The sequence below is a fragment of the Malus domestica genome, chromosome 13, assembly GCF_042453785.1.
Source record: "Malus domestica chromosome 13, GDT2T_hap1".
Classification (NCBI taxonomy): Eukaryota; Viridiplantae; Streptophyta; class Magnoliopsida; order Rosales; family Rosaceae; genus Malus; species Malus domestica.
This window is the reverse complement of record NC_091673.1, coordinates 36,508,234-36,580,322: the sequence shown is the minus strand read 5'-3', so window position 1 is coordinate 36,580,322 and position 72,089 is coordinate 36,508,234. Positions and strand designations below refer to the sequence as shown.

General features: G+C 37.1%; 3 protein-coding genes, 1 non-coding gene and 1 pseudogene across 6 annotated transcripts; 3 read left to right on the top strand and 2 right to left on the bottom strand.

The window, feature by feature from the left end:
* The first annotated feature begins 19,741 nt into the window (after positions 1–19,741).
* Positions 19,742–19,855, top strand: LOC114820772 (U4 spliceosomal RNA; annotated as a pseudogene).
* A 3,799-nt stretch (positions 19,856–23,654) lies between these two features.
* On the top strand, positions 23,655–30,076 carry LOC114820584 (very-long-chain aldehyde decarbonylase CER3). The gene is made up of 11 exons (XM_029091563.2): positions 23,655–24,353; positions 24,486–24,721; positions 24,844–25,082; positions 25,426–25,645; positions 26,117–26,244; positions 26,482–26,738; positions 26,939–27,046; positions 28,491–28,697; positions 29,183–29,293; positions 29,493–29,666; positions 29,791–30,076. Exons 1-11 carry the CDS (start codon positions 24,303–24,305, stop codon positions 29,959–29,961), a joined length of 1,902 nt encoding a protein of 633 aa, XP_028947396.1. The 5' UTR covers positions 23,655–24,302; the 3' UTR covers positions 29,962–30,076.
* Positions 30,077–39,065: 8,989 nt separating this feature from the next.
* On the bottom strand, positions 39,066–39,172 carry LOC114820792 (small nucleolar RNA R71). Its single transcript, XR_003768270.1, has one exon. It is a non-coding gene; the product is annotated as a small nucleolar RNA R71 (small nucleolar RNA).
* Positions 39,173–39,304: 132 nt separating this feature from the next.
* On the top strand, positions 39,305–44,032 carry LOC114820447 (uncharacterized). Its single transcript, XM_070811461.1, has 4 exons — positions 39,305–42,098; positions 42,192–42,320; positions 42,423–43,027; positions 43,121–44,032. Exons 1-4 carry the CDS (start codon positions 39,305–39,307, stop codon positions 44,030–44,032), a joined length of 4,440 nt encoding a protein of 1,479 aa, XP_070667562.1.
* Positions 44,033–53,841: 9,809 nt separating this feature from the next.
* LOC114820329 (CMP-sialic acid transporter 2) lies at positions 53,842–64,533 on the bottom strand. 3 transcript variants are annotated; one of them, XM_029090905.2, is made up of 16 exons: positions 63,960–64,533; positions 63,209–63,415; positions 62,401–62,517; positions 61,796–61,852; positions 61,417–61,494; positions 60,841–60,885; positions 58,023–58,082; positions 57,706–57,828; positions 57,465–57,542; positions 56,687–56,756; positions 55,768–55,875; positions 55,427–55,560; positions 55,177–55,256; positions 54,752–54,797; positions 54,602–54,664; positions 53,842–54,225 (listed from the first exon to the last, which is right to left on the bottom strand). In XM_029090905.2, the coding sequence occupies exons 2-15, from the start codon at positions 63,374–63,376 to the stop codon at positions 54,614–54,616; spliced, it is 1,215 nt and encodes a 404-aa protein (XP_028946738.1). In that variant the 5' UTR covers positions 63,377–63,415; positions 63,960–64,533; the 3' UTR covers positions 53,842–54,225; positions 54,602–54,613. The 3 variants fall into 3 exon arrangements, with proteins under 3 accessions (XP_028946738.1, XP_028946740.1, XP_070666492.1); XM_029090907.2 differs by having other exon boundaries at positions 63,279–63,415; positions 63,960–64,282; XM_070810391.1 differs by having other exon boundaries at positions 63,209–63,845; positions 63,960–64,261.
* Positions 64,534–72,089: the final 7,556 nt, after the last annotated feature.

Below are 72,089 nucleotides of genomic sequence, written 5' to 3'. Positions count from 1 at the left end.
ATTAGCACATGAAGGAGTAATAGGAGTGAAAAATGAAATAGTCATTGGTGCAGGATCAATGGCCTTAATTAATGCAAAAGGAAAAACTCCTTCATAAAAAATAACATACGTTGATACATAAACCCTTGCAGATGCAATATGATAGCACATGTAGCCTTTGTAATCCAGAGTATACCCAATAAACACACATTGGTCAGTCTTATCTTGCAACTTATTGTGATTATATGGTCATAATAGTGGATAACAAGCACTACCGAAAACTTTAAAAGTAGTAACATTAGGAAGTGAACCAAAACGATTCTCAAAATGAGACTTCATATCTAAAACTTTGGTTGGCATCCGATTAATAAGATAGTTTGCTATAGAACAAGCATGAAACCAAAATTTTAGAGGCAATGAGGCTACAGAAAGAAGAGTAATAGCTGTTTCAACCAAGTGTCGATGCTTTCTCTCTGCCATCCATTTTTTTGTGGGGTGTATGGGCATGATTTCATGTGTTGAATGCCTTTAGATGCAAGAAATTCTTGAAACACTTTACTAATGAACTCACCACCACCATCACTCTGTAATATCTTTATAGACTTTGAAAAATAATTGGAAATATATGCATAGAATTGAACAAAAACTCCAAAAACATCAGTATGGACCTTATGAAAAGCTTCACTAGCTCTATTTAAACTAGGAGAAAAAGGCAAACGAGTCATTTTACCCTTCAAACAAGGTTGACAAATCATTGAAGATGAATCTACAGAACAAGAGATATTAGCCTGAGACAACATAATAGAAGTAACATCATTAGCAGGATGACCAAAGCGTTGATGCCACATGTGTGAATTGATCTTCTAACCATGAAAATCACGTTTGGTAAAAAATTGGATCAAGCTTAATTTGGACATAAATGGGGTACAAGCCATCAGTGCTCTGGCCTTAGTACAAAACCTTCCCCATTTTGTCATGAATTTCAAAAATAACCTCATCAAATAAGAAACATCACTTGTTGTCTAAAACAAATTGTCTAACTGATAAAAGATTCTAACTTAGTTGAGGAACATGCAACACAATATGCAAATGAAAAACTCAAGAACCAAGAGTTAAAGTAGCATCCCCAATAAGTAAAATAAGGAGTGAAGCACCATTACCAACTGTAATGGTATTAGTTGGAGAGCAAGGTCGCACTAAAGTTAGACAGTCACCACTATCTGTGAGCCAAATATTTGGACATTGACATGGCATTGAAGGCCTACACTGAAGGGGTACTATTTCCTTGCATAGCATAATTGTAGCGATGAGGACAATCAGCACCAGTATGACTTTGCTGCTTACAAATCTAACAAGGTATTGTGGATGAGCTAGATGTTAGGACACTAGAAACTAGTGGAGATGGTGGTGGTGCAAGATATGGTGGTGCAGTTGGACCAAGGACTCCTTGTCCATTATGTGGAGGAACATAGTAGTATGAGCCGCCTCCATGTGAAAAAGATCCTTCTCCATGAGAAAACTAAGGGGAACCATCATAAGAACCTTGATAACCACTAGAGTGAGGAAATTGTACACCATTATAAAACTGTAATACACCAGATTAAAATGAAGGAAATTGTCCACCATTAGAATTTTGAAAAATGCTAGGGTGAAAAGATTGTCCGCCATTGGAAAACTGAAGTCTACCAGCTGGAAATGAAGTAGATTTAGGGCCATAATATTGAGAACGACCATAACCTCCATTATATTGACCCCGTCCATTATATTTGTTTCTATAATTTCCTTTTCCACGATTAAATCGACCACCACTATAGCCTCCACGAGACCAAGAAGTGTCGTATGAATTGCCGTGAGAATATGGTGGCTGAGATGAACTTCCAAGCATATGTTCAAATAAATTTGAGTTAACGGAAGAATAAGTCTTGCTGGAAGAATTAAGTATAAGAGCAGTTGTGGAAAATGTAGAAAAAGATTAGCAACCATGGCAGCAAGCATTGGAGTGTTCATGATAGTATTAGCTTTAGAAATATCATTCTCTTCTGCAATAAGTAGAGAACGCAACTCAGATATAGTAATAGCAACCAATTGCACTCGAATATGGGAACGAAAGTGATTATATTCAACCGGAATGCCATTCAATGTAATCAGAACAATATCCTTATCAGTGATAGTAAAACCCACACAAGCTAAACGTTGGCGAGCGGTCTTGATTCTGAATGGTTTGCAAATTAGTTCTGACACGCCCGACCCCGATATCCTCCAAATACCCAAGGTAGGCACGTGTTGGCCGAAACTCGAAGGTGATGAAGCCATACTAACATGCATGTGAAGCAACAAACATATAATGAATATGCAATGTGAAGTCATACTAACATATAATGAAGCCATACTAACATGCATGTGAAGTAACAAACTTATTAATTTAAATACAATGAATATGCAATTGAGGAACGTGTTCAAAGCATACAACTACTTCAGAACACTAAAAACGAATAATATAAAATTTTAATGAATAAGGAGTGGGTCATACATGGCTACACCGAGAGGACTCGAAGATGTCGAGGCGGGAGTACCTTGACGCTGGGATTGTACGCCTCGATTCTATGTCTTGAGAGAAAGAAATATTTGTGAAAACTAAGGTCATTTGAGCAAAATCTATGCATGCAATTAACAATTAAAAGGCGGAATCATGCTTGTATGCACTCAAAAACAAAACTTTACCCATGAAATTCAAGGCCTAGTAATTCTGGTGAACCAAGACTCAACTCAAGAACAAAGTGAGTTGAGAAATATTATACCTTTGTTGATTCCTCTTTGCATAAGCAAGGGCTAATCACCCAAAACCCTTTCATTCATAATATGGCTGGCCTTCTAAAGGCTTTGGGCTGTTTGCGCCCTTTTGAGTCTTTAGTCATTAAGTTGTCATACAACTTAAATTAATGGGCTTGACGGTTCTAAGCCCAATGGGCCTTGAGGTCCACTAATTACTCAAAAACTAAAACGAACTTTTTCGTTTGATTAATTAACATATTAATCAATCATAGCCATATATAATTAAACCATTTAATTATCCTTACTCATCTCCATTGTTTCTTCAATCTCTACCTTACATGGTGTACGACCCATTAAGTTCCTTTTAGAGAGGCAGTGGACGATTAGAACTCTTCAAATCGATTTGAATTGAAACATACTTTCAATTCTCCCTTTAGTGATTATACACCTTTAGGGCTTCCACAAACCATGAGTGACACTTAGTAGTATGTCATGGCTACCCAAGCTAATCAAAAGAGGTAGAGAACCTATTCAGTTTGGGATTACAATGCAATACAGTCTTTCTCTAATACAATACTCTTGACCACATTGTTTGGTTTGATAGTTTATTCATGTCTACTATCCAATGTGATTCTCTTACTTATATGATTACCTTGAATGTGATTTGGAATGACTTCCTAAATCTCATTCATACTCTGGCTAGAGATTCTTAATCATATCATAGAGTATTCTCCCTCAAATAGTTTGAATGTTAGAGATCCCTTGTTGTGCATTCACTTGCCTCCATGGCTAAGTGGCTTAACCCCAACTATGTCGTGGACACCCTTTAACGGTGTGACTTTGATATAGTCAAAGATCAAGAACCTAACCACAAGACAACTATGATGCCTCAGGTCAAAGGACTACTTTGGAATATCCCAACCATGAGTTCTCATGTGACATGAGTATGTTAACTCTTCGTTGATCGCATTTAGTGGACTCATTCTCTATTGAGAACCTACATGCTTGTCATGGTGTCAGTCACACCAATGACTCGAGACTAGTCACTCTTTCTAAGAGAAGACATAACACGTGCTGATCTTAACAGACTGTCAATGCCCAATTGTATCAGGAACGTTTAAGATATGTATACGAAAGAGAATGGTTTTATGAATCTAACATCTTTAGATCACATTCTCCCAATTACATATTCCTTGGACTTATCGTTTAAGCATATAACATTTATATGAGACAACTTTAAACAATAATCTTTGCCCTTTATATTAAACTAGATTAGTTTAACATGTGAAATGCCCGTAAAGTATCATCGTATGATTGGCTTTTAGGGCACATTTCCAACAATGAGGGGTTGCAAAACAAAACGTGAGTGGACCAAGTTGATATATAAATAGTAAGTTTTATGAAAACTCATAGCATAATATGTAATAGGTTTTCCGAAAACCCTAGCATGCCATAAACCTTTCATGAAACATATATCATATATAATGCTAAATAATGGTATCATGTAACAATATCTCATGGTCGAAGCCACCAACCTATGCCCGGTCGAAGCCAATAACTATATCTCTTGGCTCGAAGCTAAAATACAAGTATCTTCGCTTATAGGCAGAACAGTGACCACTAGATAAGCATAAAAACATTGAATATACTATTTCGAACATAAATACATATATCTCAAAAACATCTTCATCCCATATAGTCATCCATCATATATGCTAAAAAGAAGTGTAAAAACATGTTCATAAATAGTATATAGTCATCCATCATATATACTACAAAGAACATAAGTTCGATAAAGCATGGTATTCCAAAATATACTCAGTAAAGCATGATAGTCATAAAGTGTAAATCTAATTTACTCATAAAACATAATCAATAAATCATGCTTTTCATGTATGTATTTCTAATAGTAAAAATATGCATTTTAGAAGGGGTCCACTCACAGATACTCTGTCATCAAAGAGCTGTACGAAATAGGAAGGATGGAATCGCCGCTAATAATCACACCTAAGCACATAAAGGTCCAATTAATAAAACTCTACTCAAATGATTGACTTTCAAAAAATGGATGTAAAAAACGGATCCATGACGTTGAAATTAGCCTAGGAAGGGTCCCGATCGAAACCCAAAAAAGTCAACAAAAGTCAACGTTAATGGGTCAACAGTCAATAGTCAAAGTCAATGGTCATCGTTGACCAAGTAAATGGCTAGAGTTGACCAAAGTCAACGGGTTTTGGTCAACCAGGTTAGGTCATGAGCCGGTCAGCGAGCCTAGGGTTTGGGTCGGACCAGTTTAATAGGTTGGGCTGGGGCTTAAAGGGTTTTGAGTTCAATGGGCCTGGGCTTGATAGCCCGGCCCAAAAGTTTAGTGGGTTGGGTTCCAAAGGGTTGGAGGCCTGGGTTGGTGCAGCCTAAAGGTCTGGGTTCAAGGAACTGGGTCCGTGTTAACTCAGCCCGAAGGCCTGGTTTTGGGTAGGGTTCAAAAGGGTTTTGGGTTTCTAATGGGCTTGGGTTCGAAGGCTCGGCCCAAAGCTCTGGGCTAAAAGGCTTGGGCTTCGGGTGTGGGTCGATCAACCCGGTTCTCGTAAGGAATGAAGGCTAGAGCCTCCCAAGCTCCGGTCAACGGCGATTTGACGATTTAACCTACAATCTACCAATTAAAAGGAAGATACAAGGGAAGGGAAAAGGTTTGTACCTTCAATTTGCCGTGAAATTGCCGGAGGTGGTCGAACTTTGGGCTTGAACACCACAGGTTCACTAGGCCTAGGTTCTCAGTCTTGCCGAGCTTCACAGAGGCGAGGGAAAGGGAAAGAGAGTCCGCTTGAAGGTGGTGGTGGTGTTGTGATCGTCGCCGGTGGGAATGGGTGTGTGAGAGGGGTGTGTGTGTAGGTCAGGAAGAGAGAAAAAGAGAGACTGTGCAAGAGAGGGAGAGAGAGTGAGTGAGTAGAGAGAGGGTTGGGAGTTTCAGAGAGAATGAGAGACGGGTAGGCCCCTTGGGCACAAACAGCCCAATCAAAGTGAAAATACGAAAATACCCTTCCATTTTGTAAATTCCGGGACAGGTTGTTACAAGTTTTCAATTGCATAGACTTGCTTCAGAAACAAAAGAGAAACGTTCCTGCAATGTAACCCAAGCCTCAAGGGAAGTCTCACAATTCATTATTTCAGAAAATGCCTCCTCAGTTATGGTAGCAATGAGCATGTTCATGGTAGTTGTATCATGATCAACCCATTGTTGAAATGACTCACTGGTAGAATCAGGACATGGAAGACTACAATTAATATACCCAAGCAAATGATTTCCTTTCAACAATCGTTGGATTTTAGCACTCCAAGACATATAATTTGAAGGAAAAATTTAGTCCTAGCTAAGAACAAGTAAGAACATTTGAATACATAGGCAAACTATTAACACATTAAAGTAGGCATGCATTAAAAAACAATTCATAAAACCCATGACTTTCAAAGCCTAGTATATGGTGAACCAATAAACTCTTTAACAAACTTAAAGAGAAGAAAGGATTTAGAGATTCTTTACCCTTGAAGATCATCCTTGATTACACAAGAGATTCACCCAAGTGGAGGGCCTTCAAGTCACCTCCTTGCTCCTTGGATCTTCCTTTGAGGATTTGAGGATAGAATCTCCAAAACACCAAAAGCTTGATGTCTCTAAGTCTCCACACCAAGGATGTAGTGTGAAGATGAAATGGATGACTTAGAGAAGAATAGATTGCTAGCTAAAACTCCTCTAAGTCGCCGGCCTCTATAGATAAAAAGAGAGAAAATGTTTCACCTCTTTTCCATCAAGAAAACCCTAATGAACATAAAGCTATAAAGTTGCTTTTATACTTCATTACAAGTGAGTGGCAAACTTCTAATTAATCCAAGTTTGCATCATTCACCCTAATGGCCGGCCTTCCCTTTGTTATTGGGCTAATTGCCCATTTTGTTTTGGTTGTCATACAACTTAAACATAATGGGCCTTGTGGACCAAAACGCTTTTGGGCCCCGAAGCCCAAAACCAACTTAAAAGCCCAATACGAACATTTCGTATAATTAATTAACTATTTAATTAACCTTGACAATTTTTCAATTAAACCATTTAATTGCATATCATTTGATTTCTTCACTTTCATCCTTACTCGGTGTACGATCCATTAGGTTCCATTTAGCGAGATAGTGGGCGATTGTTACTCTTAACGATCGATTGTGAATTGAAACCACATTTCAATTCTCCCTCAAAATTAGTGTTTGCTAATCTTTAGGGCTTCTACAAACCATGAGTGACACCTAGCAGCATGTCATGGTTACCCAAGCTAAGTAGAAGTGGTTGGAGAACCTATCCAGTTACAACTACAATGCAATACAGTCCTTCTCTAATACAATACTCTTAATCACATTGTTTGAGTGATAGTTTGTTTCATGACTACTATCCAATGTGATACTTCTCTATATGATTCAATTGAATAAGATTTGGAACAAACTTCCTAAGTCATATTCATATGCTTTGGCCAAAGACTCTCGAATCATATCTTAGAGTATTCTCCTACCACCATGGAAGGTTAGAGATCCCTTGTTGTGCATTCATATGCCTACATGACTAGATAGCTTGACCCCAACAATGTCGTGGACACTCCAAGGGAATGCCTTTGACATGATCAAAGATCAAAGACCTAACCATTAGATATCTATGATGCCTTAGGTCAAAGGACTACTTTGCATATTGCAACTATCGAGTTCTTACATAACATGTATGTTCGAACTCTCTTTTGATCGTTATTCAGTGTACTCGATTACTCTTTCGAGCACCTATGTGTTTGTCTTAGTGTCCAACACTAAATGACTTGAGACTAGTCATACTTACGCTTGAGTCGACATAACACATACTAACCTTAGCGGATTGGCAATGCCCAGTTGGCAATCCTATGGCTAGGAACGTTTTAGGAATGAACATAAGAGAAAGGTCTCGATAATCTAACTTACTTAAATCACTTTTCTCTTAGATCAAATACATTCCTTGGATTCCCTTATTGCTTAAACACATAATACAATAAATAGTGATTAACAATAAGATTCGCCCTTTATTAAACTTAAAAAAGTGAAAGGAATATTTTGTGAAAACATGTTCATTTAAGCAACATCATATAGCATGCAATTAACAATTAAAGGCGGAATCATGCTAGCATGCACTTAAAAACAAAACATTAACCAAGAAATTCAAAGCCTAGTAGATTGGTGAACCATTAATCAACTCAAAACAAAGTGAGTTGAAATTTATACCTTTGAAGATTCCTCTTTGCATAAGCAAAGGCTAATCACCCAAAGAGAGGGCCTTCATTCCTTGCATCTTAAATCTATGGATTTGGATGGAAGAATAGGTTTCTCCAAGTTCCCAAAATAGGGAACCTCTAAGTCTCTTCACCAAGGTTAGATTGTAGAAGAAATGAGTGACCTTGGAGTAGTAGGATTGCTAGATGTACCCTCCAAGGTGACCTTCCTCCTAGAGAGAAAAGGAGAGACATGTTCTCACCAATTTTCTCCAAAAAGAAGCCTTAATGAATTTTAGCTATAAAGTCCTTTATATAGTCTCTTCAAATAAGTGACCTAAAGAACCAAAACCAATTTTCTCCTTCATGGCCGGCCACCTAAAGGGATTTGGGCTTTTGGGCCTTTTTGAATCTTTATTCATTAAATTGTCATACAACTTAAGTTAATGGGCTTGACGTTCAAAGCCCATTGGGCCTTAAGGTCCAAAACTATCCCGAGGTCTTTAACGAACTTATTCGTTTGATTAATTAACATATTAATTAATCCTTGCCATAAATAATTAAACCATTTAATTATTCTTACTCATCTCCATTGTTTCTTCAATCTCCACCTTACACGGTGTACGATCCATTAGGTTCCTTTTAGCGAGGCAGTGGGCGATTAAAACCATTTTACATCGATTGTGAATTGAAACTTACTTTCAATTCTCCCTTTAGTGATTATACACGTTTAGGGCTTCCACAAACCATGAGTGACACCTAGCAGCATATCATGGTTACCCAAGCTAATCAGAAGAGGTGGAGAACCTATTCAGTTTAGGATTACAAATGCAATACGGTCTTTCTCTAATCTAATACTCTTGACCACATTGTTTGGTTTGATAGTTTATTTATTCATGTCTACTATCCAATGTGATTCGTGTGCTTATATGATTACCTTGAATGTGATTTAGAACGACATTTCTAAATCATATCATAGAGTATTCTCCTTCAAACGGTTTGAAGGTTAGAGATCCCTTGTTGCGCATTCACTTGCCTCCATGGCTAAGTGGCTTAACCCCAACGATGCCGTGGACACTCCAATGGAATGACGTTTGACATAATCAAAGATCAAGGACTTAACCACAAGACAACTGTGATGCCTCAGGTCAAAGGACTACTTTGCATTATCCCAACCATGAGTTCTCATGTGACATGAATATGAGAACTCTTCGTTGATCGTGTTCAGTGAACTCATTCTCTATTGAGCACCTACGTACTTGTCTTAATGTCACACACACTAATGACTCGAGACTAGTCACTCTCCCTGAGAGAAGACACAGTACGTACCGATCTTAACGGACTGTCAATGCCCAATTGACAATCCTATGATCAGGAACATTTAGGATGTGTCTACGAAAGAATGGTCTCATGAATCTAACTTCATTAGATTGCATTCTCCCAATCACATATTCCTTGGACTTTATCGTTTAAGCATATAACATTTATATGAGACAGCTCAAACAATAATCTTTGCCCTTTATATTAAACTAGATTAGTTTAACATGTGAAATGTCCGTAAAGTATCATCACATGATTGGTTTTAGGGCACATTTCCAACAATCTCCCACTTGCACTAGAGCCAATCAGCTTAGTCATCAGTGATGATACCTCTTCTGTAGTCATTTCATAAATGGCTGAATAGTAGGCCTAGACAATGGATATCTATATGTTATCCATAGAAGCAACCTTGAGAATAACGACGTCACCATTATACATGATTCTCAATCATGTGGTTCGGTCTCTCATATGAGTTCGGATCTTGATGAGACCTTGATTCCCTGGCTTGAGCTATCGCCCCATTAGTGTCATACACTTTCTGGTTGGAACCGAATAGAGAGTTCATAAATGAACTTTCCCATCCAAACAACATTGTTGTAAGCTTCTTTATGGCAATATATTTTGCATTCATAATGGAACACACTAAAGTCATTACTTTAATGTTTCCATCCAAATATCTCTTTAGTCATAATAAAGAGATATCTGTTTATCTCTTCATTCATAATGAAGAAACATCCAATGATGGATTAGATTCACAATCTAATACATTTACGCTTCCATTACGTTACTCTAATTCTTCCTCGATCTTTGAGGAATTTATCCTTTAGTATTTCTTAAATACTTAAGGACTCACTTGACAGTTGCCATGGTTCTGATCCTGGGCTTGCACTGATATCGTCTTGTACCGTTCTAGGTACAACTCATATCAATGTTTTTCATACAATATGAAATACATAAATCACCTTTATGCGTATGCATAAAGGATTCTATTTACGCATTATTTCTTTGGGAGTCAAAAGGGCACGTTCCCTTTGAGAATGGCAACTTGCTGGTCACACTAGAGTCATCCTTCTAATTGAAGTTTATCATCATATGAGAAACCTCCTAACATCCATTGTCTATTATTAGGGATTGATATAATCCAATTATATCATGAAATATATCATTATAGATTTCCATCCCATGTATATAGACTATATCTCCCATATACATTCTATCGTTTATAGAATGTTTAAAGTCATAACTTTAACGAAGAAGTATTCTTTTCATTTCCAAAATTAATATATCATATATATATATATATATATTCATATATATCACATATATATTTATATATATATACAAATTTAGGAATATGATTAACTCCCACTAATCTTTTGTAAACCTAGTAAACAAAAGATTCATTTACATCTTTACGAGAAATCAAACGATTTGATCTTTCTCTCATAAGACGCTTATAGCTCCCACTAGCTTGCTAAGATTCATGATGGATGGATCTCTACAACTTACATGTCTTGTGATTTATAGTTTTAGACATATATTATCAAGACTATCTTAATAATGGTTTCGGAAACCCATATTATGTCCAAACATTGAATCACCATTTAGTTGTAGCTAGCAATCTTCGAATTAATTGAAACTAAGACTACGTAAAAAATGATTCCTTCAAAGTCAACCATTCTCTTTGATTGTAGTCACCTTAAGCTACCAATTAGCTATGAAGGTTTCATTATTTCGAGTCAAATGGTACTTTACCATTTCCTTGAGTATATATCATATATATACACTCATTGTAGTCATAAGGATTTTCATTCTTAGTTCTTTCGAATTAAGAGGTGCAACTCTATGACTTAGTCATAAAGTTCAAAAAACCATTCAACTGAGACGGTTTATAAATCCTTATCGACTACCTTGGAGCTTTTGGTATAGGAACTAGGTTGTTTTATTTGTTGATTATTATCTTGTCTCTCAAAGAACCATTCTTTGAGTTCTATCCCTCATTCATTTGCTCTTAGGCAAATCACATTGTAGGATTACAATGAACTACCCAACAAAACAACATTTGTTAGTTGGTTTATAGAAGCGATATCCAAAAGTTAATTTAAGGATATCCCACAAGATTGTTATCAAACAAATATTGTTTATTAACACACAACCCCAAATCTTAACATGTTTTAAGATTTGTTTTTCTTTCCAACTACATCTTATGGAGTCATGAAAAATTTGGAAGATCTTCTAATTGACAATCATATTGTTTTTAGAAGTATATATCCTATATATGGGTAATAGATAACATCTAACGAACTAAATCTTATTCGAGTTCGTTCTTCTCCTAATGGAGAAATACATTATCTTATGATGCTATTTTCCTTGATATCTTTCAAGGAAACTCATCTAAAGTGTTACCTTTCCTTGGATCAAATCTAAGGAGGTAAATACTTTAGATGTCTTACTCATCAACTTACATTTCTTGAATTCTTTAAAACATTTTGCAAAGTATTCGGACTTGTGTTTATTCAAAATAAACTATAGTCCAACCGAGAGTGATCTTCGGTGAATGTCACACAACATGAGTAGTATTATGTTTGTGGACAAGTGCCACTAACATCTAAGTGAATTAACCTCAACAACTTTGTGATTCTTTCTTCTTTCCAAAAGAATAAAGATTCGGACATTTCGCCTCTATACAATTTTAACAAGAAGGTATTGGATCCGGATCTAACGATCCAAAGCGTCCATCTATGACCAACTCGTAATTTATGTTTTAGAGGTATCACAACTTTAGTTGGGATTAGTCACTACCTTGCAACCTTTTGGGTTTTAAGCATCATTATATTCTAAACAGTTAACACCACCATATTATCTCTACTATAGAGACAATCAATTAGATTACCATAATCCAATCATTGATTAATAAAGAACAATGTTTTGTCAAACAAAACATTCATCCATCTCTACTATAGTGACGGAATTAAATTCCTTAAAATTGGAATGTAAAGACAATCTTTGGTTTTTCCAATTTCTTTTGTAGTTCATATGAGGAAGTAAGTACTATCTGCTTTCGCAGAGATCTTTATTTTATTCACGTTCCGAATGTGAAGCACCTTTTTCTTCTCTCATATATCTTTTACTTCTTATTAGTCACACTTTTACAACGATTGTAAAACATAGTTACTAATACGGAATCAAGCATTCAAGTAGAAGAACCAACTGTTTTGAACTATTCAAGAACAATTTACAACACCTTCGAAAGGTGTGTTCTTGACACTTGCAAGACATTTCTTGCAAATACCCCTTCCAATGTCCATCCTTTCATAAAGAAAGTTTGTTCCCTTGGAGTTAATTTTATCTTCTTCATTTGACTTCTCCTTTGACTACAATAGTCATGGTCCCTAAACTCCCACTATCTCTCTTGAAACGTATTTCAATTGTGTTGTACACATCAAACATTTTGGAGAGCATGTGGTTATTGTTCACTACATAGTTTACAATAAACTTAGTGAACCATAAGGATAGGGACACATAGGTGAAGTCTTTGCCTAGTTTCTGTCTCGTTAAGTGGTTTATCACTTCAACACTCAATGATTCAAAATCATCATAAGTCCATGTTAATGGACTATTTTTGTCAACCAACCATTATGTTCTAAACATAATTACAAACCTTCAAGAGTTGTACAAGGCAACTCTCATTTCTTCATACAACAATTTGTAAGTGAAGAATCATGGCACATAAAGTGTCCATGCCTTTGTGCTTTCTTCTCAAGTTCTTTGTTCATTTAACAAAGAAACAAGCACTAGTGTTTGCATTGACTAAGGGTTGTTCAAAGCAACTATTATTTCTTCATACAACGATTTGTAAGTGAAGAACTAATAACACTAAAAGTGTCCTTGTCATTATGCTAATCTTCGTAAGTTCCTTTGTTCATTTAACAAAGGATTAAGCATTGGTTGTTTGTGTTGTCCTCTTCATGATAGACTTTTCTAACATGTTCTTCCAATGATACATTATCATTAGGAAGATTGTGAGGATGAGACTACTTAGATACATATGCAATCTTTATAAGACATTCTTTGGGATTGTGGTACTAAGTCCGGAAACTAAAACATTCGGTTTTATTTGTCAAGTGTTGGATAGCGTTTGCAAATATATTGGTAAACAAATACATAACGAATATAAGTTGATTGATTTTAAGCCATTTGATCTGGTTCTTTAAATCAAATAGCACCACCCACTATTTTTGGCAAATTCCATATCCCTCATTCGAATTCGAGAGTTTTGGAGGAAACTCTTAGTAGGTTATGGGAGGCTCACTATTACCAAGCCCACCTCAGAATTATATCATGTTGGCTAGCGTTAATAATAATGAGAGAGTACGCTTACTCATTTGCATCTAATGCAAGTACCCATCTTATTTGGCCTCTAGAAAATGATGCCTCAGAATTATATCATGTTGGCGTCATTGTACTTAGTTAAGTCATTCCCACCATGCCTAGTTCGTGTAGGGGTTCAAGCATAGCCTCAGAATTATATCATGTTGGCTAAACTCGTTGCCTACCTCACTTCATCATGTATGTATATAGAACTCCTCCTGAGTGTAAGCACGCACTTTGTACTCCCCCATTATAGGGTGAAGCCGGTGTACGAGTCACAAACGATTGGAGCCTACCACGGTGGAAGGCCACGAAAGAGTGTTCAAAGCACTCTCCGCTTATCAACTTAATAATGGTTTGGTTGAGGGTTTTAGGTCTCATCACATATAAACATACATTTTAATCTTTATTAAAACAATTTTGGTCCTATTACAACTATTGGTCCATATGATTGTTTTAGTTGTATATAATACTCCCACTATGCTTATAAAACGGTTTTTAAAGCAAGAGTATATGATACTACTAACATAAACTTTGCATTCATTTGATGGACTATATAGTTGCCTTAGGGCCTTAGGATGACTATGAACCTTTGATTAGATCCAACACGAGCCTAGTGTTGAATCTCGGTCTAGGGATGGTGATTGATTTTAGTTACGCGTTTAATCACATTAAGGCGTGTTGTCTTAGGGGCGTTGGACCCAACTACTTCATTTTCATGCATATCAAATAAAGCAAGAAAGAAGTACTTCAAAGTAAAGGTGAGCTTATGCTCATTACAACATTTGCATATAACAAATTACTTTAAAGTAAAGAAGAGCTTAAGCCCTTTTACAACATTTGATCAAATCAAATTACAACCAAAATCTAATCTACTCATTCCCATGGTTCAAACAAATTTGAAACGGCCTTTCACATAGCTCAATTATATTAGGCTTAGGTTCATAATCACCCTTTAATTAATTAACACTTTAACTAATTAAATTGAATGCAACATTTTCATTTGGTTTTTGTATCCATAAAATTGATTTAAATGGAGCTAAACAAAATGAAAATCCAATTCTCATTTAAAGAGACAAAACAATTTTGTTCTCTACCTAATTTGGGCCATAAAGCAATTAACCTCAACTTTTGGGCTATATTGCAAAACTTTTGGGGTCACTTTGTAAAGACACAAAAGTCCACTACTTCATGTAATTACAATAGAACCCAAAATTTAATCAATGCAAAAACTTCATTAAAGGAGCAAAACAATTTGTCCTTTAGCGTTTTTGGACCTAAACGTAAAAACGTAAACTTTTGGGCCAAAGTGCAAATACACAAAAGTATCAAAACTTTATGTAATTGCATAAAAGACCCAAAAGTACTCCCATTGAGGGAGGGCCGGTTTTTAGAGAGGGAAAGGGAGTGGAGATAAGTCCACAAAAATTTGGAAATTTTTTCAACTAAGTCATAAAGCCTTGCAAGTGGAATTTGGTTGTTGTGAATCATAAAACCATGCATGTGGTGTGTAAGGTGTGTAAGTCTTACACACCCATCACAATTTCTATCACCTTTCAAAATAAATGTTTTGGTGATAGAAAATTCACATCAACCAACACAAAACAAAGACTTTATGAAATTAACCAAAACTTTGAATCAAAACATCAAACCTTTTTTTGTTCTTGGCAAAAATGTCAAGAACAATGAAGAACATCCATGAAAACCCATAAGAGCTCCATGAACATTTTTCATCCAAAAACATCCCAAAACCATTTAAACTTTAGGGAAATAACATATAACCAAACTAGGGTACATAGGGGTTCCAAAAGTCACCTTAAAACACTTTTAACAAGTCAAACAAGAACCCAAAAATCCACCCTTTGGATTTGGCCGAATTTTCCCAAAGTCATGGCACCAAATTTTAGCTCCAATATTCATGCTCATATGAACTACATCTACAACATTTGAGATGGCAAATTTTCTAACAAAATTTACATTCAAAGAAACAAGAATAAAGCTTGCAACATATTACAACTTTTAAATCACAAACTATGAACTACAAAACCCAAAAGGATTCACCAACTACTAGACCTAGGCTCTGATACCACTTGAAAGGAATATTTTGTGAAAACATGTTCATTTAAGCAACATCATATAGCATGCAATTAACAATTAAAGGCGGAATCATGCTAGCATGCACTTAAAAACAAAACATTAACCAAGAAATTCAAAGCCTAGTAGATTGGTGAACCATTAATCAACTCAAAACAAAGTGAGTTGAAATTTATACCTTTGAAGATTCCTCTTTGCATAAGCAAAGGCTAATCACCCAAAGAGAGGGCCTTCATTCCTTGCATCTTAAATCTATGGATTTGGATGGAAGAATAGGTTTCTCCAAGTTCCCAAAATAGGGAACCTCTAAGTCTCTTCACCAAGGTTAGATTGTAGAAGAAATGAGTGACCTTGGAGTAGTAGGATTGCTAGATGTACCCTCCAAGGTGACCTTCCTCCTAGAGAGAAAAGGAGAGACATGTTCTCACCAATTTTCTCCAAAAAGAAGCCTTAATGAATTTTAGCTATAAAGTCCTTTATATAGTCTCTTCAAATAAGTGACCTAAAGAACCAAAACCAATTTTCTCCTTCATGGCCGGCCACCTAAAGGGATTTGGGCTTTTGGGCCTTTTTGAATCTTTATTCATTAAATTGTCATACAACTTAAGTTAATGGGCTTGACGTTCAAAGCCCATTGGGCCTTAAGGTCCAAAACTATCCCGAGGTCTTTAACGAACTTATTCGTTTGATTAATTAACATATTAATTAATCCTTGCCATAAATAATTAAACCATTTAATTATTCTTACTCATCTCCATTGTTTCTTCAATCTCCACCTTACACGGTGTACGATCCATTAGGTTCCTTTTAGCGAGGCAGTGGGCGATTAAAACCATTTTACATCGATTGTGAATTGAAACTTACTTTCAATTCTCCCTTTAGTGATTATACACGTTTAGGGCTTCCACAAACCATGAGTGACACCTAGCAGCATATCATGGTTACCCAAGCTAATCAGAAGAGGTGGAGAACCTATTCAGTTTAGGATTACAAATGCAATACGGTCTTTCTCTAATCTAATACTCTTGACCACATTGTTTGGTTTGATAGTTTATTTATTCATGTCTACTATCCAATGTGATTCGTGTGCTTATATGATTACCTTGAATGTGATTTAGAACGACATTTCTAAATCTCATTCATACTCTGGCCAGAGGTTTTAATCATATCATAGAGTATTCTCCCTCAAACGGTTTGAAGGTTAGAGATCCCTTGTTGCGCATTCACTTGCCTCCATGGCTAAGTGGCTTAACCCCAACGATGCAGTGGACACTCCAATGGAATGACGTTTGACATAATCAAAGATCAAGGACTTAACCACAAGACAACTGTGATGCCTCAGGTCAAAGGACTACTTTGCATTATCCCAACCATGAGTTCTCATGTGACATGAATATGAGAACTCTTCGTTGATCGTGTTCAGTGAACTCATTCTCTATTGAGCACCTACGTACTTGTCTTGATGTCACACACACCAATGACTCGAGACTAGTCACTCTCCCTAAGAGAAGACACAGTACGTACCGATCTTAACGGACTGTCAATGCCCAATTGACAATCCTATGATCAGGAACATTTAGGATGTGTCTACGAAAGAATGGTCTCATGAATCTAACTTCATTAGATTGCATTCTCCCAATCACATATTCCTTGGACTTTATCGTTTAAGCATATAACATTTATATGAGACGGCTCAAACAATAATCTTTGCCCTTTATATTAAACTAGATTAGTTTAACATGTGAAATGTCCGTAAAGTATCATCACATGATTGGTTTTAGGGCACATTTCCAACAAAAAGTTTAATACAATAAGTATTCCAAAAGCTATTACATCAAATGAGTGGCTTTGTGGGCATACTTTCAACATAATTTGTGCCATCCAATTTAATAGACATGAAATCAGAAATGTTACGAAGAATATCCATAGCTGAAGAGTCAGAGATAGGTATGATAAACTTGTACGATTGATGAATTCCAGACAAATGACAACTTCTCAATGGCGAGCGGAAATCATGAAGTCCCAAAGATAGATCGCAAAGTCGACGAACCAAATAATGAGTACCAAACGAAGCGTAGATGATGAGATACAAAGAAATTAAATGCTGCTAAGCATATGGCTCACGATGATACCATGATCGAAACCATAAACCACAATGATTGTAACAAAGAAAGCTTGAAGATAAAAGCTAAGAGAGGAAGACTGATTTTCTTATTTATGTGAAGAACGAAAATTACAGACCTTATCCCTTCAGGATATCATAAATAGCTCATTACATAAAGCAAACTTATATTTACACCACTTAAACTATCTTAAGACAACACATCAGCTCACTTAAGCTGATGTGTCACTAGTGTTATCTATTAATGTGGACGTAGTCCAATTTTAGATGAATCCCATTATATCTTGTTGTGTTCATGTGTGTTTGTGTGCTTTGACGATCAAATCTAAGTTGATTCAAGGTCAACTCAATTTTGTGGATTAATAAGTATAATTTTTTAAAGTAAATATAGACACTTGTTTATAAGTTATATAATATATTAATTAAAAAATTTCCTAAGGCCCATACACTAAGCCTCTCCCAGCCACTCGATTACCACCTAGCAATTTTTAGAACATTGACAAATATATATACAAGGAAATTGTCAAAAATGACCTATTTTCTTAATCTTAGGACTAAAATAGGACAAACCAAAGATGCACAGAATATACACACGCTATGCACAACAATAGGACATAAAGAAAAACCATGTTTGGGACTAAAAATCCTATTTATGTCCTATTTTTTTGGGGTTAGAAAGTAGCCATTTTTTTGGGTTAGAAAGTAGCCAGAGGTCATTTGCACCGCCACACCTATACTAGAGACAAGAAGAACAACCATTTTTTGGGGTTAGAAAGTAGCCATTTTTGTTCTCTGGTAAAAAAAAACAACCATTTTTTAAGAATGAGAAGATGAACCCATTTGCATTTTTCAAATGCTTTTCACATTCCCATCCAGTTTTTCAGCCATCAATGCTTCAAAGATCTGGATGGGACTCTCCAAGCTGGGGCTTTTCAGTAAAGTTTCAATCTTTTTCCCCCTTCAATTTTTTTTCTGCACATTTCTCACCTGGCAATTGGAAAAGAGGAAGCATATTCCCTAGAAAGTGAAGCGGCAGTTGGACCCAGATATTCAAAATGAACCTGTTGCTGGTGAGTATTTTGGAGAGTCTTCAATTATTTTGGTGAGTTTTGGAGCAAATTTGGTGAGTATATTTTGCCTCTATTTTGAGAAAATATGTTTGGGAAAGGTTAAAAATGAAGCTACGGATGATACGTGCAATGACGTCGGTGTTGTTGTGGATGTGCATCGTGCAATTAACGACGCTGTTGGATATGTGGGGGCCTAGATTCTGAAAATCTCTTAAAGATCTGTAGTTTACAAATCTTTGACCTGAACCTAGATTATGGAAATCTCATTAAAAATCATCTCTTTCTAGTGACATCCACACGACATGCACACGATATGCTAACAGATATGAGCCAACTCAAAAATCAGAGTTCACAGTTCTCTCTTCAAAATATATATAAAAAAAAAGGACGTCATCACATGTGAGTTTTTACAATTTATATTTAGGTATTTTCGTCATTTCATTTTTGTGCATGGTATGCATTGATTGTGCATGAACGGTTTGCCTTATTTCAGTCCAAAGACTAAAAAAAATGTGTCATTTTTTGCAATTTCCCTATAAATATGCATAAAGTATAAGATAAAAAGTATCTAAGATGGAATTATCGACCTGAATGCTAGGTGGTGATTACCATGGAATTATCTACCTCCAGTCAGCTTCAAATATTCTGCACCCTTTTTATATGTGCCATCTCTCTGGCCTCTCTAACTTTTTGATACATGTCATAGAACTTAACACTATTTAGCTTTGTCAACTAGCACTAATATTATTTTTGCGCTTTGGGCAATGACGCAGCTAATGAGGTTCTAACCAAAGCGCGTCTATTGCTGGTTGAAAACTAGCATTAATATTATTCTAAGAAAAAAAAAAGTTTAACAAAATAAAAAGCCCTGACCCAACCCTGAAAACCACCACTGATCTGTAACACATCTCTGTCTCTCTCCATCCAATCCCTTGACATTGCAACCGCCCGAATTTTTTTCCACCAAATTACATGGGCTCGTAGACATGGAGGATCAGCACCGCAAGACCCGACGCATTTAACTCAACATCCAAACTGAGTTTCTGGGTTTTGAAAGTTTTAATTTTCTGATTAAGAAAAGGAATTAATTAGATATTTATGGAGATTAACGATGCTCCAGTGAAGTCAAAGATGGAGAACTGTGAAGTAATAGAGCAGATTGCAAGAGAGGAATTTGGATTATTCAATTAAGAAGATAACAGAGTTGGATTAGAGAGCTACCGGTGTCAAGTGGTGTTAAGTTTAGGGACATGTTTCCCTTTTTATTTCTCACACACTCCTTATCTATAAATTAGCTAGAGCAAGGGAAAAGAAGACAAGGGACCTAATCGAAGTGAGGTGCAACAAGGATGAGAATGAAAATGTTATTGCTATCCTGAACACAGTCAAAGACAGATGGAGAGGTTATTTTTATAATCTTTTCAATGAAAAACGTGAAATTAGTACTTATTTGGGGGAGTTGAGTAACTCAAAAGAGTGTAGAAACTACTCATTTTACCGCCGAATTAGGATGGAGATTGCATAGAATTGTTAATGATGTCGGCGGAACCCTAATCTTTCCCATAATTGTTTTTATTTAAAGAACGTTTTTCCTTCTTTGCTGCCGTTATTTTCAAATTTCCAGATTTCTTTTATTATTATTTTAATATTTTAAATTTCAAAAATCTCAAAATTTTGATAAAATCTATTTTAAATAATTAATTAAGAATTAGTTCAATTATAAATTAGTCAAAAAAATCCTTATGGAGGACGACCTTGGATGAGTGATTATACTATAATTTCCTTGTACTCTTGCAAGTAATTTACGTGATTTTAACCCTATTTGCACAATTAATAAAAATCCTATCACAAGCCTTATGACAAGAACATTTGAAGGGAGTATTTCTATCATAAAGAGTGTTGTTTAGTAAGTGACCATCTCCTACATATTTGATTCAGTTGCTAGTCAACATATCTGCAATTGGAAGATGATTGTGGGAGTTGGGAATGACACTAAAATCTCTACAAAAGGAATTGGCACTTACATGCCCAAACTACACTCTAGGAAATCTTGAAACTTAAAAATTGTTTAAATTTTCCTTCATATATAAAGAACTTAATTTCCATCCCTATGCTTTTAAGAGATGGATACTCAATATTGTTTGATAAGATGAGTTGTGCTTTATACTTGACCAGTCGTGTCATCTCTCATTGTAATATGATCGAGGTACTTTTTCACCTAGAGACTTGTAATGGTTTGCACTGTATTGGGAGTAGGAATACCTCAAAACCCTAAAGAGCAAGAGAAGAAATTAATCAAGTTAAGACGTGACATCTTAAACTTGGACATGCAACCTTGATAAGATTCGCAAGATGTCGAAAGATGAATATCTCATTAAGTAATAACCAAGTGGTCACTTATGAGTCTTGTTTAAAGGGGAAGATGTCCAATTCTCCCTTCACTGGGTGAAGAGAGTGAGTCTCTTAGATATTAGGGTTAATCCACGCTAATGTACATGTGGACCTATGTCTACCACATCAAGAAAAGGCTTCTCCTACTACATCACATTCATCCATGATCACTCTTGGTTTGACTATGTATATCTTATGAAACACAAGTCAAAATTTTTTGAAAGGTTCAAAGAATTCAAGAATGAAGTAGAGAATCAAGCTGAAAAACAGATAAATGCCCTAATATCAGATCGATGGGATGAGCATCTGATTAATGAATTCCTAGATTAACTCAAAGAGTGTGGAACAGTATAACGATGGACTCCACCATAAACTTCTTAACTTAGTGGAGTTTTCTAAGAGGAGAAACCAAATGATTTTTGCTGATCTACCATTATCATTCTAGGAATATGCGCTACAAACAACAATTTACTTGCTTGATAAAGTGCCTTCTAAATTTGTTTCACAGACGTTCCCTGTATGAGATATGGCATGGCAAAAAGCCAAGTCTTAATTATTAATATTTGGAGTTGTTAAACATACATTAAGAAGATTCAAGATGACAAGCTCGTGTGAGATCAGTCAAGTGTTACCTTGTAGGGTATCCCAAACAAATTATGGGATACGAGTTCTACCATCCTGAAGACCAGAAAATCTGTGTCACCAATACCAACATGCTTCAAAAGGAAAAGAAGCTCCAAATAGAACGGTGGATATTAATGAGATTAATGACCAACCAAAAACAACCACTCAACAAATTGATAACCATGTTCATAAACCCATGTTCCATGTATATCTGACAAGATCAGCAACCTACATTAAAGGTATTGTATGGATAAGAGTTTTGGAGAGTTGCACTTTCGTAGTGACAATGACAGAAAGGAGGACCATACAGACTACACTCATTAATGTCGACATTCTTAATTATTAATATTTGGAGTTGTTAAACATACATTAAGAAGATTCAAGATAACAAGCTTGTGCGAGATCAGTCAAGTGTTACCTTGTGGGGTATCCCAAACAAACTATGGGATACGAGTTCTACCATCCTAAAGACTAGAAAATATGTGTCACCAATACTGCTAAGCTTCAAAAGGAAAAGAAGCTCCAAATAGAACGGTGGATATTAATGAGATTAATGACGAACCACAAACAACCACTCAACAAATTGATAACCATGTTCATAAACCCATGTTCCACGTATATCTAACAGGATCAGCAACCTACATTAAAGGTATTGTATGGATAAGAGTTTTGGAGAGTTGCACTTTCTTAGTGACAATGATAGAAATGAGGACCATACAGACTACACTGATTAATGTCGACATTAATTAAAAAAAGGGTAAGAAGCCATGATCAAATCCGAAATGGATTCCATGTGTTAAAATCAAGTCGGGATTCTAATAGACCTTCTACATGGTATAAAACCAATTGGAAACAAATGGGTCTAGAGAATGATAGGCGCCAATGAGTACATGGAAACTTATAAGGCTAGACTAGTAGCCAAAGGCCACAAATAACAAGTGATTGACTATGAAGAAATCTTCTCTTATGTAGCCATGATTAAGTCCATCCAGATTTTGCTTGCTATAGCTGCATACTATGATTAAGAGATCTGGCAAATAGATGTGAAGACAGCCTTTCTGAATGACTACCTAGAGGAAAAGCTCTATATATATGACTCAACCTGAAGGCTCCGTGTCCAAGTTTGAAAAGACTAAATTATGCAAGCTTCAAAGATCTATTTATGGACTCAAGCAAGCTAAACGATTTATACTTTCATCACACTCTGTGTGGAGAATTTTCACGCTTAGCATGTGCACAACACAATTTGGGTGACCTAGAGCACGTGTGGTTGTTAAACTTCACACGCAGAACAATTTGCTCTTATTTATATCATGATGAGAAAGTTGATGGTCTATCATAAATCCAATTGGTAATATGTAGAGTAACTCAACTACTTATAAACACATACATGCAAAGTCCATTCTTTTGCAATGCCGAATTCAGATTCTAGAAAATTAGGGATTATTGGATGACAAATCTAGTGTGACGGTTACTTAGTGCATATTAATGTTATGATTGATGATGTCACAAGAGTTGATAAGGAAATTACGAAGAAAGGCCAACAAGGGGAAACTGGTTGGGTACTGCCAAGCTTCCCAACCGTATGAGGCATTAAATTTGGTTGTGGGATTATTAGGCCATGACTACACAGCCTCTACAGCTGTGTCAGTTTGATAAGTATACACGGTGTGTTGTGTTGTGAAAATGCCATCCAACGCGTAGAAATTCGCACGCCATAGAAGAAAAACATAAAGGCCTTGAACCGTTGAGGTGGTGACTTATGACCGTCCAAGCGAATTGCCTGCCTGACTAACCTATAACAACGACAAAATATATATCAGAGACAAACGGGGAGAGAGAGAGAGAGAGACCGATCATAAATTAAGATCTCTAACTGTATTGGATGTGATACTCTCCCTCCCTCCCTATTCTTTCTTCTATATAACAAACCAAGCTCCAGCCCTACCAACATATACAGATATCTTCAATATCTTCAAGAGAGAGAGAGAGAGAGAGAGATCAGATTAATTTAAATAGTTGAGGAGGCAACAACCACTCATACACAATTGCTGCTAGGTAGCTTGGCAATTTCATTACGCAAATTAAGGGGTGAATATTGCCTCCCTCCTCTCTCTTATAGTACATCTTTTTTGTGATTATCTTGCTAGCTACCTTGTCTAGCCTTGCGAGATTTTCTGGAAAGCTCTTTCTTTCTCATCAACAACCAACTAGTCCTCTTCAGGAATTTGGGATTATCGATCAGGAGCGTTTACATATATACATACATACAAAAGATTTAGGGAAATTAATATGGGTGCTCCCTTGTCTGCTTGGCCTTGGGAATACCTAGGCTCCTTCAAGGTATGTATATGCTACTTATCCTTTCTTTTGTTTTTCCTGTAATTTTGTATGTCTATTACATATTAGATTCAGAGTAATTAATTGGTACTGATACATATATGTATATATGGGATTTGGTTGAAATAATTACAGTATGTGCTGTTCGGACCTTTGATCGGAAAAGTCTTGTATTCAATAATCCATGAGAAGGAGGATCCCCTCACACTACTCACCACCAGCTGGTGTCTCCATATTCTCCTTCTATGCATACTTCGAGCCGTAATTCACCAGCTATGGTCTAGTTACACCAACATGCTCTTCCTCACAAGAAATCGCCGGATCATCCAACAGGGGGTTGATTTCAAGCAGATTGACAAAGAATGGCACTGGTGATCCATTCATTCTTTCATCTTTTACGTTAATTACTCACTGTAATTTATAAACTTGAACCCGTTTAATGAATTAGATGTTTGATCTGCTATTTTTGTGTTTTTTTTTTTTTTTATGGCAGGGATAACTTCATAATTCTTCACGGTCTGATTGCCTCCATGGTCTGCTGTTTGGTGCCATCATCTCTGCAAAACCTACCCTTGTGGAGTACAAGAGGATTTATTACCACTCTGGTACTTCACGTGGGAGTTTCAGAACCTTTATATTACTGGGTGCACAAACGTTTTCACAGCAACAACTACTTTTTTGACAATTACCATTCACTTCACCATTCATCTCCAGTACCACAGACCTCTACCGGTAGGTTGGAGACCATTAATATTTAACTACTTACCACCAAACTCATCTATCATTCTGATGAACATGTCCTATGCCCATACCCTTTCATTTATTTTTTGGGATCTTCTACGCTATCCTCAAGTAACCCGGTGTTTTAACTCTTGGATCTTTATTTAAAAATAAGAAAATTGAGATCTAATAATTAAAACGGCAGGAATATCTCTTACTATGAGCATCCTAGAATTTTGCTCCCAGTGCTTTCTTCATTTCTTTTTTTTTTTTTTTTTTGTCAAACTTTCTTCATTTCATTTGCAGTTATATATAAATTTTTATCATTTTTTGTTTTTTGTTTTTATTTATGCAGCTGGAAATGCAACCCTGTTGGAACATCTGATATTGAGCATAACTATTGGAATTCCAGTTTTTGGTACGAATCTGATGGGTTTTGGATCAGTGTGCATGATCTATGGCTACGTTTTGGTTTTTGATTTTCTGAGATGTTTGGGGCATTCCAATGTTGAGGTCGTTCCTCATCAACTCTTTGAGAAAAAACCGTTCCTCAGATATCTTCTCTATACTCCAACGTAAGCAATTACCCACTACACGGCGCGCACACACATACAATATATATAAACACACACACATACACATACACAAATATATTCATATATATATATATATATATATATATTACTAAGAGTGTTGATACTGTTATGCCAAAAAACCAAAAACATCATTAATCTAGATAACAACAACAGCAAGTGATTGTACTACGTATGCCATGATTCAATATATATATATATACACACACATCCTTTTTTTTTTCAATACCCAAAGAAGAAGCCTAATCACATTCAATTCGTACAATCGACTCAAAATTAGTATTTTGAAGCTGTAATTATGGCATAGGGATATGCAGATACGTAATAAATGAGTTGGATTTCTAATTATGGTGATTCGAACGCAAAATTAGTATTTTGAAGCAGTAATTATACTTAACAAAACTCTTTTTTTAACTTGTTTTGTTTTCCTCCTTATGGCATATGGATATGCAGATACCACAGCCTACACCATACTGAAATGGACACCAACTTCTGCCTTTTCATGCCTCTCTTTGATGCACTGGGGAAGACACTAAACGCAAAATCCTGGGGACTACACAAACAGATTAGCTTGAATGCAGGTGGGTACGGGTAATTATTTAACAGCTAATTTGAATATCCCAATTTATGGATAAGATTTTGACATTAACATGATAAGTATCTTCCAAAATAATACGGCCCCTGCATACATAATGCTTTGACAAAGACTGACTGAACGTATGTGCCTCTCCTGCAGCCATACATTTTCACATCATACAATTCAGTGACGCCCGTATAACTATTAATGCATTGACAATGAATAATAATGGTGCCTGCAGGTAAAAATGGCAAGGCACCGGATTTCGTTTTCCTCGCGCATGTGGTGGATCTGTCGTCGTCTTTGCACGTGCCGTTTGTTTTCCGATCATTCTCATCGATTCCATTCTCAATGAGATTCTTCTTAGTGTTTGGTTGGCTTCCAGGCATTGTAGCCATGCTAGCAATGTGGGCATGGGCTAAAACTTTCCTGATTTCTTTTTACAACCTCAGAGACCGCTTGCACCAGACATGGGCTGTGCCTCGATACGGCTTTCAGGTTTGCCCTCTTATATAACTCTTTTGCTACATTCAAAAGAGTTTTCTTGTCAATCGTACGTATTGTGAATCTGAACGATTGATCAACTTGAATCTTATCTGAAAGCGTTTTTTATATAAACATTAGCCTAACTAGGCTATAATTACTAGTTAATTTTATTGGGATACTGATACTTGGAACAATTTGCTGTTTACTTGCAGTATTTTTTACCATTTGCTCTAGATGGCATCAATAATCAAATAGAGCAAGCAATCCTTAGAGCTGATAGAATGGGGGTCAAGGTCATCAGCCTTGCAGCATTAAATAAGGTTGGTATCCCAATTCCTTTCCTATTTATTAACCCTTTTGTTTGGAAGTGCAGATTCAATCCAGATCTGATGAGCTCTGATTGTGGTTGTTGGCCTTACCAATATTACTTCTGAATAAAATTTTGGTTGTTGTTCATTTAAAACTGAGTAGTGTAAATGTAGTTAGACCATTCACCTGAATTAGTTGAGAGTTGAGGCGACATTGAATCAATATCATGTTATGATCTGTTAAAACTAAACACCCCACACCAACGGCATGCACATGTTTTCTGCTCCGTTTTGGGTCATGCACATAGCCATTCTTATTTAACACTCGATCAACCAAGTGCATTCAATCTAAAAACTCAATATTTTAGGGTGCTTCGGAGTGAGATATTTTGGGTATTTTATCAATTAAATCTTGGTTTTTGTATTTTAAACAAAAATCTAACTGTTAAAACACGTGAAGTATATCATACTCCAGAGTATAATAGAAAATCTCCTACTTAGGTACTCTACCAACCAAGTGACCACATGGGACTACCATACGTATTGATCTACCAGTCGTGCATAAGATAAAATGTTGAAAAAGATCTCAAATTGGAATCCCCCAAATTAAGCTGTTAATCGAAACAAAAGAAAGAATTCCTTTGGCATGCTTAAAGGGGGAAAGTACCTAAAATTCTTGTCATGTGAAAAATAGATAAGATAGGTGTGGAATGTGAAAAACATGCATATTGATGTGGTTAACTTATTTAATTATTATTATTACCCAAACCTAATTTCATTCACGTTTATGGAGATATCTAGTTAGAGAGGTCACATCCTCCCACAATTGCGGGCAAGTAAGAATAATATTTGGCTACTCAAATATGAGTAGGAACTCCTACTCAAAACTTTTACTGTTTTAATCACAAATTTTTGTGCTTATGATTGAAACCATTCATATCATCTCTACAAAAAAATAAATAAATAAAAACTAAGGTCGTTTAGTCAACATATTGTAACAAATACATAAACGATTCATAATTCTTTTACCAATACCGCTCATTTGTTTTCAAACAGTTTGATGACTAAACAATCTTAGTTTTAATTCATTTTTTGCAAAGGTGATCTTTATAGGGTGGTTTATAATATGAACGGTTTTGATTATGAACACGAAATTTTATAAATTGAAAACGAACAATTTTGAGAAATTTTGAATAAGAGTTCCTACTCATCTTTGAGTAGCCAAGTATTGTTCGGCAAATAAATATACATGAATGGGGGGGGGGGGTTGTCGAGGGCCAAATTATATTAAGATAAAATTTCGCACTTTTAGTTGTCGTAACAATCAAATCATAATTGTAAACTGTTATTGGATCAAATTTGGGGATTGTATTGTATATTTACTCAGATAACTGCAGCAAACCCATGCAATTTGTGCCTGTGTATATTTATTAATATTAATGTGGTGGGCATGAAGAACGAAGGACTGAATGGGGGCGGAACGCTCTTTGTCAACAAGCATCCAGACCTTAGAGTTCGAGTGGTCCATGGCAACACATTAACTGCTGCTGTCATTCTCAACGAGATTCCAAAGGATGTCAAGGAGGTTTTTCTTAGTGGTGCTACCTCCAAGCTTGGAAGAGCTATTGCCCTCTATCTTTGCCGTAGGAGAGTACGCGTTCTGGTGAGTATATGTTTTCCATTTTCAGTTCACCAACCTTACGTATGAAGACGACGATGATTGTGTGGTAATGTTAAGTTTTGAAGTTCTTGTGTAAAAAAACATTTTCTTCTCAAAAGTAAATAAATTGCTCGCATAAATGATTTTATGAAGAATCTAATATAAGAGCAAGCTGCCCAGCTTACTGAAAATGAAGCTACATACATAAATTGATTGAATCTACATGTGTGTGTGTGTGTCTATTTAGTTTTTATGGGTTAATTATTAAATCGATCTATATGCTGTTAGGATACCATACCAGATGGCACAATAAGATAGTGACAAGTGTACAAAGGTTGTTAATAGTTAGTTAATTGTTAGTAATAGTATCTTGTAAAAGAAGAAAGGCAGTTAATGAAATTGTACTTGGTGTTGTGCTATCGTATCACGGTGTACAATCATAGAAGATGTAGAGCAGGTTCTAACATATGCATACACCCATGGTGCAGATGCTGACTCTATCAACGGAAAGATTTCAAAAAATTCAGAAGGAAGCGCCAGCAGATTATCAACAATACCTTGTGCAAGTAACAAAGTACCATGCCGCACAAAATTGCAAGGTAAGCGAATGGTGTACACATTGTCTGTAATTAAACTTACGGCACCCATAGACAATCGTACATACAAATTACGTTTTCTACAGTTTTAACCCTAAACCCTAAACATTTTGGTCTAATCACTTTGGAATGTTTTGTTATCAAGAAACAAGCAAGCAAAGCGCCCTAGTTGTGAATCTAAACCTTATATGAATTATGGCAGACATGGATTGTGGGGAAATGGATCACACCAAGAGAGCAACGTTGGGCCCCAAGTGGAACTCATTTCCATCAGTTCGTGGTTCCACCCATCTTGCAGTTTAGAAAAGACTGCACTTACGGTGATCTTGCAGCCATGAGGTTACCTGATGACGTTGAAGGCCTTGGCATCTGCGAGGTAACTAAATTAACCTCTTTACTTAATTAATTAATCAATTATCTCTTGTAAAACATCTTGATATATATTAATTGATTAAATTATTATATTGTTAATTTAATTTTTGGTAATATGCGACATGCAGTACACGATGGACAGAGGAGTAGTGCATGCATGCCATGCGGGAGGCGTTGTTCATTACCTGGAAGGTTGGACTCACCACGAAGTCGGGGCTCTGGATGTTGACAGAATTGACCTTGTATGGAATGCTGCTCTTAAACACGGTTTAAAGCCTGTTTCATCGAAGCCAACTTAATTTACTGTTTCATATACCGGAGTCGTATATTAAAGCCTTGGGTTGTGTGACATATATGCACTAATGGATATTTATTTATACCTCAATGCAGCAAAAGCAACCATTTCCATTTTAATTTTATTTAACATACAACTTTACTCATGCACCTGAGTTCCTAATATTTGATCAATTCTTTTTTCATATCGCAGAATATATATTCCATTTGAATCTTGAGTCTCTGTTAAAGAAGTTTTCACAAGAAAGTAACATTTCAAAAATTTCAAGTGAGACTAATTTGTGATTTTTGGCCTATAATAACCTAAAACAGTGCATCAACCTACTATATATATAGTAACCTAAAACCACAACTACAAAATTTGTATTTTACTAGCCTTCCTACACTAGTAGAAAAAACTGTTTGCGTGACAAAGAGATTCATCGCGCAACAGGTGTTTGCCGACGACCTAGACTATTCGTCGTGCAAACTCTAACAAAATGAGGATATGGCACTATTTTTTATGCGACAAACGAATTTCTTGCGTGGGAAATACTATGTTGCCTTGGATGAACTGCAAGACGAACCTCCTTCAAGCTTCTGATAGAGATTTTTACCACTTGCAAAAGAGGGATAAAAATACTTAAAAATACTTGCAAGAGTACAAGGTTGTCATAGTATAGCAGCTCAAGCAAGGTCGATCTCCACAGGGATTGAATGAATAATTTATGTTAAAATCAAATCTTAATTAATTATTTGAAAACAAAATTTAGAAGAGGTTGATTTTATGATCTAAAATATTAAAAACGAATTTAATTAAAAATAATTAAATAAATTGGCAACATAATAAAAACAAAAGAAAATAGTTTTGAAAATAAATTTGAGCACTAGGTTTCTGCCGTCACCTTAACAATCCTACGTAGTTCTTCCAATTACTTATGAATTACACATGCATATTTTGAAGGTTAGGTTTTCCTAAAGTATGCCCTACTTGGAACCTCCAACATAGAACGTATATCTAACATGCAACCCATCTATGGCGTCCAGATCGAATGTGAACATGCAAGACTCATTAAGTTTTGTGAAAACCTTTTGAAAAACCATATAACCCTTAAATCGTATCGTCCATCCTAAGAAGTTACACATATTAATCACAAGAAGCTAGGGCCAATTTCAGGGACAGCCCTCCGCCAAAATTGCATCAAATTACTTTTCTAAATACCCTAATGGCAGCCAATCATCAAGACAATTAGATAGTTTAAAGCATAGTGATTAATAATTCAAAACTTGCATGCATAATATCATAAGCAAATTGAAAAGAAACTACATATTTTTGCTAAGGCTCATGGACATGCCCTAGCAAACGAAAATTAGTTACGCATATTCATAATAAAAATCATAAAGTCTTTATTGAAATAGAAAAAGAGTGAAAACACCTTGAAAGTAAAAGTCTTGAAATCTCAAAGCTTCGCACAAAATCTTCTCTCAAAAAATTGCATACGTTCTCTCCCTCCTTAACCTAATGGCTAAATATCTTATTTATACTCATACCAAATAAAACCCTAAAAAGTCTTAGGATAAAACTAGGAAACCTAATAAATTGAAATAAAATAAGAAACATAATCCTAAATTAACTTGGTAAATTCGCCCAAAAATCTGCACAGCCACGTTTTGGACCTAAATCAGCTCTAAAACTGGCCCAAAATAGCTGGATTTAAAGCTTGGACTATTCTGAACACTTCTCCAGAAGGCCACGAACCGATCTGAGGTCATCTTGGGCTCCAAAAATGCAGTTTAAGCCCAGAAACGTCACTTCCAACAATGCGCACTGCTCCTTCATTTAATCACCAGAAAATAATCACTCAGTAGAAATTTCTGAGATTTTGATACGAACAAGCTAAGGAACACACGAATGTCCGTCAATTTGAATCACTCCAAAATTCATTCGTTTCATCACGTTTTGCTCCAGAAGAAGTCGAATGTCCTATGTTGAAAATATAAAGCAAAGTATCTAAATTTTACCAAAATAATCAATAAATTAATACTAAGAATAGGGTAAAATATATAATAAAATATTGACTCATCAACTTCGCTGCGCAAATTGTCTAAAATGGTTGGTGAGACAATAATGGCAAAAAAATAAATGCTACGAAGAAGAAACTTTAGGCGATGAAGGCAAGCATAAGGAAGAATGTGGGGGTAAGAGTAAAACTTACCCTAGCCTGGAGATCAAAGGCAAGGGCCACCTGCTCATGGGTGTTCCCCGCAACGCTCCCCACAGCATCCGCGACCCTCTCCCATTAAAGGATTCCCCTATAGATGTTTTAGAAAGGAATCAATCTCCCAGGGGAGGCGTCCCTAGAGCGTGCGACCGTCACCATGCATGGTCGGGCTCGACCCCTATAACCGTAGAGGAGCAGAAGGGTCGATCGCCAGCCTAATAGAGACAGGAGCATCTAAGTCTCCAACTGCCAGACATTTTAATGCGGGGAGGAAAATAGAGAGGATTATTGAAATCTCAAGCACAACTAGACCCAAGGAACATATAGAGAACTAGTCTCTATTTACATAAAATCATTCAAAATACACCATCCACCCTTCCTTAACAATTCTAGGCTTTTAATAGGCCTAGCAAGAACCTAATTAAACACTAGCACTACTTCCTAGTCCACTACAACATAAGAAATAATAATCACCAAGGTCCAACCAAACCACTAAAAAACACAATATTATAAATACTTGATTACTAGGGATATTAACTAGATTTGAAAACTTAAAGGAGCATCCCGAATATCAAAATCCCTACATAATCAACCTCCTTAATACACTACATCACCTTTACCCAAGGATTTACCCTTTCCAGCGCTTGGGGGATTACTGGGCACTGCCCTTGGGAGTGGGCCACAATTGCTTGGTAGAGCGCTCAATGATTCTAGTTGTTGTGGTTGTGCATGTGCTAATAGAAATGGGGCTGTAGAAGATGTTATCGGGGATTATCCCATGGACTATTATGCTTTGGATTATCGGGGATTATCCCATAGACTATTATGCTTTGGATGGAGGGGAATGGAATTCCTCTTATGTCAACAAGCCGTCCTGCTCTACTCGGAGGGATTTTGCATTGGCTACTGCTGTTAATAACACTGGATAGGTGAGTTTGCTTTTTGACACATGGGTGTAAATTATATAGCGGATTAGTTACCATAGCAGCTGTTTTTCTACCATACTATTTTGACCCATGTTAATGGCTGAGAGTAATGCCCCATTATTGATCATGCAATTTTAAAGTAGAGTGACAATGGAAATTCATATTCTTTCCCAAATGCTCTTCAGTTCACAACATTCATTAGCATGGTTGAGTAAGTTTTTATAAAGTGATTGCAGGGATGGTAATTTAGAATGGTTACTCGATAATTTTTTTTTGAAATTTGTGTTGTGATATTGATAGGACGTTGTTAGTATTTGAGTAATTGATTGAGTGTTAGTGCTAAGCACCCTATCTGTTAGTAGTTGTTGTTTGTTAGTGTCAATAATAATCGGTTGGTTAGAGATCAGATTTGGGAAATATCTTGTAACTGCCTTAGCTTGCAGTTTGGTATAAATACTGAACACTTGTGCAAACATAGGGCATATCTTGTAAAAGAAGTTGTTGAATAATACAAAAGCAATATTACTATACAAGTGAAGGTTATAACAGGGTTGCTATTACTGGTATCAGCCAATAACAAACCTCCACATTTCCCTTCTTGTATGACGCGAGCAATGACGCGTGCTAAAACCATGGATACACGAGTAGCGGCTCTTGAAGGTTCTGTTCAAGAAATCTAATCTTCCGTCGCGACGATTAGGTCAACGATGCAGAATTTGTCCACTGTAATCGCATCAATGGAGTATCGATTCGCAACTTTGGAATCTTATTTTTCTGGCCCAGATTGTCTTCATCGTGCTTCTATGGACCATGGCGATTCTCCAAATCCAATGGGTAGTTCTGAAGAAACCTTGTCAGGTCCAATTGCTCATATGGGTCAGTGTTTTACCCATCAAGATTCATCATTTCAATCAAGACCGTCATTAATCAAGCTCGAGTTTCCTCGATTCTCAGACGACGATGATCCCTTGGCATGGGTTTATCGGGCAGAGCATTATTTTGATTATTTCTTGATCGGCGATACACAAAAGGTACGGATGGCTTCTTTTTATATGGACAATGAAGCTTTACAATGGTTTCAATGGCGGAACTACATCAAGAATCACCCAACATGGGAAGGTTTTGTTCATGTCTTCTGTAAAGAATTTGGGCCTTCTACATTTGAAGATTTTACCGAAGCCCTAGTTCAATTGAAACAGTTGGGTTCTCTCAAAGAGTACGTCTCTGAGTTTCGTCGATTGGCGAATCGGACTATGGAGATCAGTCCAGTCATGCTACGAAGTTGTTTCATCGAAGGACCGAAGCTGAAGTTACGTCATGACGTCAAATTGCTTCGCCCATCTGATGTACATGAAGCAATTGACCTGGCCTTCCAATTGGACATCAAACTATTAGATACCAAGGTTCGAAATTTCTCCAGAAATTCTGTTTCTTCTTTCAGTACTGTTACAAACTCAAAATATGTGCCTCTGTTATCTAGTAATAATTCTTCTTCTAGCACACCTGGGGCTAGTAATGTGAGAAAACTGTCATTTGAAGAACTTCAAGATCGTAGAAAAAGAGGGTTGTGTTATTCTTGTCCAGAGAAATGGGTTCAGGGGCACGTTTGTGCTAATCAACAACTATTGTTCTTAGATGTTTCGGCTGATAGGATTGAGGATATCGATGGTGAGGATCATGATGGCCAACAGGTCGAAATCACAACTTGTGCTGTTTCTGGCACATCGTCCCCTCAACATATTCAGACTATAAAGGTCTTTGGACTGATTAAGAATTGCCCAGTCATTGTGTTGCTGGATTCAAGTACCTCACACAATTTCATTAGTTTGTCCATTGCCAAACAATTGGGGTGGAAGGTTGACTATAACAATTCTTTTGAGGTAATGATTGCAAATGGGGGCACTATTTCCAGTAAGGGTTGTTGTTCTTAGATTAAGTTGCAGATTCAACAATATGAGTATATTGCTAACTTCTATGTACTCCAATTAGGTGGTTGTGATGTGGTTTTGGGAGCTCAGTGGTTAAGAAGTCGTGGTCCTATTCTTTGGGACTTTAACAAACTCAAAATGGAATTTACATTGGGCAAGAAGCACTGTTATCTTTCTAGTTCTCCACCTCCTTCACCAATGTCAATTTCAACCTGTCAGGTGGAGAGATTGCTTTTTCAAGGTCCCTTTGGTGTAGTTCTTTTCTTCATTGAACCCAAGATTCAAATTTCTATGGTTGGGGATCTCACGGGTAGTCAGCAATCGGAGTTAGATGGCTTATTATCTCAATTTGCTGCTGTTTTTCAGACACCAACCACACTACCTCCTTCTAGATCGCATGACCATAGAATCCTTCTTTTGGAAGGCAGCAAGCCTCGAAATGCAAGGCCTTATAGGTATGGTCCCTTACAAAAATCTAAAATCGAAAAGTATGTTCAGGAATTATTGGATTCGTGTTTTATTCAAGCTAGTAACAGTCTATTTTCTTTACCAATTATGCTAGTTAAGAAGAAGGATAATAGTTGGCGGATGTGCATGGATTATAGAGCTCTAAATTTGATAACAATCAAGGATAAGTATCCAATACCCTTAATTGATGAATTATTAGATGAGTTCTTTGGTGCTCAATTTTTTTCGAAGTTGGATTTGCAAGCATGTTATCATCAGATCAGGGTCCATCCTAGTGACATTGAGAAGACAGCATTTCACACCCATGATGGTCACTGTGAATTTTTAGTAATGCCATTTGGGCTTACTAATGCCCCGGCCACTTTCCAAAGTTTGATGAATGAGATTTTCCGACCCTACTTGAGAAAGTTTGTTTTGGTTTTCTTTGATGATATTCTAGTGTACAATGGCTCTTGGGAATCCCATTTTCACCATTTGTCTCTGGTTTTCAAAGTTCTCCAAGATCGTCAATTGTTTGTCAAGAAAACTAAGTGTGACTTTGGCCAATCACAAATCGAATATTTGGGCCATGTGGTATCTCGGGAAGAGGTGGCTGCAGATCCAAGTAAGCTTAAATCTACCCAAGATTGGCCTCTTCCTCATTCGGTTAAGGCTATCAAGGGTTTTCTTGGCCTCACTGGATATCATTGGAAATTCATTTCGAATTACGGAAAGATTTGTGGACCACTCACTGTGCTAACAAAAAAAAGGATGCATTCAAGTGGACTGATAAAGCTACTCGGGCCTTCCAAGCTCTCAAAGATATCATGGTATCTCCTCAAGTTCTTGCTTTACCAGATTTTTCCAAAGCCTTTATTATTGAAACTAATGCTTCCAATAATTGAATTGGTGCTGTTTTACACCAAGGAGGAAAGCCAATTGCTTTTACAAGCAAAGCTTTAGGCCCACGAGCTCAAGCAATGTCCACATATGAACGGAAAATGTTGGCTATAGTACATGCAATCAAGAAGTGGCAATCATATATTCAAGGGAGGCATTTTATAATTAAAACTAATCACCAAAGCCTGAAGTTCTTTTTACAGCATAGAGCTCACACCCTTTTTCAACAAAAGTGGATTTCTAAACTTCTTGATTTCAATTATGAGATACAATATAAACAAGGTTGTGATAATGTTGCTGATGATGCTATCTCTCGGATGCATTCAGATCTGGAATTGTCGACCATCTCTTATCCTTACATGGGTTGGTTGGATGATGATCACTCATATATTTCATGCATTTATACCATCCATTTCTAAAGTCTTTGTGATGTTTTTGTGTTAAAATGGTTGCATTTTACCTTACCTTGTGTTAGTGTGCAGTTAAATTTGCTTTAGGCTCAATTTCAAGCAAAAAGGAGAAAAGAAAATAATAAAAACAAAAAAAAGAATTGGAAGTGGAGCTTGTCTCCACGGGTGGTGTTTGAAAAAAAAATCAGAAACCAAAGTGGAGCACTAGGAAGTGGGATGAGGCTTGTCTTCCACTTGTGGCCTTAGTGACTTGGAAAAGGGCTGCCTTTTGTTAAAGGCAAAGAAAGAAAACACACGGATAAGTAGAGGAGAAGGACACGGCAGAGAGGGGAAAGACAGAAAAACACGGCAAAGAGAAGAAATGAAGGAAAAGTTGCAGCGTTGGACAGAGTTGCAAAGAGCAACATAGCAGAAAAACAAGGGAGCCGCAGCTCCACATGGAAGGAGGATCGGAGAGCATCAGGAGATAACCTCCTTGTAAAAAAGGGTTGTCTCTTTCTTTGATTCTTCATGGATAATTTCTTATGTATTCAAATAATTATGTGTAACTAATTTATTTTCGCTAGAGTGAGGCCATGAGCCGCAACATGATTACGTAGATTTCTCTTTCAATTGCTTAAGTGTTGTTACATGCTTGCTTTGATATTTTCAATCTCTAAATTAAACTATCTATGTGTCTTGATGATTGATCACCATTAGGATGCTTAGAAAAGTCATTGGATGCAATTTTGAACGAATGTCACATTAAAATTGGTTATGCTTCTTGTGATTGAGGATTGTAATTTCTCTTAAGGTAAATATCATACTCTTAGGGATTACATGGTTTAACAAAAAGATTTTCATCAAGATTAATGAATCATTCATGTTTATATTTAATCCAAATGTCATGGATAAATTGCATGTAGTGGTATGCATTTTAACTTGAATGTCACAAGTAAAACATACACAAGGAAAACCCAACCTTCAAAGCATATGTGTTTTCGATTACTTAAGCAATTGGAAGAGCTTCGTAGGAGTGTTGTTGGTGAAAGGTTGAACTCTAGCACCTTGTCAATCTAATTTTCTTAAATTATGTATTATCTTGAGTTTATATATTTACTTGTTTTGTTTAGTTGGATCACTATTCCTATAAACCAATTCCCATTTTAGATATGTGTTTAAGTCACATCCAATAGTATTTAGTTTCGTTGAATTAGTATAGTTCTTAGAGTTAACTAAGTTAAATACACAAAAGCTCATAAATTGTTTATACCAGTCCCTGAGGAGATCGACCTTGCTTGAGCCATTCTATACTACAACACTTGTTCTCTTGCAAGAATTTTCTATGGTTTAACCCTTTGTTTTACCAGTGGTAAAATCACTATCAAGAAATTAGCATCGTTGCCGGGGACTGTGCCAACAGTTCCCGAGCTTTTGTGTTTATTTTTCTTATGCTTATGTTTATGTCTTATTTTTATTAATCATTAAAAAAAACAGCAATTAATTTAGTTGAGTTTCGATCTTTGATTAAGTGCAGTGGATGTGTGGTGTGAGATTTTTGTCTTTGTTTAACTAACTAGTGGTTGCCAATTTGCATAAACTGTGTTTTTGATTCATCTAGGTTTACTTACTTTCTTTTCCTTTTTGTTGTTTAGTTAGTTTCTGTTAAGTTTTATTTTATTTTATTTTTATTTTTATTGTGGCTTAATATTTCTGTTGTTTGTTCAGGTGTAGTATATGGTGATTGGAACAAGGTCCAAGAATCAAGTGCTTATTCCTTACGACCCTGAACCAGAGAGAAGTGCAAGGAAGTTAGCTAGAGAAAAATATTTAGCACAAGATACCAACCTTGGTGATACTTTTCTTAAGGATTTGCTCAGTGATCCTGAGAGCAGCACATATATTTTCCAACCTTTGGCACCAGTTGCACACATGGCCCTAGCCTTACCTGCAGCAGGTCAACCTTTAAGGAATTCATTGGCAGCAAGAGTCAATGCAGTGCCAAGGTGCATTATATATCCAGATGTGGAAGATGGGACAACCTTTGAAACAAACCTCACATCCTCAACATATTGCCATCCTTTCATGGGTTGCCAAACAGTGATCCCAACATGCATTTGGTTGATTTTATTGAGGCATGTGACAACACCATAATCAGAGGTTTCTCTTCTGAAGCTATCAAGTTACGCTTGTTCCCGTTCTCTTTGAAGGACAAAGCCAAGGCGTGGCTGCATTCTCTGCCTGCCAATAGCATTACAACATGGACAGAATTGCAAGAAAAATTTCTCAATAAGTTTTTTCCTTCTTCCAAGACTCTTGCACTCAAGAAAGAGATATTGGCTTTCGCTCAAAAGCCAAACGAGTCTTTCCATGAAGCTTGGGAACGGTATAATGAGATGTACACAAAATGTCCTCATGCTGGGTTTGATTCTAACCTTCTAATGAACATATTTTATGATGATCTCAATGCCACCACCAAGAGTCAAGTGAATGCATCTGCTGGAGGGTCACTAATGTCAAAATCAGCAAGGGGGAAGCATTTGAGTTATTTGATATGATGGCTTCTGAATCCCAACAATGGACAGAAGAACAAACACAAAAGAGGGGAGTTTTTGAGATTTCTCAGAGTTCTCCTAATGTTTCTACTCAAATTGCTAAAATGGAGAAGAATTTTAATGCCAAGTTTGCTGCCTTAATGCAGGTCTCTTCCATGCCCAATGCCCAAGAAGCTTGCATCATTTGTAGTGAGACACCTTATGACATCACTCAATGCCCCAACAAGGATAGCTACCCTGAGCTTGTGCAAAAGCATGTGAATATGGTGAATAATTTCATTAGACCCAAAAGTGACCCTTATTCCAATACATATAATCCTGGGTGGAAGAACCATCCCAATCTTAGTTGGGGTGGCAACCAACAGCCACGTCAATACCAACAGTCTTACCAATCAACTAGTGAGACTAAGAAACCATCTCTTGAAGATCAAATGTCAAAGCTAGTTCAACATATGTCCGCTCTCTCTAATAGCACCAACAATTTTGTCCAATCCACACAAACTAGCATTCAGAATCTCACGGCATCAGTGGGCAATTTGGAGACTCAAGTTAGACAGCTTGCTACCATGTTCAATGAAAGAGAGAAAGGAAAGTTCCCGAGCCAATCTGAGCAAAATCCAAGAGGGATGGAACATTGCAAAGTAATACGGACATTGAGAAGTGGCAAGAGCTATGACAACAGAGAAGTGGTGCATCATGAAGCCGAAGTGGAAGAAGAAGAGCTTATTGAAAGTGCACCGTTAGCTGCAAAGTCTCGGTCAGAGGCTAATTCTGCAGCAGGTATTCCAGATCCTAGTGCAAGTGACAAAGTGCAATCTCGACCCAACTTTGATGCAAACAAGGAAAAAGGCCTTGGTAGTTTATTTGCACCTTCTGACAAGCCACCATACAAGCCACCTTTGCCATTTCCACAACGACAACAACAACGTTCCAAGGATCAACAATGCATTGAATTCATGAAGACGTTGGCTAAGGTTCAAATTAATTTGCTTATATTAAATGCTATTAAACAGATCCCATCATATGCCAAATTTCTGAAGGAGCTATGTTCTAAAAAGAAAAAGTTCTTGGAATACGAGAAGGTGATTTTAACTGAGCAATGCAGTGTTGTCCTCTTACATAAGCTACCACCGAAGAAGAAAGATCCGGGGAGTTTCACTATCTCTTGTACTATTGGTAGTCTTGATTTTCATAAAGTATTGATTGATTTAGGAGCAAGTGTTAACCTTATGCCCTATTTTGTTTTTCAAAAATTAGGTGAAGGAGAACTCAAGCCCACATTTGTGAGTCTTCAATTGGCAGATAGGTCCGTGACCTATCCTTTGGGTATTCTGGAAGATGTGATTATTAAAGTGGATAAATTCTATCTCCCAGCTGATTTCATTGTACTTGACATGGAGGAAGACAAGGAAGTGCCTCTCATTTTAGGCCGACCGTTCATGGCCACCGCCCGAACACTTATTGATGTGGAAGCAGGTACTTTAACCTTAAGAGTGCAAGGAGAGTCAATTGTATTCAAACTCTTTGAAGCTATCAAGCGTCCTCTCGAACTTGAAGAGTGTTTTTGTGTTGATGTTTTGGATGGGATTGTGCATGCAAACTTTGCCTCACGATCATCTAACGATGAGCTGTTAACTTACCTCACCAACCATGATGCTACTTTATCTATGGAAGAAAATATGGTGGACGTCATTGCTGCATTGGATAGTGCACCAATTCATAATCCAAAGTGGCGACATGTTTATGAAAGCCTTGGAGTGCCTAAGCAGCCATTTCTTCCTTCAAGTGAGCAAGCTCCGAAGTTAGAGCTCAAGCTACTGCCGAGCCACCTCAAGTATGGTCATCTCGGGGTGAACGAGACCTTGCCTGTTATTATTGCTACTGATCTTAATGACATGGAGGAAGACAAATTACTAAGAGTTCTTCGCAAGTATCAAGATGCTCTAGGGTGGACACTTGCTGACATGAAGGGCATTAGTCCAGCTTTGTGCATGCATAGGATTTTTATGGAGGCTGGGACTAAACCAACTGTTGAAGCTCAAAGACGTCTAAATCCGATCTTGAAGGAAGTTGTAAGAGTTGAGGTGATGAAGTTACTCGATGCAGGTATCATTTATCCAATCTCGGATAGCAAATGGGTGAGCCCGACTCAGGTGGTTCCAAATAAAACTGGTATTACTGTGGTGAAGAATGATAACAACGAGCTTGTGCCTACAAGGATGACCACCGGATGGCGAATGTGTGTTGAGTATAGAAAGCCCAATAACAGCACTAGAAATGATCATTTTCCGCAGCCATTCATTGATCAAATGCTCGAGAGACTAGCTGGTCATTCTTTCTATTGTTTCTTAGATGGTTATTCAGGGTACAACCAAATTCCAATTGCCCCTGAGGATCAAGAGAAGACAACGTTTACATACCCTTTTGGTACATTTGCATATAGACGAATGCCATTTGGATTGTGCAATGCCCCTGCCACTTTCCAACGATGCATGATGAGTATTTTTTCTGGAATGGTTGAAAATATTGTTGAGGTTTTTATGGATGACTTTTCTGTTTTTGGTAATTCTTTCGATATATGTTTGGATAACTTGTCTTTGGTTTTGGAAAGATGCAGGGAGACTAATCTTGTGTTAAATTGGGAGAAATGCCATTTTATGGTTAAGCATGGCATTGTGCTAGGACATCTAATTTCAAGCAAAGGAATAGAGGTCGACAAGGTAAAGATTGAGGTGATCGCCAAATTACCACCACCAACTTCTGTGAAGAATGTGAGATCTTTCTTAGGACATGCTGGTTTTTATCGAAGATTCATCAAGGATTTTTCCAAAATTAGTCGTCCTCTTTGTAATTTACTTGCTAAAGATGCTTGTTTTGATTTTAATGCAGATTGTCATGATGCTTTCAACAAATTGAAGGATCTTCTCACATCAGCCCCAATTATAATAGCTCCAGATTGGACCCTTCCTTTTGAGCTCATGTACGATGGTTCCGATTACGCTGTGGGTGCTGTCCTTGGTCAGCGACGTGACAAGCTCCCCCATGTTATATATTATGCCAGCCGCACTTTGAATGATGCTCAGCTGAATTAAGCCACTACGGAAAAAGAATTACTTGCAGTGGTATTTGCTCTTGAAAAGTTTCGATCGTACTTAATTGGTGCTAAAGACATTGTGTATTTTGATCATTCTGCTCTCAAGTACTTATTGTCTAAAAAAGAGGCCAAACCACGATTGATTCGATGGGTCCTTCTCTTGCAAGAGTTTGATTTGGAGATCCTAGATAAAAAGGGACGTGAGAATGTTGTGGCGGATCATCTCTCAAGATTAGTAAATCCAAGCACTGATGAGGCAGATTCATTGCCCCTGCAAGAGAGCTTTCCAGACGAGCAACTTCTAGTGGTTACTCATCAAGTACCATGGTATGCTGACATCGCAAATTATTTGGCATCTGGAGAAATACCATCAGAGTTCAGTTACCAACAAAGGAAGAAGTTCCTATCCATTGTAAAACACTACTTTTGGGATGAGCCATACCTTTTCAAGCATTGCCAAGATCAAATCATTTGTCGGTGTGTCCCCTTAGAAGAACAAGAAAGCATTTTGAAGTTTGCTCACCACTATGCATGTGGTGGTCATTTTGGACCAAGAAGGACAGTAGCCAAGATCTTACAGAGTAGTTTCTTTTGGCCATCTTTATTCAAAGATGCATACCTATGCTGCCAGGTTTGTGATAAGTGTCAAATAGTTGGAAATCTTTCTCAGAGAAATTAGATGCCCCAACAAAGTATTTTGGTGATTGAACTATTTGATGTTTAGGGTATAGACTTCATGGGACCTTTCCCTTCTTCACATGGCAATCTTTACATCTTGGTGGCGGTTGATTATGTCTCTAAGTGGGTGGAGGCAATAACTTCTCCAACATGCAAAAGTTCTGTGGTGTTAGGTTTCTTGCAGAATACTATTTTTCCCCGATTTGGAGTACCTCGTGCTATCATCAGTGACGAAGGTACGCATTTCTTAAACTGCACCATGGCTGCCCTTTGTGCCAAGTATCGTATTCACCATCGCATAGCCACCCCATACCATCGACAGACATTTGGACAAGTTGAAGTATCTAATCGGGAGCTCAAGAGGATTCTTGAGAAAACTGTCAGTTCATCTCTAAAGGATTGGAGTTTAAAGCTTACTGATGCTTTATGGGCATATAGGACAGCTTATAAGACACCAATTGAGATGTCTCCTTTTCATTTGGTGTATGGGAAAGCTTGCCATCTGCCTATGGAACTTGAGCACAAGGCATATTGGGCTATTAAGCACCTCAATTTTGACTACCAGGCAGCTGGAGAGAAGCGGAAGCTGCAGTTGAATGAACTAGAAGAAATAAGGAATGATGCTTATGAGAATGCAAAGATTTACAAGGATAAGACCAAGAAATTTCATGATGCTCACATCCTTCGTAAAAAGTTTCAATCGGGTCAGAAGGTTTTGCTTTTTAATTCAAGACTGAAACTATTCCCAGGAAAGCTCAAATCACGTTGGAATGGTCCATATCGTGTTGTACAGGTCCATCTTCATGGGGATATGGATATCCAAAACATGCAAACTGGTTTTGTCTTCAAAGTTAATGGACATCGCTTGAAGTTATACAAGGAGTCTCCATATGATCATGCAAACTGGAAGTGTATTTCATGGTTGGAACTTATATATGAAATCGAATTGAGAAGTTAGCTGCTAAGTTGTTGAGTCAAGTCTTAGTTGAGTAGTTTTGTTTTGTTTTGTGTTTTGTTTTGCTAGAGGACTAGCAAAAATGTAAGTTTGGGGGTATTTGATCACTCATATATTTCATGCATTTATACCATCCATTTCTAAAGTCTTTGTGATGTTTTTGTGTTAAAATGGTTTCATTTTACCTTACCTTGTGTTAGTGTGCAATTAAATTTGCTTTAGGATCAATTTCAAGCAAAAAGGAGAAAAGGAAATAATAAAAACAAACAAAAGAATTGGAAGTGGAGCTTGTCTCCACAGGTGGTGTTTGAAAAAAAATCAGAAAGCAAAGTGGAGCACTAGGAAGTGGGATGAGGCTTGTCTTCCACTTGTGGCCTTAGTGACTTGGAAAAGGGCTGCCTTTTGTTAAAGGCAAAGAAAGAAAACACATGGATGAGTAGAGGAGAAGGACACGGCAGAGAGGGGAAAGACAAAAACACACGGCAGAGATAAGAAATGAAGGAAAAGTTGCAGCGTTGGACAGAGTTGCAGCGAGCAACATAGCAGAAAAATAAGGGAGCCGCAGGTCCACATGGAAGGAGGATCGAAGAGCATCATGAGATAACCTCCTTGTAAAAAAGGGTTGTCTCTTTCTTTGATTCTTCATGGATAATTTCTTATGTATTCAAATAATTATGTGTAACTAATTTCTTTTCACTAGAGTGAGGCCATGAGCCGCAACATGATTACGTAGATTTCTCTTTCAATTGCTTAAGTGTTGTTACATGCTTGCTTTGATATTTTCAATCTCTAAATTAAACTATCTATGTGTCTTGATGATTGTTCACCATTAGGATGCTTAGAAAAGTCATTGGATGCAATTTTGAACGAATGTCACGTTAAAATTGGTTATACTTCTTGTGATTGAGGATTGTAATTTCTCTTAAGGTAAATATCATACTCTTAGGGATTACATGGTTTAACAAAAGGATTTTCATCAAGATTAATGAATCATTCATGTTTATATTTAATCCAAATGTCATGGATAAATTGCATGTAGTGGTATGCGTTTTAACTTGAATGTCACAAGTAAAACATACACAAGGAAAACCCAACCTTCAAAGCATATGTGTTTTCGATTACTTAAGCAATTGGAAGAGCTTCGTATGAGTGTTGTTGGTGAAAGGTTGAACTCTAGCACCTTGTCAATCTAATTTTCTTAAATTATTTGTATTATCTTGAGTTTATATATTTACTTGTTTTGTTTAGTTGGATCACTATTCCTATAAGCCAATTCCCATTTTAGATGTGTTTAAGTCACATCCAATAGTATTTAGTTTCGTTGAATTAGTGTAGTTCTTAGAGTTAACTAAGTTAAATACACAAAAGCTCATAAATTGTTTATACCAGTCCCTGAGGAGAGCGACCTTGCTTGAGCCATTCTATACTACAACACTTGTTGTCTTGCAAGAATTTTCTATGGTTTAACCCTTTGTTTTACAAGTGGTAAAATCACTATCATATGATATAAGGAGGCATAATGAACAAGATCCCTGGATAATGGCAAAAATTAGGGAGTTACCTTCTAATGGTGCTTCCACGTCCACAACTCGATACCATTTTGATAATGGCTTTCTTAAGTATAAAGGGAGGATTGTTTTACGGCTATCTAGTTGTTGGCGGGACAAGATTTTCTATGTGCATCACTGTACTCCAGTGACAGGTCATTCTAGTTTTCTTAAAACATATAAGCGAATTTCCAGATCTTTCTATTGGCAGGGTATGAAATCTGATGTTATGCAATAGGTGGCAGCTTGCTCAGTTTGTCAACAAAACAAGACTGAAACTTTGGCTTCCCTTGGCCTACTTAATCCACTTCCCATCCCATCTACTATGTGGACAAATATAGCAATGGATTTTACTGTTGGTCTTCCCTCTTGCAAAGGTAAAACCATTATTTTTGTGGTAGTTGATCGCCTTTCCAAGTATGCTCATTTCCTGCCAATGTCTCATCCATACACTACCCATTCAGTAGCACATATATTTGTTGACAATATATTCAAAGTCCATGGTATGCCATCCACAATAGTAAGTGATCGCGATCCTGTTTTCTTGAGCTCTTTTTGGAAGGTATTTTTTGCATTGCAAGGCTCCAAATTGTGTCTCAATTCAAGTTACCATCCTCAAATCGATGGTCAAATAGAGGTTACTAATAGAGGTTTGGAAACATACTTGAGATGTTTTTGCTGTCATTAACCAAAGAAGTGGGTTCACTGGCTTCCGTGGGCGGAATGGCATTACAATACTACTTTTCATACTTCATCCAAACTTACACCATATGAAGTTGCGTATGGGCAGCCACCTCCCGCTGTGCCTACTTATGAATTTGGAGCAACTAAGATTGATTTGGTTAATAGGAGCTTAGAGGAAAGGGGAAGAATTTTGTCCCAGCTCAAGACTAATCTTGTCTCGGCTCAAGTAAGGATGAAACAGCAAGTTGATAAACATCAAAGTGAGAGACTAATCTTGTCCCAGCTCAAGTAAGGATGAAACAACTCAAGACTAATCTTGGCTCGGCTCAAGACTAATCTTTTGAGGTTGAAGATATGGTATTTCTGCCAATGGTACCTTATCAACACCAATCCCTTGCTAAACATCCCTTTCATAAGCTTCAACCACGGTTTTATGGTCCATTTAAGGTGTTGCAGAAGATTGGTCAAGTGGCTTATAAAATTGAATTACCTGTCACATCAAAACTTCACCTAGTTTTTCATGTTTCCTGCTTGAAGAAACAATTGGGCTCTGATATCATTCTTGCAGTTCCATTACCTGTAGCTACAAAGGACGAACTCTTGGAGGATTATCCATTGGCAATATTGAGGATGAGGATAACAGGTCATGGCAGTTCATCTACGACCGAGGTTTAAATGGAAGCATCGACCTAAGGAGGATGCGAAATGGGAAAACTATGCAGAATTTGTAAACAAGTTTCCTGCATTCTAACCTTGAGGACAAGGTTCATTTTTTAGGGTGGGGTAATGATAGGATGTTGTTAGTATTTGAGTAATTGATTGAGTGTTAGTGCTAAGCACCCTATCTATTAGTAGTTGTTGTTTGTTAGTGTCAATAATAATTGGTTGGTTAGAGATAAGATTTGGGAAATATCTTGTAACTGCCATAGCTTGCAGTTTGGTATAAATACTGAACACTTGTGCAAACGCAAGGCATATCTGTAAAAGAAGTTGCTTAATATTATTGTACAAGTGAAGGTTAGAACAGGGGTGCTATTAGATATTTTGGTAGTCTGTTGTTTAATGAAATCTGCATAGTTTGTCTAGTTGGGTTTTGTGTACAGTCAAACTGATGAATGCTTAGAACAATAGGATAAATCTTAGAAGCACAACTTGAAATGGGTCAACAAACTCGCGTAAAAAGTTTGCCTATAGGAAAGGAAATTGTTATTGGCCCTCCAAAAATCTCATTTTGTAGTCCAAACTTTCTATAATTAGAAAGAAAAATACACTAGAAAAAAGTGTAGGATGAGATTTTAGGAGTGCTATGAAAACAAAAACGAAAATGTAAACAAAACAAAACTTTATTTTAATTGTAATGATCAATCAGCGGGTTCAACTTGACAAGCAAGAAAAAACATACTGGGAGGAAAAAGGCCATAAGAAGATCCCAGCTGAACTTTGCTTCATCATCTCCTAGTGTCAATGTGCCTAACAACTACGCTTCTTTTTTTTTTTTAACTTAATCCTCTCTCTCTCTCTCTCTCTCTCTCTCTCTCTCTCTCTCTCTCTCTCAACCGAAACATTATTCAAACAACACTTCCCATAAGAAATCCCGAACACTCACAAGTTTTTCTGCATGCTTAACTCTAGTTCATATAATTATTCAGGAAAAAAAAAAGACTCGATTTATCACTCTATATGCTCTTGCCAAGCAGGTTTTCACAAAATAGGATTTCCACCTCTTTTTTGAATTTCTTGGACTACTAGGCATATCTTAGTTTGTGTATCCTTTTACTCCCTCTCTTACATTTAATCATTGTTCTAAAATCCCCAGACGGCGGTAGACAGCTAGCCACCGCCCCAATTAATTTTTAGGCATTTGAAAATTAAGAAATGACGCATAGATCTGCCTAGGCGTCCGCCTAGCCTGACACACCCCGACCCAGAATATCCACTAGGATTCCAAATCGAGCCATGTTGGCCGACACCTAGAAGGTAACAAAGCCATAAAGTGTGATCATGTGGAAAAATGTGAATAAATTTAAACCTAAGAATGCCTAAATACCAGAGTGCACTGGTGAGCGAGAATGAATCCACTTCACGCGTGACGTTAGAGCATAAGTAAATACAGTAGAGGTAAGATAATAATTATACCATCACAAGGAGCGCCACAAGTCCTCGTCGATATAGAACTTTGCTACTAGAACCTGGAGGGGTGCAAAATAAAAAGTGTGATTGGGCAAAATAAAGACTTTCAAAATCATTTCAATGATCAAAGGTAGTAACCCCTCGCTGTAAACCTGTATAGTTTCCAGAAAATCATACTACGTATACATATGAAATCAAAAGTATACTAACAGTAAATCCAGAAGTATACCACGACACAGCATCTCATTAACAATATAAATAATCATGTGCTTAATAACTCATACTAGCACGTCAGTCGGAGTCACCTATGGTAACCTGTACGACTACAACCATATCTCATCAATCAATGCTAGCTCAGAAGTCACCTATAGTGACCTGTACGACTTATCCATATCTCATCAATCAATGCTAGCTCATAAGTTGGAGTCACCTATAGTGAATTATACGACTTATCCATATCTCATCAATCAATATCCCAGTAATATGTTAGCCGGATCCACCTCTTGTGGCCTGTACGGCTGAACCCATAGCTCATTACATATCCATGCACATGAGTTGGAACCACCTCTAATGGTCTGTACGACAGGCTGGGTGTAAATAATTACGCTCAAGTGATACGATCACGTGAAGGCTGTGCGAAGTATAGCAAGTCACCTACGAGTAGGAACCACCTAATGTGGTTTGTACGACACGCTGGCACCTACCTTGAATCCAAGGTGAGCGTGTGGTGCGGGAGGTGAACGATCACGTGAAGGCTAGGCCCTGTTCTCGGGGAGCACTAACACCGGGTGCAGGGTTATAAGCTATAATTACATCTCGACATAACCATACCCACTGCAATCACTATCACCAACATGTACTAACTCGAACTTATCTGTGCATCCTGCGTTCACCTTCGTACTTTAAAGAATTCACAATAATTATGCGCAATAATATACTTATGGACATGCCCTGATGCAATCCAAAACTTAACCATATCGTAATGCTTCCAAATATATATATATATATATATATATATATATCAATAATGTAGTGTAAAATGTACAATCTATAACGCCCTGCTCCCGAACTATTAATTTTTGGGAATAATTATCGTTGACAAGCTCAACTAAATACTAGTTTAACTAACTATCAATACTTACGATTCTTTACTTCAATTTCTTGATCCTTCACACAATGATTTATAACCAACATCCAATCACTAAATCATAAGGTTAAATCTCACATTTTCCACCAATGTCCCTCACGTTGCACAATTTCCCAAACAAGCCTATTGTCTTAATTATTTAGTCTCATTTATGGTATAGCTACATCTAAGTTCTCGTTAGATTGCCTACGTATCCTAAACAGGGATCAAGCCATTCGTAGTTCGTATTAATACTTCAAAGCATTCACTGTAATTATATGCAATAATCGATTTATAACCGTTTGTGGAATTATCAATCATATATATATATATATATATATAAAGGAAAAGACCCACTTACCTGAGGTTCGCGCTATGACTCCCTAGTACAAATATCGAGACGTCACGAACCATCATTGCCTAGAACAATTATCAAATCACGTCTGAGAGTTAATTTATATAAAACACATCCCTACGTAATTCAATCCGGAAGATCTGCATAATGGATTTCCGATCCGTTACTTCTAAAGATCCAGATTATGCTTCTAGAACAACATCCTAAAGTTCCACTACGATCCAACGGTTGGATCTCATCCAATCACAAATTCAAGTGGCGGTCAACGTTTTATTTTATGAACTTACAAATCCAATTTAGGAAGATCTGTATATCGGATTCCCGATCCGTAAGTTCCTATGGCCTCAAATATTACGTATTATAACGTATTAAAGTTTGGTGACGATCCAACGGTCGGATCATCGATTCATACAATGACCTATTAACGTAACGTAGAGAATTTAGATTCCAACAATCAACCTACGTCATACAATTACCAAAAATAAACTCAAGGCATCTAATTAGCCTAAGAATAACATCAACGGCCCCCTAGCCACATGCCGCCGCACGCACGGCCATGGGTGGCGGTCAGCCGTCCCGACTCGCCGAAAAATCTAACTATTTCCAAAAATTACCAAAATTTACAGAATTGTAGGTCTCAATGATTGGAGCAACTTTCATACATGTGACCAAGGACAATTAGGCCGGGAAGAGGTTCAATTTCGTTAAAACCCGTTGGCACCCTCAGAGTGGGTGGTTCTTGATTTGACTCCATACAAGCTCCAACGTCTCCAAGGTTGATTGGGCTTTGTTTCTAGGTTCATGGAGGTTCTATTGGTGGTGGCAAGCTAAGGAAATTGTTTCACAAATGGTGGTTCGAAGCTGAGAATCACCCAGACCCGTCGGTGGGTTTTCTCCAATATTGGGATTAAAACTCGTCAATTTTGGTTACAATTAGCTGCTAGGATGTTGTGATGAGGCTTGGTGGTGATTGGGGGGGGGTGTTGAAGAAAGCCGGAAATTTGGGCGGAAAACTATCGGAAAACACTAAAGGAACCGGGTCATCGCGCGGGTCAAAGGAACTCGGCCCGTTCCCCTCCTTTTTCTTCTCCCTCCTTTCCCTCCTTCCCCTCTTCTCTGGTTGGTCTTCACCTTCCTCTCTCCACTCCCCATTCGGCCATTCTCTTCCTCTCCTCTCCTTCATTGCCATCAGGCAACTTTCCCTTCTTAATTTTTTCTTTTTTCCTTACTCTCAAATAACCTTATATTATAATATAGTTTGAATGCAAAGATATAAAGAAGATATAAAATAGTAATATACCCACCTTGGATCGCTATAGAAATATTTCGTACGTCTCACTAAACGTTGGTCCACAAAAGTCAATATCCTCGCCTCTAAGGCCCTTTTTATAAAATTATGCTTTTAAAATTTGTAAAAACATAGAATTAGGGACGGGTCGTCACATAGCTCCGTCTAGGCACCCACCTAGGTCGCAACTCTCACTCAAATAGAAAATCGATAACTTTCATTTTTCATTTTATTTTTTTTTCAATAAAATGTAAGAGATGATAGGGATATTTACTACTCATGTGAATGCGATAAAAACCTTCTATTTTACTTGCAAGAATCACAAGGTTATTGTAGTATAAACGGATCTCGCAAGGTCATTCTCCACAGGGATTATTAAATAATTCGAAACAAATCAGATTTTAATTAATGATTGTAAAGTAGAAATTTGGATGATTGATTTTATAACCTACTTAAAGTAAAAACGAATTTAATGAATTAAAATAGATAATCTGCAATATTAAAGCTAGAGAGAAGAAAACAGTTATGAGAAAATCAAATTAAGAAGGCACTAGGGTTCCACCATCACCTAGCAATCCTATGAATTTTTACCCATTACTTATGATCTACACATGCCACTTTGAAGGTTAGATTTTCCTAATTCATATTCTACTTGGAACCTCCAATATAGAACGTATATCTAACATGCAACCCGTCCGGACGTTCGGATCAAATCTAAACATGAAAGACTCATTATGCTTTATGAAAATCCTTTGAAAAACCATGCAATCCTTAAGACGTGATATTCATCCTAAAAGAAATTACAATTATTAATCACAAGAAGCCAGCGTCAATTTCAGGGAGCCTTCCGACCAAAATTGCATCAAATTACTTTTCTAAAAATCCTAATGGTGATCAGGCATTAAAACAATTAGATAGTTTTTATCCCGGTGATTAACAATTCAAAGTACGCATGCAATCAATCATAAGCAATTAAATAAAAATCACATATTCATGCTAAGGCTCAAGGCTTCACCCTAGCAATAGAAATTAGTTCCGCATATTCATAACTGAAATCATAGAAATATCTATTAAGAAAAGGATTGAAAACACCTTCAAGTAGAAAATCTTCAAAACCCTAGTACTTCTCTCTGTCTCCAATATTGCATAAAATAAAGCGTCCTCTAAAACTGTAGACGGCTAAGCAATATATTTGCTAAGCCACCACCCAAACCCTAGCAAACTAAAATTAATAAAAACCCTAAATAAAAATAGTAAAATTCGTCTAAAATCTGAACAGCCACGTTTTGGCCCATAAGCTGCTCTAAAACTGGCCCAATATAGCTGGATTTGATGTTTGGAATATTCTGAACACTTTTCCAGAAGGCCACGAACCCATCCGAGGTCATCTTGGGCTCCAAAAACGTCATTTAAGCCCAAAAACGTCATTTTCCAGCACTGCGCATTGCTTCTTTCTTTCATCGCCAGAAAATAACCGCTTGGTGGAAAAATCCCAAATTTTGATACGATCAAGCTAAGTGACTCACGAACGTCCTCCAACTGGAATTACTCCAAAATTCGTCCATTTGATCCTGTTTTGCTCCAGAGGAAGTCGAAAGTCCTATATTGAAAATACAATTCAAAGTATCAAAATTCTTCCAAAATATTAACCAAAATATACTAAGATTATGGTAAAATATATAATATAAAATCTACTCATCAAGAGACTTATTGAATACTTGAATGAACACTTATTACATGTTTGTTCCTCATGTATTCAATATTTTATAATACTTTATAATCTATATGTCATTTTATTTTGTAATTTCTGTATTCCAATACAATTATGTATTTCTTAAGTATAAATAAACATTTTTGTATACGATATATAATAAATATATTTAAATCCGCCTAGGCACTACTGCCAGACTAGGGCCTAGTGTCTTTTAGAATCTTGCATTTAATTATAGATTTGATAGTTAATGCTTGTTCCTATTAGAAATTCGCCCTCCTTAGTTCCTCGATAGTTAATGTTTGTCGTTTGTGTGACATTTTCCTCTTTTCATAGGTGAAAGTGGAAGATGCATCTCTTCTTGCATTAGAAGACGAAGGCCGTCGAGCATTGCTAGCAGAACCTAAAGTCGATATGTTACGGTAGATGGTCTCTTGTGTTTTGGCAAGGGGAATGCAGGAAAATGCTTGAACATTGAAGATTTCCTGTAGATATGGCTTTGGGCTCGCCTACTTTCCTCTTGGTATGTGAGATGCAGTATTTGACGTTCTTATAAGTTGATCTAATACGATAGGGTGATTTCGAGCTTACTCAGACAAATTTTTGTTACAATGGATCGTACGGCTGACACACATGTTTTGGCCTTGTGCGTCCATAACTCAAAATAGGTGACCTAACGGCCGCACGTAACTGAACAACCATTTATTTATTGAAGTGTTTGCTTGTAGTTCATTAGGATCTCAAGATCGAGTTGAGACGAGCAATGGTGACCAAAAGTATTTGTATTCTCAAATTGAAATGAGGCAAATTAGCCAAGACTGCAAAGGAATTGATGCTAGAACAATTTACACATGAGAGTGCATGAACCGAGACGCCGCGCGTTGACGAATTTGTTTTGATGACAATCTAATGGTATGTTTCATGGTAATGTGTCCCAAGAAAGTGCGAAACAAAAAAGAAAAACTCAAAAGTTGACATTGGGGGTGAAATATGTATGTCGTCCAAGGTAAATAATACAAAGAATGCTATTACAAATCACATTGGTAAGCTAAAGTAAAGTGCATGTAGGAATCCAATAATTGTTGACAACATATTACTAATTTCTCTATCAATCTTGTGCAGCGAAATGCTGGGATAACCTAACGCCGTGTATCCTCCGAATTCATTTATGAACCGCTTTAGACACCCACTTAGGGAAACCCCGTGACACGGGAAAAGGGATCCCCGGAAAACAGTAGAAAAGTATCTCTTCTCAGATAAATTTATTGAATGTTTGAGGAATCTCGATTTGCTTAATCTCTCGTATCATTTCAATTCCTGCCAAAAGAATTCCTTCAAAGAAAAGAAAAAGAATCCTGCATCAAATAACAAAGTCTGATTATGCACGGAACAACGTCAGCTATGCCGGCTACAATTGAAGATATCAGGCTGACAGTAATGACATTTAGGAAGGCTCCTACATATTTATCTTCTCTAACTAAATAATTTCTCGCATGTCTCGTAAAACATTACTTGCACACTCTAGCCTTCCCAACAGGGAAAATAAAAGATCTATATAGCTGGGTACTGGACATGACAGTTAATTTAATTGCTGCAAACATAAAGACTAGTCCAGTTAATTGCTGTTCGATGCATGGTTTTGTTGGTAATGGTAATTTGTCGGTCGACATGGTTAAGTAGAATATGTAGCAGATGCATGTATCCAACAACTAGTTAAAGAGCAAAACATACTCCACAAAACTTTTAGGTCGGAAGAAGCGGCTGTCTCTCATCAGGGCCCACCCGATGACTAGCCTGGAAAAGGTCAATTTGTAAGAAAAGAGCGAGGCAAATATAAAATAAACATATAATATTTACAAGACAGTAATTTGCAATTCTAACCTCTTCATTTGCCCCTGCTGTCATATTAACAAAGGAATCCTTTGACCTGAATCAAGAAAACAACCTACGTTACTAACCATCATGAGTAGAAAAAATTAATTAATTTTCCCCCCATGAATTTCTCCTTTAGCCTCTCACCTATATCCCCATCCAGACTCATAGTTGATTTCTTTTTGGTTGATTTATGTATACTATATGTGCTATAGAAAAGGCAAAACTTCGAAGGTACATAAAATTCTTAAAATCATTATCCTTAGTGGCCTACCCTTGTTAGCGCCTAACAGTAAAATATTTAACACTTTGGCTTGGTGTTTGTGCCAAGCATACAACATGAACACAGTAATCTGTACATCAACTCCCAACTAATGATGCCGTCCCACACCACTACCCCATATGACAATTGGGCAAGAAGAATGAGCAGATACCTGTGTTTATCATCGACATCTATCATTTCTAGCTTCCCATTTTGTTCCTCCTCCTTGACTTTCGAAATGGGAGAAAAGAACTATACAGAAAAACAAAAGAACAATGGCCAGAAAACGATGTGATCAGGAAAACAAAAGAGGAATCGAAAGAAAGCTCTCTCCAAATTATACAATTTTTTTCTTGTGAAAATAAATTTTCATGCTATTAACAACTAAAGTGAAGAAAAGAAGACTCATTTATCAAGATTACCTGGTGCATCGAGATGAAGACTATAGAAATTCCTAAAACAAAGTTCATAGTCAATTTATGACCAAACAGCAAAGCAGATGCTATGCCTGTGAAGATAGTGGCCACAGTGGACGAGTACTTCTTTAGAATTGTATCTGAAAACATTGAATGGCATCCTTCGATTAATGAGTGACGAGAAAATGAAATTTAACAAAAAAGTGCCACAGGTGATGAAATCATAAGCTGAATACAGAATCTCGCTATTAAAGTGTACTTAGGAGTAATCTCCATAATACAGCAAGCACTTCCATACCAAATTGGCATGACATGTAAACCTGAAGTGGCTATTGCAGAAAACTAACCTGCATATTTGAAGAAAAAAGAAGACAGAATTCCTTGTGCTGCATTGTTAGCTATCAGAAACATTGTAGCTCTTGAATGACCATGAAGGATATCAAAGCTACTTGGACCTGAAACATTCAAACAACATGAGGTTACAACTCAAAACACCTATTTCATAAATTTCCTTAACAGAATAGCACTGTGCAAAAGCACAATGAAGTTCTTATCTGTAAATTGGACCCTCCTATACCAATCAACTATACTGGACAATAATTCTATCCAAAACCATTTTGATTGGTCAATATCACTAAGGATATGAAGAGAATAGAACAGAAAATCTCCGGATGACATGCCAGATTTATTAAAGGAACTAATAAAGAAATTTTGCAAATAATCCCATTTTTTTTCCTTAAGCACGTGGTTAACTAGAAAAGCAAACAAATCAACTATTTGAGCCATCTTAAATAGCTGAAGATAAAATAAGGTGATATTCTGAGCGCAGTAATGAAACTTCCTTTCACCGCATTTGGATTTTATATATGCCTTGTGAGGGTGTAAAAGGTTGGCTCGATACAAGCCAAGATGGATGTGAAGAAAATCCCACATCGGAGAAGTACAACAATAATCTAAGGTAGGTGTTCTGCTTTTAGTTGCACCAAGGCCTTTTGAGATAACCCCACGCCTGAGGTCCATTGGTCTTGATACCACCCAGGGGATTGGGCCTAGGTGGTTAAGTGGGGACAATATCAGTGCACGGCAGCCTTAGTAGTGAACACTTATGGAGCCCATGACATAACACTTTCTGGTCTCTAATTACTGTGTACTACTTCTGTATGTGGGAATTTCTTTTAGAATGTTTTTACTTATCAAGAAAACTAAATAAGGATAAGTTCTGCAAAGCATACACTTTGTGGTCTCTAAACATAGTGTTGTTCATACCTTTGACAATGGCCATTACCAATATTCCTAGAAAGTTGAATATAGCACCATACCCGTATAAGAATAAGTTCTGCAAAGCCAAAAGAAGACGACTTAAAATGAAGACAATAAATTGTCGACTTATATTTATCATTCTTCAATAACCGTCCATACTTAAATTTAACATAGGATATACAATGAAACACATGAGTTGCTAAGATATGGTTTAAGAAACTCTAGGTTCAGAAGCAAATTGGTCACAGATGAAGCTAGACGTCTAACAAAGCAAAATAATCAATAATTAAAAATATTCAGTGTTTAAGGGTAAAGGCATATCCTTCCACCTTGTTGCCGACATCTCGGCGATATGCTGTCGCATGTACTAAGCTTCAACATCAGTGAAATACTGAAAATTTGAGGCAAACTGTCTTATTTTCCTTGTACACTTTGGCAACATTTCAACTATATGGGACAACTAAGTACCAAGAGACTATAGCATGCTCATCATTTTCAAATTCCATCCCAAATACAACCATATCCATATATCACTACGATAATTTTAAAGAAACTGAACAGATAGCTCCACCAAAAATAAAATTCGCAACCCGAGTAAACAAGATCCATGTTGATGATAGATTAGGCCAACTCCGGTAAGTATTGACACAAATTACAGGTATAGAAGCAAATGGCTATTTGCTACCTCTAGAAAAATCAATTCCTTAACATCCTGGAATAATAATAACCCCACTTACCTTCATGCCTTAGCATAAAAACAAGTCATAAAAGTCCTATAACTCACCTGGAGGTATATGCTTGTGTCATATTGGCTCTTCAGAGCATACTCATTATAAACAGAGGCCAATGATGGAACTGTTACCTGTAAGATGAATCTGAGATGAGTCTCCAACATGCATATAAATGTCTTGGATCATAATTTCGAAGAATACTTTGTTCAAGCCAGTAAAAGGAGTTATGCACCTAAAGGTGCCTGTTAAACAGGACGTCACCACTAGAAACAACAATTATCATTAATCACTTACAAAGATCAATGTGTAGATGTATGCGCCCGTCGAAACTGGAAGACCTAAAGCAGTGGAACCCTCGGGTAAGGATCGCAACTGATTTACACTAATTCCAATGAGCAACAAAGCAAGGGCTTCCCACTGTATCAAAGTATTATCAGTTTGATTAGATATAGCAATCATAGCACCCACAGGAATGTGTTCAAATAAGATCATCCAAAGTTCTATAACTGACTACTCCCCGTTTGTAGAAACAGGAAAAGAACAGAAAAGCTGGAGTAAAAGAAAATGTTTTCTTCTTGGCTGGAGAGATGAACAAATGGAAAGGTACTAACCTGAATTATTGAAAATCGGCGCTTCATTATCATTTTCAACAAAACAGCAATCACCAACACCTGCATGTCCACAGTCATACTTGTTGAAGTAAAACGACATATCTAACTCCTTAAAAGGAGACCTGCAGGATTTCTACAGGTGAAACTAAGTGAACAAAACAAAGCCTTGTTAGCTTATCTTTTCCTGAGATTGAAAAATCGCCGATATCACCCAAATATCACCCATATTTCAGCAAAATTGACTTACCAACAATCAATACGGATGTAAGGCAATATATGTCCACAATTTCGCCGAAAATCTCCAAAGTTTTGGTAAATTGGAAATATTGACTCAATTTCGTTATTTGGAGTATAACTGGTCACAATTGGAAGATTTTTGAGAAATTTTGGTGGATATCGGATAGTTTCAAGAGAGATGGACTCTTTTTCGGTGATTTTCTTCTCACTCCTTGGCGTGTGCCTTTCGCAAATGATATCCCTTTGTGTATGTCTCTCGCAGATGATAGCCCTTGGTGTATGCTTTTCATAGATGATATAATGCTGATAGATGTAACGCAGGAGGGAGTACTTAACCTTTGGCAAGAAGTGTTGGAATCTAAAGGTCTTCGCCTAAGTAGGTCAAAGACAAAGTATACGGAGTGCAAGTTCAATGGGAATGGGGTCCAAATGAGATAGGGGTGAGGATTGGAGATCAAGAACTACAAAAGAGTGAACATTTTCGTTATCTTGGATCTGTCCTAACAAAAAAAAAGGTCGTAACCAGTGCACAAGGCTCTCGCTTTACGCAGGGTCTGGGAGAGGTGAATGTCGGCTAGCCTTACCCCCATTTATGGAGAGGTTGCTCCCAAGTCTCGAACCCGAGACCTACCGCTCATGGGCGAAGGCACGGATCTGTCCTAGCAAAGAATGAAAAATTGGATGGAGATCTCAAGCATAGAATAAAAGGAAAACTAATGAAGAGGGCTTGAAAACTTTTGAGTTTTAACGATAAGGACAAAATAAAGGTTAAAGTGAATAGTACCAGGATTGACTTTTTAGTTTAAAAATGTGGTTTTTCGTTAAAGTGAATAGTACCGGGAGCTTTTCGTTAAAATTCACTAGAATAAAAGCTAGATGGATAAAGTGGAAGAGTGCATCGGGTGTGTTATGCGACCGTTGTATGCTACTAAAGTTTCTATAGGACCGCAATACGGCCAACAATGCTTTATAACACAGAATGTTAGCCAGCCAAGCATCAACACGTGCAAAAATGTGTAGCGGATATGAGAATGCTTCGTTGGATGTGTGGCCACATGAGAAAGGACAGGATTAAAAACGAGTATATCCGAGATAAAGCATGAGTGGCCACAATTGAAGATGAGATGAGATGAGAGAAAATCCGTTAAAGTGGTTTGGATATGTGAAACGAAGACCTGCACATGCTTCGGTTAGAAAATTGCAATTATGAGAAAGGCTAAGGGAAAAAGGGGTAAAGGAAGACTTAGGAAGACTTAGAAATAAACTTTCAAAAAAGACATGGGGTACTTTGGAGAACTTGGAGCTAACAGAAGACTTGACGCAAAACCAAGCGTAATCATTCTAAGATTCATACAACCAACTCTACTTAGTGGGATACGGCTTTGTTGTTGTTCTTGTTTTTGCTTCTCACTCTAACCACTGTTTTCAAAGTTTTAATGAATGCTTTTGCTAGTTTACCTTAAGAATTGGGATTGGGATCACGCAACTCAAAGAGTGGAAGACCCTCAAACTTCTCAGCTAGTCAAAGGATTCGTTACTCGGGTGTTGGCATTTAAAGGAATGAAGAAAGAAAAAGGAAGTTTAAAAGCACTTAATTCATTAGTGTTAGGTCAACATTAGGTATTAAACTTGTCATTTTAGTCGAACTTAATACATTCAACTTACAAATGAAAAAAAATATCACTATACTATAATGCTAGCTATATATAAGTAATACAATTCTTGTTAACCAAAAAAAGAAATCCAAATGCATGCCTAACGTATGCATTGTCAATTGTCACAACATTTCCTAAAGTTTATTCAAAGTTATCATGTTTTAAAGAACCTACTCGCCATTTTTTAATTTATGGTCGATATATCCACTAACTACAATATATTTATCAATATATCCATAAATTGGGCTACCTATACATTCACTGACATCAATATAATAATCCTTGATCTCTTCATGCTGGATGAAAATATGCATCCCAAGCTACTTCTGTGGAAGCAACACCAGGGGTGCAGATTATTCTGTGATATACTAGTATACGATGTGTGTGTATGTAGAGAGAGAGAGAGAGAGAGAGATACTTATTACGAGGGATCCCTTTTGTTAAAATCCAAAAGGGGTCAGATACAAATCAGAAACAATTAAACAAGAAACTAAAAAATTCTTTCGGATTGCTGGGAATTGTCAGTTTTTAGGGTCGGGTGAAATAGAAAGATTCTTCAGTATTTAGAGGTGGGTATGCATGAACTTTGGGATTGAAAATGCTTCTGGCCTGTAATTTGGACTTCATAGAGATAGAACTCAGGGAATCTTCCCTTCCAGGGGTTTTTATAATTATGATAAGGTCCCCTGGTTTATCTAGAAAAGTTTTCAAAACATGCGTTTCAAGCCAATGTGCGCATTCCATCTTCATGCATTGAAGATACACGTGTTTATTATGATATGAAGCTTGTTTGTTATTTAAAGTATGCCTTAATTTACTGAGTAATCACATTAGTTGTTTGTTGAGATTCTAGATAACACTGATGCTCCTATCAAGTCATGAAATTGTCGTTAGCATCACTAAGATACCGATAATAATACTGTTACCTTCAAATTGCTCAGCATCTTCACAGTTGCAGGATTAAAATATAGCTGCAAAAAAAAAGCTTAATTATTTATGGACTATAATTAAGTAAAAGAACTCTCCAAATTCAATGAATGGGTAACCTCCAATGGAGACCAGTATAAACTTTGGATGACCCAGTACTACATGAAGCCTAAGGAATGGCCAATTCTGTTAGCCCATACTATTCAATAAAACTGCTCGGAACTAAGCAGTTGTGGTATGACCATATCATGTTGTACACGAAGTTTAGTGCATGACAACATATCTCTAAACAATGTGTCCCCATTTTTTACTGTCTTTGTTTTGTGAGATCATTCCTCTTTAGCTAAACACTGCAAATACTACTTCTAAGTAGACCTGCAAGATACTCCACACCCATTTCAAAGGGCTTCAAACATGGGGGAGAACCCTTAGAGCTAAACTTCTTGGTTATATCAAAATTTGACTATATAGGTCATAGCACAAGTCCATCACTCATGCAAAAATTTGGTAAGTTAACCACATACGCCAGCACAACACATGGATGCATGCTAAGAGGATCTATGAAATAACTATACCTGCATGGTGAACTTTAAATAGTTATTAATAGCATAGAGAAATGCTGGAACAGCAAGAAGCACATTATTGCGAGCTGCCTGCAAAGGAGAAAAACAAATATTGTTGGATCACAAATTACCATGTATGCTTTCATATAAACTCCAAATATGAGCAAGCTTATGAACTAAGCAAGATAGTTCAAACACAGATGCCAAGAAATTATTTAATGAAGAAAACAGACTGCAGTGTAAAAGGAGAAGATACAGTTTCCTAATAACAGATCATACAGAACAAACTAAGGGAGTGCCCAAATTCCATCTGTTACAATATCACAAACAGACAAACATTATGAAACAAGAGCTTAAAAAATTAACGATTGTCACACAGTGAAAAGACAACCTGCATGAATGTAGAAATTGAGAGAAGAGGCTTCTCCCCAACTTTCTGATTCCTAGCCTGCAGAATCAACCAAGATGTCAATAAGAACAAAAGAAAACTAAGTCCATCAGGAAATGAAGTCATTAGTACTTTGCAAAAGTCAACTAATATAATCTAGAATGTGAGAGTTATGACCATCAGACATCTCTCTTCTCCATAACCAACTTGCAAACAACACACAAGCAAGTTTTTCCTTTTGGCATAATTAATTCTACTATCTTCAATAGGTGGGAGCTCCTAAGTTATCACCAACGCATAAACGGGCGCTCACCCAAGTGCACCTCACATGGCACTAACGTATTTTCTAGCCTCATCTCAGAACCTCAGCATACAATACAAGAGTTGATGCCATTGACAAGACATGTCAAAATTTTGTGTAAACTTCATATGGAACCTTATTCCAGGTTGAACCAGAACACCTAGAAGGTGCTGGAACTTAACAGCACCAGGGAATAACAATAACTCAATCTGATATCTTCCTCATAGAAAATTAACTTTTTTATCATATGGCATGACGATTTCGTGCACATTTAAGTAAGGGAGACAAAAGGAAGTTGTTGACATACCTGCAACAATAGCATAACGACAGCAAATAGAACCTTTGCTGCCTCTGTTAAAAAGTTTACACTAATCGGGCTAAACTCGAATTTTCCATCGACCTTGGACATATAAACCAGGATAGGCTGATAGCAAAAATACAAAAAAGTAAGCATGTCAGGTAATAATGAAATTGGGATGAAGAACCGTCCACAAAATTTATAGCAACGGTTTGCAGCTTACTTCATAAACTCATATCAAGTTTTCACAAGCAATAATAGATTTCCTAAGGGATTGTTTGAAACAGTTGTTAGTGCGACTATATCTGCAATATGAATGATGAACTTGTTTTCACTTTTAATATGCTTCCTAACATGTATGGTAATCATCTTCATAGTCCAAAACAAGAAAATTAAACAGATATGTTGAATCAGGAGATCAAATTCAACTAAATTACTGGAGCCATTAATGTAATAGTGATGAAAATAAAGATGGATGGCAATGTAATCATTTGTAATAATGCAGAAGCTATGGGAATGAGGATGGTAGGGGTGGTCTTGTGCTAGTTTGAGGGTTTATAGGAGAATAACAGCAGATATTGTAGGCTGACAACAATAACATTGTTAGCAACCTTCGTAGTTGCGAAAACATGCTCAAACATGTTCAGTCATGCAGAAATATTGGAAAGCTGAATTATCAAATACGTTTCTAAAAATTAGAGATTTCATATATCATTTCTTATAAACTTCTCTACTTGAAGTTGAGTAGTTCTCCGTGTAATCAATCATTTGATTCCCATGAAAGATAAGCAAAACATGATCAAATATGAAAACAAACCTGTAAACCGACAAGCATACAATCACCAACGACCAAGAGTACATTGAGAACACGTTGCTTGGATGATAACCTGTTCTTGTGGCGGTCATAGGCCCTGGAGAAAGTTTTAGAGTTCGGGGCAACAATCTTTGAATGGCATACACTACATTCTATCATCCCGTTCTTCATTAGTTTCCCCTAGTCCGCACTCTACACAATGATCAAAAACTACAAAAAACATAGAAAAAATCCATAATTTAACACTACATCTCATAATATCATGCCCTCTTAAAAATTAATAAACATTCTTCGTGAATTTTTGGTATAGGCCTAATTGCAACATAACCATTGATAACGAACTACGCACGACAGGATAAAAAATCCATACTTCAGAGTTCAGACCTACCAAATCAACAAGCCCTTCCAATCCCCAATAAGACCACATTACCAAACGGTCTTTATATTTTCAGTTTCATTTCTTTTTTTAATACACTTCCTTTGCAACCAAACGGAAGGCAAATGGCAGCTCAATTCGATCAAACACCTCAACCAACTCATTTATCACTCACAAATCAGTATAATTCAACCAGATCTTGCCCTTACAACAACCGGAATCACAGAGAGACCACAAATCCAGCTAACAATCCTCACAGAAACCCTAAATCGAATCAAATAACAACAGAAAGAATAGAAACGCAGACTGAGTTCAGATCTTGCCGAATCCTCAACCAAAACTTGGGCTAAAAAAAGGGAAAATTCGAGCGTTACTAACCGCAGCAATGACGGGAGCTAAATCACCTCCGAACAGAGCATTGATCTGAGGCTCCAATTGGGTCAGATCCACAGTCGCAGAAGCACAGCAATTCCCACCACTCTCAGAAACCGATTGAAAATACAGAAGGGATTTGAGAAGTGGAGAAGGCGAGAATTCGAATTCGAATCCTCGTTTTGGTACTTCAATGGGAATTCGAATTTCCCAGAGATGCGAGGAAAATGCAACGCACAGAGAAGATGAATTCTGCGGGGAATGTTTAACGAAAGAAGGAGCGAGCTTGTTTAAGTCTCTCCCCTCTCTCTCTCTCTCTCTCCGGAAATGTATTTTTTAATAATTAATGATTTTTTTTTTTTGTTTTTTTTTTTTGCTTTGATTTTACACAAACACGGTCTTTGTTCGCTGGGGAGCTGTCACCGACCGACGCTAGGCCAATGGTGACGGACCAATGAGATGTCGGGGTTGGGTGGAAAATGGGAAGTGAAAAGTCGGTGACAAATGAGATGGTTAACTTCAGGGGATGGGTGCTGGTAAGTTAAGCTATATTTTCTGGTTTTGTTTTTTCGGTTTAGATGTTTCTTTCGCTTCAATTTGTTGTACTTTTAAAGTAAGCTCTGTTGGCATCCATCATTATTCCATCATGTGAGGAATTAAAAGAAAAAAATAATGGAGCTTTTGAGTTTTGATTTGATTGTGGTCAAAGTAGTTGGTTGTAGGTAAGAGTTAAAAGTTGACAGCTAGGTGAATTTGAAGCTTGGCAAGTAGAATCAATTCAATTTCTACCACTATAATTAAAACATGTATAACTGTTCTTGGACGATGTTTGATGTGTAGGAGAATTCTATGTAAATTTATTTTACAGTGCTAGTCCCAAGCCCAGTTAAAAGAGGAGGGGGAGTACATCAGGTAGTTGATAGCCGACACTCTGTCTTCATGTCGAATCCCTATGATATGAATGTTAATGCCAAAATCTGGTAAGCTGTTTCAACAATGGTTTTTTAGGGGTTTAAATGTGTGAATATCATGGGTTTTAGAGTATAAGGTTTGATATTCAGTAAAAGGGTAATAAATAAATGGACACAAAGACATGTAATGGTTCACTCATAACCAGGCTACATCTACTGCAATAATATTATGTTTGCATGAGGTTACAAATGTAGCGTGGAAGGGGGTAAAGTCCAAGGATTAATAAACGATGGTGGAGATTGGAAAAGAATGATGTGATACAGACCTTTGTGGGTCGTGATCTGGGTAAGGATGGTTTGTCATAAACTATTTCTTAATGTATTTTCTTCAGTTGTTTTCTTGAACCTCCTTTTCTAGATTTCCCTCTTCTTTTATATAGTGGCTTGTTCGTTTGCTAATGAGTCCCTTTTAACTAAGTCATGATGTCACCCTATGTTCCCTCTCACGATATAAGCATTTCATCTGCTTGTAGCCTTTTCTCTTCTTTCAACACATAGGCCTACTGGGCCAGATTATTCTTTCTTTGTGTCAAGAGGTAGTGGTCGATAAATCTTTGAGGCAATGGAGGAGCTCCGCATAAGTCTGAAGCTGCTCGACAACAGGTGTTTAAAATGTTATGTTGACCGCGAGTTTTCCTCTAAACTTATCGCAGATGTGTGCTTGGGCATTTCACCTATCCCAAGCCCACTATTGGATATGGGCTTGTGTCACATTTTTTAATGCATTGTTGAAAAAAAAGGTTATGGGTTAACAGGTCCCTAAACTTCTTATTAAAGAATTTGTCTTGATTATCCGAAAGTACTGTTTTGTGGATATATTTCTGATAAGATTTTGAACCAATCCCAATGCGCCACATGTCATTATTTATTTACAATCCTTTAGAATAGATTTTGATAAGATTTTCAACCAATCATGTAGTGTCACGTGGCATTATCCACGACCTCATCCTTTTTTTTGTCCATATAAACCCTACATCCATCCTAATTCATACACCAAACTCAAACTAGCTCAAAATCCTTCTTCATTGTTTTTAAATCTTGAGTTCTTACAATGTCTTCTTCAAGGAGATTGTATGAAATCGATGAGCAACAGAAAGAATTGTTGGTAGAACAAGAAGAATTGTTCAATCTCGAGGATTGTGGAGATGAGGCATTCGTAATGGAAAAGGATGAGGATGATGAACATAGAAGGTAGAGAACCTCACATTCATGTCGTGTCATGCAAGCTATGGGTTAGATCTCCAAACCCAGATGTGCCGCAAACTTGGATAGAAATAAGGAAAGATGAGGTGAAGATTATTTTATCCCCAAATGTTTATTCCTTGATCATATTTTTAGAAGTCGTTTTAGAATGCAATGAAGTTTATTCAACAAAATCATGATTGCTATTTGCAACCATGATCCATACTTTGTGTAAAAAAAAGGATGCTTTTCATGTTCTAGGTCTTCTTCCTAAGCAAAAAATTATTGTTGCCTTGTGGATGCTTGCATATAGAGCATTTGCAATTCAAGTGGATGAGATAGCGAGGATGGGAAAATCAACTATTCTAGAGTCTCTAATGAGGTTTTGCTTCGCAATCGAAGCCCCCTACAGTAATGAGTGCCTCCGAAAACCCACGACAATGGACAAGCAAAGGATTTTGAAGAAGGGTGAGATGCGAGGCTTTCCTGGCATGATTGGAAGCATCAACTATATGCACTGGACATGGAAAAATTGTCCAAGTGTGTGGCAAAAAGCTTATGGCGACAGAAAAGAAGCCAAATGTATCATTTTGGAAGCGGTGACATCATTTGATACAAAGATTTGGCATATTTTTTTTGGTGTTCCAGGAGCTCAAAATGACCTTAATGTCCTTGCCCAATCTCCAGTGTTCGATGAGGTGCTGCAAGGAAAAGCACCGAAAGTTGCATATTTGGTCAATGGACATAAATACGAAGGAGCATACTACCTAGCAGAGGACATTTACCCAAGGTGGACAACATTTGTCAAAACAGTGCCACATCCACAAAGTGAAAAGGAACAACACTTCGCAAGATGTCAAGAAGGGTGTAGGAATGATGTGGAGCGTTGTTTTGGTATCCTGCAAGCTCGTCGGGCGATTATCAAGGTTGTTGCTAGATTGTTTGATGTCGAGGCTCTTCAATCCATCATGATAACGTGTGTCATTCTCCACAACAAGATTGTGGAAGATGAGTATGATTATGATGCCATCGATGAATACGAGCCGGGCGCGATGAACAATTCCAGAACACGTAAATATTGTGCTCATGACTGCACCGAAGATCCCGTGCAACACGAGTCATTGGAAAAGGATAGGCGTTACAATCAATTGATCATTGATTGGTACACTTCAATGCAACAACCATACATCCACTTAAGTCATCAAAGTGACTTGATTGAGCACTTGTGGGGATTGAAACAAGGTGAAGAAACTTAAAAGGAGCTTGTGGTAAAAAAAATACAGTTCTTAGTTTATTTGGTATGTTTTTTTTAAGTTTTATTTGGTGAGTTTATGTAATTTTATTTGGTGTGTTTTTTTAAGTTATTTGGTGAGTTTATGTAATTTTATTTGGTGTGCTTATGTAATTTTATTTGGTGTGTTTTTTTAAGTTTATTTGGTGAGTTTATGTAATATTTTTTTAGTGTGTTTATGTAATTTTATTTGGTGTGTTTATGCAATTTTATTTGGTGTGCTTATGTAATTTTATTTTGGTGTGTTTATGTAATTTTATTTGGTGTGTTTAAATAAAGTACTAAAAATAAATAAGAAATTACATAAAGTACTACAAATAAATAAGAAATTACATAAAGTACTAGAAATTAATAAGAAATTACATAAAGTACTAAAAATAAATACGAAATTACATAAAGTACAAAAATAAATTAGAAATTATATAAAGTTTGAGGAGCTAGGATATGTGGTGCTAGGATCTTCGTTGCTATGATATGTGTAGCTAAAACACCCTCCACTTGTTCCCTCGTTTTTGCACACCTCATTCGTACCACGTCCTCTTTTTTCGATGTACAAAAATATTTAGAATTCGGAGACATTCCTACTAAAGACTTGTTCATAGTGTCACAATCTGCTTGAGCCATCATTTCTTCTCTAAGCATCTCCATTTCTCGATTAAGTACTTCTCTTTGTCTCTCATTAGCCGCATCACGTCTCTTAGTAGCTTCTAAGATTGCTTGCATAGTCACAACTTTTGCCTCATCTCTAGTCGCTTCCCGCGCCATGGTCAGTTCACCTTGGCGAGCAAGTTCGTCCATATATTTTTAGTCATGGAAGAACTCCCTTTTTTTCTCTATTGCCTTTTTACCTTGAGGCCATAGGGACTGACGAGTTGGCTCTGACACTACTTCAGGTGTCCCTTCCCGCTCTTCATATGTGTCGCTTTCCTGTTGGCCGGGTCTGCTTTTGGCAAACTGTGTAGAGGGATGTTGTGCATGACAACTTTTGGACCAGTTGGCACAAGTTTGTATCTGGGACAATTTTTGACAACATTCCAACATTCCCATCTTGTGAATAATTTGTTTTTGTTGTTCGCATTGTACCATGCTTGTGCTTGAACTATCTATAAAATAAAATGTGGGATAAGACAATATTATAAAATACGGGTGTAATACAAATAAATTAATTAAAATATTGATGTGGGTGGAATACAAATAAATAAATAAAAATATTGTCACCTGATCTTCTAAACTTCTGCCACTACTCAAATTAAAGGAAGCCTGAGAGATGGCATTTTTCCAACTAGTAAGCGAGTTGTTGAGTTTTTTCCAACGACCTGAAGACCTTGACTACTTCTTGCATCTTATCCAAGCCTCTCGCAAAAAGCTATAGTAATTCTACTCCACAGTTCTCGCAACTGCTCCTCATTACCCGTAATCGGGTCATGAGTAATTTGAACCCATCATTCACACAACATAACATCTTTGATGACCGTCCAAGTAGCCATTTTTTGCACACAAAAGTATATGAAAGCTTTGGTTCAATGTGTTGAAATTATTGAAATGTGGTGTAAGGTGGAAGATGATGGTTAGGTATTTATAGAAAAAAAATAATAAATTTTTGTTTTATTTTTTCTATATTTTTAAACAATTTTTAATAATTTTTATTAAGTTAATTAATTTGGACCGTTGGATTTGAAAAGGATTGAAATCCAACAGCCCAGAATTGGACACGTGGCCAATAGTAAGAATTCTGACATTTTCTCTTTTTTTTTTTTTATGTTTTTTGGCCGAAAATCCTGGACCGTTAATTTAGGAATTGGACGGCCCAGATGTTGCCACGTCACTAGTCCTTGGGTCTGAATTTCAAAATTGTGATCGTTGGAAATCCAACAGTTCAGAAAACTAGACGGTGGAAATCCAAAAGGCCGAAGACGCGCCACATGGCCATGTCCCGCGCCCTTTTAGTGAGCTTGCATCGGCGAGGCCTGCCGTTTGTTTTCTGTCGGGAACGTGCACCCACGTGCGTGTGTTTCCCATGTGCTTGACACAAAAAAAAATATGGGCTTCGTTGTCGTCATGCTGACGCTAGCATGATGTTAGATAGGCTGGTTCCTAACTCAGTCTATTTTGAGTTGGCCTACAAGCTGGCTTAGGTTGTGGGCTGGCCTATTTTGCTTGGCTGGAAAGGTTTTACATGGTGCTAGCCTATTTTGCTAGGCTGAATTTGCTCTTATGCAAATGCAAAAGTTTAGGTTAGAAGAGAGCGATCGGTCGTGACGTTCAATATCTTGTGACGTTTGGTAAAAAAGTGGCGACTGGTGAGACAAGCATTAAATGCCTCAAAAGTTGGGACATGGTGATGATGGGAAAGGTCTCGTTGTTCGGTTTCCTCACTATTTCATTTTGTCCGGGGTTGGATTGCTTATATAGCACGATCTGGTTGAGTTGGCACCCAAACGGTTAGATGGTCGAGATCACTCCTCAACATTAACTAAAAAGGGTAGAGGAGAGATGAAAAATCCTTATTTCTCCATTGGAAGAGAAAAAGAGCAGACATAGGGAGAAAGACGGGAGCTGTGTGATAAGGATTTGCATGCAGAGCTAAACACCATTTGATTGGTATAAATTTGGTAAGTCTTCTTCCTTTGCTTGGAATCAAACATAGTGTAAGGTGTATAGGAAGTTTTGAATTTGTTGGTCGGGCCAAGGGGAAGATTATCAATGGACTGTGTTGTTAATGCAGGGTTTTTTTCAATGCTCAAAGTAGTACATATACTGGGAAAATACCGAGAAAGGCCCAATAAAAGTCAAGGCCTAAGGTGGGAAATAAAATCTAAGGCCAGTGGAATTAGAAAGGGGCATTTCTGAGTGTTGTAGCCGACCGCTCATCAGTCTAGTTAGACCAAGTAACATAAAGCACTTTTTTGACCAATAAGAACATGTGCGAAGACTAACAATAAATGCCAGGAAATTAAAAGTGGGTGAGCCCAAGGCTTTCTGGACTCATTGAGGACCTATATGAAGGGGTGGGAACCTTATGTAAGGGGGTCAGATGATTGAGAAGAGAGAAAATACAATTCTTTAGCCAACTGTTATTTGTAACCTTGTTGAAGTTCATTTCGAGTGCAAATATAAGGATAGTATAGAGGCACAAGTAAGGGTGTCGAACCACAGGGACTGAGAAACAACTTAGTAAAACCTTTGAATATTACAAATGAGCAATAGTTAAAGACTCCTTATGAATTACAATGGGGGGGGGGATTGAGTAATTTTGGAAAAGAAATAAAGACAGAAAGAAAAGTGAAAAATTAGAACTATCTAAAAATAAACCTAAGTCATGAAATAGGTTAGAAACGTTTTTAGGACTTAAATCTGACTTCAAATAAACAAAGGCCTTCCCCTAAACATTCCTGAATCAGTGATATGATCTTTTAACTTATCCCTTTCAAATGCACAACTAACATGTTCATATATCTAGCATGACATATAACTAGATTGTATGAATCCTCTCTTACTTTCCATGTTAGATGCATGACATATACATAAAACTTATATTTGTAGGTGCAACCTAACATGACATATACTCAGATTTAGCACCTAGAAACTCATTAAGAACGAAGAGTATTATGAACATCACATGAACCTAGAACATGGCATTTATCCTAGAACTTCATGGAATCAATTTACACGATTAGTTCTGAACCTAACCACATGTTGTTAATGAATGAAAGAAGATATGGCAATCATCCTTATCATTCTCAACAGAAAGAAAACATAAACAAGGTAGCTAAGCTTGAAAATATGTGCTTGAAATGATTGAAACATAAAACTGATTCTAGCTTACAAATGAAATTGATAAACTAAAACTGCATCATAACATTAATTCAATCATGTATAGGGCTTCAAAGCAGCCCTAAGTATCCATAAACTAAATTAAAAACATAACAAAATACATAAAAAGTTAGGAAAGCTAGAACCTAGAAACTACTCAAGGCTGAAGGCTCATGCTCTCTCCAGATTTAGTGTTTTTCTGTTTTTTGCTCCTCTTCTTTCTCCTTCTGATTTTGTGTATTTTTCTTCTATTAAAAGGCTGAATTTGTTTTAGACCTGCTGAGAGGAGACTCCAGCCATGTCCAATGGTTCAATTCTTGAACCTAGAAAGCTTAATGGTCAAGCCCAGTGCTTAAGACTGCTTCCCAATTCACGCAGCCGATGAAGGTTATCTACTTTCGACGGCCATTGAGGTGGCTAGGAAATATAGATAACACCATTCGGCGCATAGAATTTTCGGTGAAATGAATAATCGGGCACCTGGCATTCAATGTTTTTCTCGGTTCAAATTTGTTATAGTAAAAGTAATGAGAGAAAGGGATCGAGTGTTACAAAAGCCGAAGTAACTTCTTGAGGAGGAATGCCAAGGTCCTGATCATGCGGATGGATTAGTGTCTCCGTCATCGTTTCAGGCTCAACAAAGGGCCTTTTTTCAACGGTCGGCTGTAGGAGGATCGACCTGGTCAGTTGCCTTAACCACATGTGGATGATTGTTGGTAGGAAGTCTAGTTTGTCAAGGGCGACTTGTCAGTGGGGTTTCTTCGTTGCCGTCATCATCCTGGAATAAGAGTTGTTAGTATTCGGAATCTAATCGAAAAGAAAAGGTCACCAGCAACGTAATCATACCTCATCCTCCAAAACGACCACTGGTTTGGGTTT

Coding starts and splice junctions, on each gene's coding strand:
- LOC114820584 (XM_029091563.2), top strand. CDS start 24,303: ATGGGTGCTCCCTTGTCTGCTTGGCCTTGGGAATACCTAGGCTCCTTC. Junction 24,354..24,485: donor AATACCTAGGCTCCTTCAAG/GTATGTATATGC, acceptor AAATAATTACAG/TATGTGCTGTTCGGACCTTT. Junction 26,245..26,481: donor ACAGATTAGCTTGAATGCAG/GTGGGTACGGGT, acceptor TGGTGCCTGCAG/GTAAAAATGGCAAGGCACCG.
- LOC114820329 (XM_029090905.2), bottom strand. CDS start 63,376: ATGAAGAACGGGATGATAGAATGTAGTGTATGCCATTCAAAGATTGTT. Junction 55,876..56,686: donor GGTAATGGCCATTGTCAAAG/GTATGAACAACA, acceptor TGAATGTTTCAG/GTCCAAGTAGCTTTGATATC. Junction 55,561..55,767: donor TTTTTTCTTCAAATATGCAG/GTTAGTTTTCTG, acceptor CAATGTTTTCAG/ATACAATTCTAAAGAAGTAC.
- LOC114820447 (XM_070811461.1), top strand. CDS start 39,305: ATGGCTTCTGAATCCCAACAATGGACAGAAGAACAAACACAAAAGAGG. Junction 42,099..42,191: donor ATCTTTCTTAGGACATGCTG/GTTTTTATCGAA, acceptor ATTTTAATGCAG/ATTGTCATGATGCTTTCAAC. Junction 43,028..43,120: donor ATGCATACCTATGCTGCCAG/GTTTGTGATAAG, acceptor TTTGATGTTTAG/GGTATAGACTTCATGGGACC.